We start from the raw sequence: 70903 nt of genomic DNA, 5'->3' as shown, positions 1-70903 counted from the left end.
AAAGGGATTCCAATGTAAAATAGGAGCCAAAAGAACCTTTAGGATCTGGGCCCAATAGTCTGGCCTGACCCATTTGGCAAGTGGCAATGGAAGAACCAGGCTAGAAGGATGAGGGTTTCAGCTGGTGGGGCAGAAGGTGGACACCAGATGAGATGGCCCAGTGGTCTGATCCCTGCCTGGTCCTGAACCATGGGACCATCCTTCTTCCCTGGGCAGTCCCAGGTGCCTGGGGCCAGCCTGGCCCCCTAACCCTCTGCCACCTCTTGTGCAGGTACCTGGCTAAGTGTCTGGAGCATTTCCTGGTGACGGCTGAGGAACACTTAATGGTGGGCTGGAGGGTGATCTACTACATCTTCACAGACAGGGTGGGTGCAGTGCCGCGGCTCCGCCTGGCCACGGAGCGGCACCTGAGGACCCTGATGGTGGAGAACCAGAAGGGCTGGCAGGATGTCTCCATGATGAGGATACATTGGTTCACCCAGGGCCTGGACCCTGCTATCTGCAGGGAGGCCCAGTAAGTTTTCTGCCTGTATATCGACCAGTTCTTTGTTGGAGCCTTCGGGCTGGGAGCGCTGGCCGAGTCCGTTGCCCTGCTCCATTCCTATTTCGACTGGTGGACCTGCTTCTCCTTCACCTCTGCCCGAAACCTCAGACCAGCTGCCTTTCTGGGCCCAGGTGCAGGGGACTGCCACTACCGTGCAGCAGTGTTCAGGGGTCATGCCCACAGTGAAGAACCTGACGGAAAGCTGCTTCCAGAACAAGAGGAATGGTGTGGAGGCCCCGCTGGCATGACGAGAGCCACCTCAATAAGTACTTCCAGCTGCACAAGCCAACCAAGATCTTGTCTCCGGAGTACTGCTGGGATGAGGCCATCGGGCCATGTGGAGACATCCACATCTCTAGGCTGCTGTGGGCCGAGAAGCAGCGCAGCGTGGTGCACCCGACAGATCAATGACTCTGCCAGCAAGAGCCCCCAGGGGGCACGTGGCTGGAACCCAGCATGGGGACTTGGGGAATGTCAACTAGGGCGTCGCTCGCTTCATAGCTTCTGTCGGCCCAACTCACCTCCCGATGGCGGGGCTCCTGGAATCCCTCCATTCCCTCCACAACTCTCCTGTGTGTCACCATCCACTGCCCTTCTAGTTCAGGGACTCCTAGACTTCCTCCCCTTCATTCCAGGGGCTTTGCGTGCCCCCGATTCCTCCTCCCCTCCATCCCAGGCTCTCTGTGCCTGCCCCATTAAGCCCCATCCCCTCATGCCACACACGATTATTTCTTTTCTTCTTGTCTGGGAAATGTCATTCAGGGTGTCAACAGGTTGGACTCTGCTGGGAGGATAAGCAGAAGATGGAATGAGGTGTGTGTTACTGAGAGGTGTCGAAGGCCTATCAAGTGGATTTTTGACCTATTACAGAGGTGTCTGGGGCTCCATGTGTCCCCCATTTCCCTCTTCCCATTTTTCACCAAAATCAATAGGGTTCTGCTTGTCGACTCCTAGACCAATTTCTGCAGTTTTGGAATTGATCAGAGATGGTGCTCCTGAGTCACCATGTGATAGACAGACAGACACAGACATGCCATCAAGCTGAGTGTAGGGCTGTTAAGACAAAGAATTTGGTACTGATGGTAAATACTTCAAAAATATGTAACATGCATGATTTTTGGAAGAAACTTTGGTACAGACTAAGAGTGGTAACAAAGAAGTCCTGTAAGAATACTACTTCTCAGCTAGTACCTGTAAACAGGCTTAGAGCTTGGCAAGGCAGAGAAAGCATAACCAATCTAGACTGCTGTGTGGAAGGGGAAACTGAGGCACACCACCTCATGGCCTTTGTGGCTAAATGCCAAGACATCTACATTCTACAGGATATTAATATATACTTTGTATTAACAATGCTGTACTCTAAAAGGCTTTCAGTCAACTTGGAAAAAGGTACCCAGAACTTCGCAAAAACATCTGTAGGTGACAGTACAATTTTTGGTAACACTGAGAAATTAGATAACCAGAGGAGGCCGGTGGCACCTTAAAGTCTAACAGAGATCTTTAGGCACACTGCCTTTGCATTGGTCAGTAACCAACCCTCCAGCAGTAATTGAAGGGGAGAGGTGTGACGCTATACCCCATATTCTTCATAGAAATATTATGATATAAATATGGCATAACTAAGATATGTTTTATGCAAGGTGGGTCATGTAAGGTATCATTGGAAAGGTTATGTTTTACTGAATATGATTATCCTATTTGTATACATGTATCATTTCTGTATCTGAAGTTAGGAATATTGACTATGTAATAATTACAACTGTGGTTACACCTGGGAAATGCCCACCAGACACTATGCAATCAGCCTGGAAGAGCCATTAGGAATGAAAATAGGTTTTTGAAGACGCTGATCTCTCATCTTCCTGGAGTTCCTTCCTGTGAACCTTACAAGTAAACCTTGTCTCATGGTTGCTCTAACACTGCAAGGTCATCTGATGATGTCGCCTGGTACGGAGTACCACCTTAGACTCTGCTGGTATTTTTCCACTGGAAACAAAGGAAACAAATTATATAAATTCTATTTAAGGCTGGGAAGTGAGTCAATCATGGCTCTTCTCCTCTGCCTCCCCGCCCAAGAAGGGAGACTGCTGAAAACACCTGAAGAAACAAAAACAACAAGGAGGTGTTTTTAAGGTGGCACCTTAAAGACTAAGGGTATGTCTACACTGCGAAATTACTCCGATTTTACAGAAGTCGATTTTTGGGAACAGATTGTATAAAGTCGAGTGCATGCGTCCACTAAGCACATTAATTCGGCGGTGTGCGTCCACAGTACTGTGGCAAGTGTCAACATTCCAAGCAGTGCACTGTGGGTAGCTATCCCACAATTCCTGCAGTCCCTCCTGCCCATTGGAATTCTGGGCTGAGCTCCCAATGCCTGATGGGTCCAAAAATTTGTTGCGGGTGGTTATGGGTAAATGTCATCAGTCAACCCTCCCTCCATGAAAGCAACGGCAGACAATCATTTTGCACCCTTTTCCCTGGATTGCCTGAGCAGATGCCATAGCACGGCAAGCATGGAGCCCATTCAGCTCACCGCAGCAGTTATGACCATTGTAAACACCTCACACATTATCATGCAGTTTATGCAGAACCAGAACCTGAAAAACCAGGTGAGGGGGCGACAGCAGCGCGGTGACGGAGTGATGAGGACATGGACAGATTTCTCTAAAACCGCGGTCCCCGGCAATTTGGAGATCATGGTGTTAATGGGGCAGGCTCATGCCGTGGAACGCCGATTCTGGGCCTGGGAAACAAGCACAGACTGGTGGGACTGCATAGTGTTGCAGGTCTGGGATGATTCCCAGTGGCTGAGAAACTTTCGCATGCGTAAGGGCACTTTCATGGAACTTTGTGACTTGCTTTCCCTTGCCCTGAAGTGCCAGAATACCAAGATGAGAGCAGCCCTCACAGTTCACAAGTGAGTGGCAATAGCCCTGTGGAAGCTTGCAACTCCAGACAGCTACCAGTCAGTCGGTAATCAATTTGGAGTGGGCAAATCTACTGTGGGGGTTGCTGTGATGCAAGTAGCCAATGCTATCACTGAGCTGCTGCTATCAAAGGTAGTGACTCTGGGAAAAGTGCAGGTCATAGTAGATGGCTTTGCTGCAATGGGATTCCCTGTGGTGGGGCTATAGCTGGAATGCATATCCCTATCTTGGCACCGGACCACCAGGGCAGCCAGTACATAAACCGCAAGGGGTACTTTTCAATGGTGCTGCAAGCACTGGTGGATCACAAGGGACGTTTCACCAACATCAACGTGGGATGGCAGGGAAAGGTTCATGACGCTCACATCTTCAGGAACACTGGTCTGTTTAAACCGCTGCAGGAAGGGATTTACTTCCCAGACCAGAAAATAACTGTTGGGGATGTTGAAATGCCTATAGTTATCCTTGGGGACCCAGCCTACCCCTTAATGCCCTGGCACATGAAGCCGTACACAGGCACCCTGGATAGCAGTAAGGAGCTGTTCAACTATAGCCTGAGCAAGTGCAGAATGGTGGTAAAGTGTGCATTTGGACGTTTAAAGGGTTGCTGGCGCAGTTTACTGACTCTCTCAGACCTCAGCAAAATCAATATTCCCACTGTTATTACTGCTTGCTGTGCGCTCCACAGTATCTTTTGACTTTAAGCTTTTGACACGGTCTCCCACAGTATTCTTGTCAGCAAGTTAAGGAAGTATGGGCTAGATGAATGCACTATAAGGTGGGTAGAAAGCTGGCTAGATTGTCGGGCTCAACGGGTAGTGATCAATGGCTCCATGTCTAGTTGGCAGCCGGTGTCAAGTGGAGTGCCCCAGGGGTCGGTCCTGGGGCCGGTTTTGTTCAATATCTTCATAAATGATCTGGAGGATGGTGTGGATTGCACTCTCAGCAAATTTGCAGATGATACAAAACTGGGAGGAGTGGTAGATACGCTGGTGGGGAGGGATAGGATACAGAAGGACCTAGACAAATTGGAGGATTGGGCCAAAAGAAATCTGATGAGGTTCAATAAGGATAAGTGCAGGGTCCTGCACTTAGGATGGAAGAATCCAATGCACTGCTACAGACTAGGGACCGAATGGCTAGGCAGCAGTTCTGCGGAAAAGGACCTGGGGTGACAGTGGACGAGAAGCTGGATATGAGTCAACAGTGTGCCCTTGTTGCCAAGGAGGCCAATGGCATTTTGGGATGTATAAGTAGGGGCATAGCGAGCAGATCGAGGGATGTGATCGTTCCCCTCTATTCGACACTGGTGAGGCCTCATCTGGAGTACTGTGTCCAGTTTTGGGCCCCACACTACAAGAAGGATGTGGATAAATTGGAGAGAGTCCAGCGAAGGGCTACAAAAATGATTAGGGGTCTAGAGCACATGACTTATGAAGAGAGGCTGAGGGAGCTGGGATTGTTTAGTCTGCAGAAGAGAAGAATGAGGGGGGATTTGATAGCTGCTTTCAACTACCTGAAAGGGGGTTCCAAAGAGGATGGCTCTAGACTGTTCTCAATGGTAGCAGATGACAGAACGAGGAGTAATGGTCTCAAGTTGCAATGGGGGAGGTTTAGATTGGATATTAGGAAAAACTTTTTCACTAAGAGGGTGGTGAAACACTGGAATGCGTTACCTAGGGAGGTGGTAGAATCTCCTTCCTTAGAGGTTTTTAAGGTCAGGCTTGACAAAGCCCTGGCTGGGATGATTTAACTGGGAATTGGTCCTGCTTCGAGCAGGGGGTTGGACTAGATGACCTTCTGGGGTCCCTTCCAACCCTGATATTCTATGATTCTATGATCTGTGAGAGCAAGGGGGAGACGTTTATGGCGGGGTGGGAAGTTGAGGAAAATTGCCTGGCCACTGATTTTGCCCAGCCAGATACCAGGGCGATTAGAAGAGCACAGCAGGAAGTGCTGTGCATCAGAGAAGCTTTGAAAACGAGTTTCATGACTGGCCAGGGTACCGTGTGACACTACTGTTTGTTTCTCCTTGATGAAAACCCGCCCCCTTGGTTGACTCTAATTCCCTGTAAGCCACCTGCCCTCCCCGCTTCGATCACAGCTTGCTTGCAAAGGAAATAAAGTCACTATCATTTAAAATGTATTCTTCATTAATTGATTATAAAAATAGGGAGATAAATCAAAAGGTAGCCTGGGTATGGTGTCTGAGGAGGGTAGGAGGGAAGGAAAAGGCCACTTCAAAACTTCTTGAATGACAGCCTTCTGTTGCTTGGGCTGTCCACTTGGGTGGAGTGGTTGGGTGCCTGGAGCCTCCCTCCACCCCGCATTCTTGGGCGTCTGGGTGAGGAGGCTATGGAACTTGGGGAGGAGGGAGGGCGGTTAAGCAGGGGCTGCAGCGGCAGTCTGTGATCTTGCTGCCATTCACGAACATCCACCAGACACGGGAGCATTTGATCCCGCAGTAGCCTCAGCGTTGCCTCATGCCTCTTCTGATCTTCCTGCTGCCACCTCTCATCTCGATCATCCCTCCTGTCCTCACGTTCATTGGCCGCTTTCTTGTACTGTGCTACTGTGTCCCTCCACACATTCTGCTGAGCTCTGTCAGTGCCAGATGACTGCATGAGCTCAGAGAACTTTTCATTGCTTGTGTGTTTTTTTCGCCGCCTTATCCGAGATTCCCTCCTCCGTCCCAGAGGCTGACTTGAAACATTTGCAGCTGTGGGAGGAAGAAAAGGGAGTGAAGTATTTAAAAAGATACATTTTACAGAACAATGGCTATACTCTTTCACGGTGAACAACACTATTCACATTACATAGCACATGTGATTTTGGTACAAGGTCGCATTTTGCATCTTATTTTGAGTGCCTGCAGCTTTGGCGTTGGAGATTGTACACGCAGGACCGGGCAACAGGCAATGGCTTGCAGGCGGCTATGGCAAGCCACAGTCTTTCGGCTTCTGCAACCTTCATAACCGCAGCGCCCTCCTTTCCCATACCAAGCAAAGCACGTTGAGTTGGCCATTTAGTGCTGCGGTTTTTGTGTTAAAGTGCAGCAGCAGAAACAAAACTAACCCCTCCCCCCATCCAATTCTCTGGGATGATCGCTTTACCCCTCCCCCGACTGCATGGCTGGTATCAGGGAAGATCCCTGCTAGCCAAAAGTGAACAGCTCAGCGCCAATGCCCCCCCGCCCACCGCTTGGCTAACTGCAGGGAGGATTTCTTTTCAGCCACAGGCAAACAGCCCAGTAGGAACGGCCACCTCTGAATGTCCCCTTAATTAAATTCCCCTATTTCAACCAGGTTACCATGAACGATATCACTCTCCTGAGGATAACACAGAGATAAAGAATGGATGTTGCTTGAATGCCAGCAAACACCGGGACCATCCGCTGCCAGGCTTTGTCATGCAGTGATACCAGATTACTTGCTACTAGCATGGCATGGTAAAGTGTCCTACCATGGAGGACGGAATAAGGCTACTCTCCCCAGAAACCTTCTGCAAAGGCTCTTAGAGTACCTCCAGGAGAGCTTTACGGAGATGTCCCTGGAGGATTTCCACTCCATCCCCAGACATGTTAACAGACTTTTCCAGTAGCTGTACTGGCCATGAATGCATCCCAAGTCCTCAGGGCAAATTAATCATTAAAAAACGCTTGCTTTTATAACATGTATTATATTTAAAAAGGTACGCTCACCAGAGGTCCCTTCTCCTGCTTTTTTGGGTTGGGAGGGTATTTCAGTCACGGTGAGAAAAAGATCCTGGCTGTCGGGGAGAACGGTGTGCTGTATGCTCTCCTCAAGCTCATCCTCCTCCTCCTCCTCCTCCTCATCTTCCCCGTCTGCAAAATCCTCAGGCATGGTGGAGAGTATCCCATCCTCGGAGTCCACGGACAGGGGTGGGGTAGTGGTGGCGGCCCCCCCTAGAATTGCATGTAGCTCAGCGTAGAAGCGGCATGTCTGGGGCTCTGTCCTGGAGCGTCCGTTTGATTCTTTGGTTTTCTGGTGCGCTTGTCTGAGCTCCTTAAGTTTCACGCAGCACTGTGTTGTGTCCCTGCTGTAGCCTCTGTCCCTCATGGCCTCGGAGATTTTTTTAAATGTTTTGGCATTTCGTCTTTTGGAACGTAGTTCTGATAGCACGGATTCCTCTCCCCACACAGCGATCAGAGCCCGTACCTCCCGTTCGGTCCTGATGAGCTCTGCGCTGATGAGCTTGCCTGGCCAAACAGAAAATGAGATTCAAAAGTTCCTGGAGCTTTTTCTGTACACCAGGCCCATGCATCTGAGTTCAGAGTGCTGTCCAGAGCGGTCACAATGGTGCACTGTGGGATAGCTCCCGGAGGCCAATACTGTCAAATTGCATCCACACTAACCCTAATTTGAAACGGCGATGTCTATTTCAGCACTAATCCCCTCATGGGGGAGGAGTACAGAAATCAATTTTAAGAGCCCTTTATGTCGGAAAAAATGGCTTTGTTGTGTGGACAGGTGCAGGGTTAATTCGATTTAACGCTGCTAAATTCGACATAAACTTGTAATGTAGACCAGGCCTAACAGATTTATTTGGGCATAAGCTTTCATGGGTAAAACACCACTTCTTCAGATGCATGGAGTCAAAAAACAAAGAATCTAAACTGGGGAAAGGCAAGGGCTGAGTCCAGGCTGAGACAAGGGTCATAAAATAGAATATCAAGGTTGGAAGGGACCTCAGGAGGTCATCTAGTCCAACCTCCTGCTGGACCAATCCCCAACTAAATCATCCCAGCCATGGCTTTGTTAAGCCTGACCTTAAAAACCACTAAGGATGGAGATTCCACCACCTCCCTAGGTAACCCATTCCAGTGCTTCACCACCCTCCTAGTGAAAAAGTTTTTCCTAATATCCAACCTAAACCTCCCCCACTGCAACTTGAGACCATTACTCCTTGTTCTGTCATCTGCTACCACTGAGAACAGTCTAGATCCATCCTCTTTGGAACCCCCTTTCAGGTAGTTGAAAGCAGCTATCAAATCCCCCCTCATTCTTCTCTTCCGCAGACTAAACAATTCCAGTTCCCTCAGCCTCTCCTCAGAAGTCATGTGTTCCAGTCCCCTAATCATTTTTGTTGCCCTCCGCTGGACATTTTCCACATCCTTCTTGTAGTGTGGGACCCAAAACTGGACACAGTACTCCAGATGAGGCCTCACCAATGTCGAATAGAGGGGAACGATCACATCCCTCAATCTGCTGGCAATGCCCCTACTTATACATCCCAAAATACCATCGGCCTTCTTGGCAACAAGGGCACACTGTTGACTTATATCCAGCTTCTCGTCCACTGTAACCCCTTGGTCCTTTTCTGCAGAACTGCTGCCGAGCCATTCGGTCCCTAGTCTGTAGCGGTGCATGGGATTCTTCCGTTCTAAGTGCAGGATTCTGCACTTGTCCTTGTTGAACCTCATCAGATTTCTTTTGGCCCAATCCTCCAATTTGTCTAGGTCCCTCTGTATCTTATCCCTACCCTCCAGCGTATCTACCTCTCCTCCCAGTTTAGTGTCATCTGCAAACTTGCTGAGGGTGCAATCCACACCATCCTCCAGATCATTTATGAAGATATGAACAAAACCGGCCCGAGGACCGACCCTTGGGGCACTCCACTTGATAGGGTTAGAAGGGACTGCAAGGGTCATCTAGTTTAACCCCCTCCCAAGATGGATGATTTGTTGTGTCTAAACCATCTCCAGGGAAGGAGATTCCACAACCTTCTTAGGTGTCTGTTCCATTGTTCTGCTGTTCTTATAGTTAGGAAGTTTAATCGAAATCTGCCATGCTGTAGTTTGTACCCACTGCCTCTTGTCCTGCACTCTGTGGCAAGAACAACTTTCCCCCATCTTTTTTGTGGCAGCCTTTCAAGTATCTGAAGGCTGCTATCATGTCTCCCCTTAATCTGCTCTTTTCCAAACTAATCATACTCAGTTTCTTCAGCCTTTGCTCGTATGGCTTGCATTCTGTCCCTTTGATCATCTTTGTCGCTCGCCTCTTCATCCTTTCCAGTTTCTCTACATTCTTTCTATACATTGCTGACCAAAATTGGACACAGTACTCCAGCTGAGGCCTAACCAGCACTGAGTAGAGCGGAACTATCACCTCCTGTGACTTGCATGCTATGCCTCTGTTAATGCAACCTAAAACTGCATTTGGGTTTTTTGCAACAGCATCACGTTACTGACTCACGTTGAGGTTGTGATCCACCATAACGCCCAGATCTTTCTCAGCAGTGCTGCTGCCAAGCCAGTTATCCCCCATTCTGTATTTATGCATTCGGTTTTTGTTCCCTAAGTGTAGCACCTTACATTTGTCTTCATTGAATTTCATTGTGCTGTCTATAGCCCAGTTCTCCAATTTATCCAGATCCCTCTGAATTTTAGCTCTGTCCTCCAAAGTGTTGGCAACTCCCTCTAGCTTTGTGTCATCTGCAAACTTGATCACTGTGCTCTGTATACCTACATCCAGGTCATTAATAAAGTTGTTAAATAACACTGGACCCAGAAAAGATCCCCGTGGAACCCCACTTGAAACCTCCCTCCAATCCAACATCATTCCATTAATAGTGACTCTGTTTGTGGTTGTTTAGCCAATTATTTATCCACTTAAAGTTAGTTTTGTTGAGCTTCAATTTCTCCAGGTTACTTATCAGAATGTCATGTGGGACTGTGTAGGAAGCCTTGCTGAAGTCCAGGTATATTATGTCCACCACATTCCTCCATCCGCCAAATTAGTTACCCTGTCAAAGAAGGATTCAAGCTGGTTTGGCAGGGTTTGTTCTTGGTAAATCCTTGCTGGCTGCTAATGCTCACCCCTTCATCCTCCAGGTATTTGCAAATTGAATGTTTTAGACATTGCTCTAGTAGCTTTGCAGGTATCGAGATCAGGCTGACTGGTCTCTAGTTTCCCAGTTCCTCCTTTTTAAAGACGAGCACTATGTTAGCCCTTCTCCAGTCCTCTGGGACCTCTCCTGTCATCCACGAGTTTGCAAATATTATTGCCAATGGCTCAGAGATTTCTTCAGCCAATTCCTTCAGTACCCTGGGATGAATAGCATCAGGCTCACTGACTTGAATTCATTCAAACTGGTCAGAAGATCTCAGATGGGTTCTTTACGTATCCCGAACTGCATCAGTTCCCCTTTATTGTCTATGGTAACTTTGCTAGTAATCCAGTCACATGTTATTATCACATGTTGTTATCAAGAGGATGGCGATCAATTGTTCTCCATGTCCACCGACAGTAGGACAAGAAGTATATAAGAATGTTATTACTGGGTCACACCAATGATCATTTTTCAGAGTAGCAGCCGTGTCAGTCTGTATTCGCAAAAAGAAAAGGAGTACTAGTGGCACCTTAGAGACTAACCAATTTATTTGAGCATGAGCTTTCGTGAGCTACAGCTAGAATCATAGAATATCAGGGTTGGAAGGGACCTCAGGAGGTCATCTAGTCCAACCCCCTGCTCAAAGCAGGACCAATCCCCAACTAAATCAACCCAGCCAGGGCTTTGTCAAGCCTGACCTTAAAAACCTCTAAGGAAGGAGATTCCACCACCTCCCTAGGTAACCCATTCCAGTGCTTCACCACTCTCCTAGTGAAAAAGTTTTTCCTAATATCCAGCCTAAACCTCCCCCACTGCAACTTGAGACCATTACTCCTTGTTCTGTCATCTGCTACCACTGAGAACAGTCTAGAGCCATCCTCTTTGGAACCCCCTTTCAGGTAGTTGAAAGCAGCTATCAAATCCCCTCTCATTCTTCTTTTCTGCAGACTAAACAATCCCAGTTCCCTCAGCCTCTCCTCAGAAGTCATGTGTTCCAGTCCCCTCATCATTTTTGTTGCCCTCCGCTGGACTCTTTCCAATTTTTCCACATCCTTCTTGTAGTGTGGGGCCCAAAACTGGACACAGTACTCCAGATGAGGCCTCACCAATGTTGAATAGAGGGGAACGATCACGTCCCTCGATCTGCTGGCAATGCCCCTACATATACATCCCAAAATGCCGTTGGCCTTCTTGGCAACATCTTAGTATCCATGTAGCTTAGTATCTGGTCTTCTGACAGTGGCTGGTGCCAGAAGCATTAGAGGAAATGTACAGAAAAGGGCAATTACCAAGTGATCCAGCCCAGCTTCTGGCAGTCAGAGGTTTAGGGACACCCAGAGCATGGGGTTGCAACCCTGACCATCTTGGCCAATAGCCATTGATGGTCCTATCCTCCATGAATTTATCTAATTCTTGTTTGAACCCAGTTATGCTTTTGGCCTTCACAACAACATCCCCTGGCAAGGAGTTCCACAGGTTGACTGTGCGTTGGGTGATGAAATACTTCCTTTTGCTTGTTTTAAACCTGCTGCCTGTTCATTTCATTGGGTGACCCCTGTTTCTTGTGTTATGGGAAGGGGTAAATAATGGGTTTAAGCTGTAGCATGGGAGATTTAGGTTAGATATTAGGAAAAACTTGCCAGCTCTAACTGTAGTTAAGCTCTGGAACAGGCTTCCCAGAGAGATTGTGGAATCCCCATCATTGGAGGCTTATCAGAACAGGTTGGCCAAACACCTGTCAGGGATAGTCTAGGTTTACTTGGGCCTGCCTCAGTGCAGGGGGCTCGACTAGGTGACTTCTCAAGGTCTCTTCCAGCCTGACAGTTCTGCGATTCTACGCACTCACTGTCTGAGAGCCCCCTCGAAGTAACAAAGCCCTACAGGTGCATCTGAAGAGTGCACACCTTCCCCTGAGCCTGCTCAGTGGGTTCTCTCTGCCAGGTGAGCTGCTGAGAGACAGCAACTTCTAGTACTGCAAGCCAGGACAGGAGGGGAGCAGGGATGATGGATGGCTGTGGGCTGATTCCCTCTGCTTCACACCCTGTGTCATTATTCACATCCATGCAAGGGGGTAAAGAATAGGACTCCCAATGGGAGCCTCTTGTGCCTTGTGTAATTTACACTCTCAACCCTGTACAGCACCCTGCACACAGTGCCCAAGACGGTCAAATCACACTTCCCCTTCCAGTCTCATCCATGCATCTCAAAGCACCGTTCAGCAGTGGTCCAGTTTCATCATCTCCATTTTACACACGGGGAAATTGATTTGGAGGCAAAATGACTCAGCCAGGGTCATACAGCACAGAGGAGAGAACCCAGGAGCTCTGATTTCACTGCTGTACTATGGCCCCAACTGGGTCTCCACCCAGTTACCACCCTGGCTATCTCAGAACAAACCAGCCTCACAGCTGCCAGGCCTTCAGAAGTTTGCATGTACAGTTTATTTTGTTTCACAACAGAAATACAAAGAGAAAAATTGTTTTGAATTTTTTTAAACTTTTTTTCTTTTAAACATAATGCAAACTTTCGATATGGAAGCCGCAGCCTCCTCATGTCTTTCCGTTAACCACAATGCGAGACAGAGAGAAGGGGGAGGGAGAATCCTTTTTTTTTTTCCTTTTTCTTTTTTAATAAGGTAATAACTAGATCTAGAGACACGTGGCCTGGATTTTCATATAGAAAAAAAAAGAAAAAAAAAGATGTGTTAACAGTATGTATAAGAGGCATATTTACACAGTATTAACATGCTGACAAAAAGGTTACAATATTGAATATCGTACAACATCAATTCAGAAACAAAGGTCAGGGCAGAGGGCAGGGTAAAAAGAGAATCAAATTAATAAACAGAGTAGGCAACAAACAAACAACCTGGTAAAACAATGATATAGTTAAGGCTTAAAAAGTGTATAAAAATAACACAGTTAATATCCAAAACGGAACCAAAGAGTACATAATATATATGAGTTTTTGTCTAGTCTTTTTTGGAGGGCTGAGGGAGGTGGGGCATTCTTCCATCTCTATACATAGGTGTTGTGTGTGTATACACACACACACGCACACACACACACATATAACTCCATGTATCCATCCATCCACACACAGGCATGGGCATGGCTTTCCAAACAGGGAGGCTGGCAAGGAGCTGGGCAAGCCCATCTGCTTGCTGCTTTAATACTATATTGAATTGGTTTCACTCAGCAGGAAGGGATCTATGGTTTGCTGCTGGGAGGGGAGAGGGATAGGATAGATCCACTCTGCTTTTATAAATCTCTCATGGTTGGGAGGGTTTCTGTTCTGGCAGTGAAAGGCTTCAGTGGCCACAGGCAGCTGTATCACCTCCTGCTTGGGAGGATGTTCTCTCTGGCAATGCACAGCGCCTCCTGCTGGGAGAAGCTGGGTTAGCGTGTGACCAGCCAGCCAGTGCTTCCAGCTGGAGCAGTGGTGAGCGCTCCATCAGTCCCAGCTCCTACCTAGACCCTACCGTGGCCCCGCTGAGCTGAGCTAGCTCTGAGCTCCCGCCCAAGAAACGCTGCCGTCATTGACTCTGGCTGGGCCAGGCCCCTCCAAAGCTGCTGCATTGGAGGTATTTACACATGGCGAATCATTCTTCCTGCTGCATTTGCTTCTCGGTGACAGGTATGTGGGGTTCTGCAGGGCAGAGAGGCAGATCCACAGCACCCTCGGCTAGGGGAATCCCCCTCCGGTCCATCTGGCCTGAGAGCAGGCTCTGCAGCTCCCAAAACAGATCAGTGCCCCCAAAGGCCAGAGATCAAGCTGGTGCCCCACCTGTCCTGAGGGAATCACATGGAGGGCAGTGGGATCCATGCCTCGGGTACCTCTACTGTACCCAGTGGGGTGACCCCAGGGAAGAGAAGGGCCTCGTGTCTCACGTTGCTGGATTTCTCCCTCCTAAGCTTGCTCCAAGGTCCCTGCCATGGGACTGCACTGCTGGGGGGCTGATTTCCAGGAGGTGCCAGGGAGGTGGGGAAGGAACGCCGCTCTGGGAATACAGACCTCTCTGCGTTTCTCCCATCGCTCGTCTGACCAGGCACACGGTCCCAGGACAGAGCGAGCCAACCCCCTCAGGCACTGCCAGTCCCTGCTACTGGGCATAGCCCCCAGGGCACACAGGCTTTCCTCTTCCCCTTTAGTGCTTTAGTTTGCTCGGGAGGGAGCTGGTTTGTTACCTGCATCCCAGGAGGGCTCACGGTCTGATCCTGCCCCACTAACCTCTGGAAGAGCTTTGTCATGGCAGCAGAATCAGACCCCAACAGATCAGAATTTCAGATCCAAGCGGTGCTAATGTCACAGCTCACCTCCGATGCCAGCAACAGGGAGCAGGGGCAACACAGGCTGTCCCCTGCACTCTCCTGCTCATCTCCCCACGTCCTGCAGAGCCCTACTGTGCTCAATACAGCCATTTGCAAGTGACCCTCAAATCTAATTCTAACCGGCCCTGTTTCACACAGCACAAGCTAAAGCCCAAACCACGGTGCCGGCGGAGCCCAGGTGGGGTCAGCCAAGTTCAGAACAAGTGACTTGTGCTGACAGGTGCAGCTGGGTCAGAAATGGAGCCAGTCACAGGCCCTCGTGTGCACAGGGCGAATGGGAGCTGTGCCCCGCTGGCAGCTGTTCCAATGAGCACCAGGCCAGCCCCCAGGCGCATCTGCAGGCTGGCGTGGGAGTCCCTGCCCCAGGCAGCTGTCTCCCAGCTGTTACTGTGCCCGCCAACAGGTGCTCTGCAGGGGGGCTCACTACCATCCTGCACAGACACGGCAGGCGCCACAGCAACTGACTGCTCCAAAGCCCCAGAGACCCAGGGCACGGAGTCGGCGCTAGCCTCGCCGCAGGGTTCAGGGACCCAGCGAGAGGCAGGGACCGGCACCAGACGAGGTTTCTATGTGAATCCTGTGAAGGTGCAGAAAGCGCTTGCCAGTGCCCTGCTGGGAACCTGGAGGGAGGAGCAGAGTTAAGGGAACCCTTAGCTGGGAGGGCCAGAGCTGGCATGTAGGAGCCCGCTGTACTGCACTGCGCAGGGGGTGGTAGCTGGGGGTCTGGAGGGAGCTTTCCCATGGGGTGAACTCCCCTCTCCCACATGCAACACTCTGCCTGGGGCCCAGCCCCTTGATAAGCAAACACAGGATCCAGGAGGTAATGGTGAGAGAGGAGACCCCAGGCTGCCACTACTCTGGAAACCCTGGTAGGCTGCTGTAGTGCCCGGGCTTCCGGAGCAGCAGCCCTAGATGCCCATAGTGGGGAAGAGAGATTGAAAAGTAATCCACGTCAAAGAGCATAACCTGCAGTGAGCCCCCTGCACCCACCTCTCACACTCGCTCTTCTGTAGCGAACACCCCTTCATAGCTCAGGACAATCCCTAGTTAGCACCAGGTGGAGTCGGGGGGAGGTAGCAGATCGTGGGCAGCTGAGGCTCCCAACCCCCCCACCCAGATCCTCAGCACCATGACCAAAGTGCTCCTCCACTCCCATACACCAGGGCTGGCCTAGCAGAGCTGGAGTCTGGAAAGGGAAGCCCCACAGCTGGGCCTATACCAGAACTGGCCACAGTCTGCCCGATTCCTGCCCCAATCCTACAGACTACAGCTCCCAGCAGGCAATGTGCTTTCCCGATCTGGCGGGATACTGCTTAGCTCACACTAGAGCACGGCATGCTGGGACCTGTGGTCTTCATGGGCTGCATCTCTGGATTCCACACAGGCATGACCAGCCCTGCTCTCCATGAACTTGGCCAGCCCCAGCTGTGTCCCTGTCGTAGGCTGAGCACCTCCTCCGGCAGCCACCACACTTACCCCCAGCTGGGCGCAGCCCCAGCAGCGATTCCTCGCGCCGCCGGGGAAATGTGCACGGACCATGGCGGGGCCGCAGGGACAGCCAGTCCTGTGCAGCTCCAACCGGGACAAATGAAACAAACAAAAGGAAACAACCAAAACATCCCAACGAGGTTAGACCAAGTGGCAGAGGGACGAGCCCCAGTGGGGAACAGCGACGTCTGTGGAACAAAGGTCTCCCTCTTGCGGCTGCTGCTCCAGCGCCTGTCCCCGCGCCAGCAGATCCCACCTCTCCAGCCAACAGGTTAACCCATTCCCTCCTCAACTGGCCTCACGCTGGCTCCCAACGGAGAGTCCAGGAGGGGCAGCAGATACCAAGCGCCAGGCTGGGTACGTCCCAGAGTCTCATCCTGAGGCTGAAGGGGCCCGAGCGCCAGGCCCTGGATCCTGCCTGCCACGCCATCCAGCGCTTCTCTGTCCAGTTTGGGTTTTCGGTTTTAGCAGCACCAACTTCTTGGCCAATATATATATATATATATATATCTCTCTCTCTCTCTCTCTCTATCTCTCTCTCTCTCTCTACTTGTATCCAAAAGAGAGCAGAAAGGAGTACGGAGGATGGGGCAGAAAGAAGGGAAAAAAAGAAAGAAAATGAAGGAACCAAACAGAGATTCAAAGTGCTCTGAAATAGTCTTTGGATGTCACCAAAACTGTGGACGAGTCCCTGGCTCTCCCGGCAGGGTGCTGGGGGTGGGGCCAGGGCTGAGGGGTGTTTTCCAAACATTAATTCATTCATTAATTTCTCCCAAAAGATGAGTGTCTTCACAGTCGCTCCCCGTGACTCGGCAGGCGCGGGCACTCGGTGGCGGTGCTGGGGGGTGGTGGTCCGTGGGATCGTCTCCAAGCTGCCCCCTGGCGATCCGGAATTGGGGGGAGGAGAGCTGCGCAGGGTAGGGGTGGGCAAGGAAGCCCCAGATTAGATGAGTGAGATCCGCACTGGGATGCTGGGTGACTCCGTCCTTTGAGGCGAGTGCTGGCTCACTAGGTGTTCCACCACGGTGTGTTTGGACATGTGCTTCATCAAATACGTCTCCTGCGGGGAAAGAGAGCCGGGAGCAGGGTAAGCGCTGCAGCTAGGAGGGTTGGGCCCACTGCCTGCCTCCAGTGGGGATGGAACTGACCCATCCCCGGCACCCTCTGTGCCCAGAAGGGAGCCCCCACCCCATGCCCCCACCCGGAATCCATCCTCATTCACCTGCCTGGGAGAGCTACAGGACAACTCAGAGGTGACAAGCTGATTGGCTCTCCCAAGGGATCTGGCGGGAAGAAGCCCAGGCTTCAGGCTCTAGCCAATAGAAAACAATTTTCTCTTACCAGCTGGTTTGCGAGTGGCTGAAGCCTGATCCCTGCAGCACCGTAAGAGCCTCCCTCCCAGTGCTGAGACGACTGCTGCGCTAAGGAGCTCCTCAGCCATTGAGCACCTGGCTGTGGGCAGAGACACCCTCCCTTTCTCATCCCGCGTGGCTGAATTGGTGCAGGCTGGGGGCATGAGCCGTCTCTGGAACAAACCCTGCCAGTGGCACCTCTGGCCCCATCCCTGCCTTGGCTGGTGCTCGGCTCCCCACACCTCCTGCCACACTCACCGAGGTGTAGGCCCTCCCACACATGCTGCAGCAGTAGGCCTTGGCGTGTTTGATAGCGTGGGCGGAGAGGTGGATCTGCAGCGATGCCGAGTCCGAGTACGCCCGGTAGCAGTTCGGACACTTGTAGGGCTTATCCTTGTTGTGCTGTCGCTGGTGTGACTGTGAGGGCGGGGAGGAGGCACGGGCAGCGTTACATGGCACAATCCATGGCAGCTCTTGGGCCGTGCCCCTCCATGCCCAGCGGCTGGGGGACCATGTAGAGCTGCCTGCTCTGCTCCCAGGATCCACACCAATGGCAGACCAGACACCCCTGTGGGACAGGGGCCAACGACTATTGATCCCCACAGCCCCCTGTAGGGCTCAGGGCATCGGCGCCACCTCCCCCAGTCCTAGGTCCCCAGACACTGACGCTGCTCCCTGGAATCACATCCATTGGGTTGGAAGAGATGTCTCCCCCTTCCCTCCAACTGCCCAGCTCCATGACCTAGGCCAGGGGTTTACTCCTCTTCCCCTTCCCCCATCAGCCTCTTAGTTTCTGCTCCCCACCCCCATCAAGAGCTCTCTGCCCCACTCCATCCCCATCCTGCAACCACTTGTGTCTCCCCACTCCAAGGGCTCGGCCCCCCGTGGGCTGACCCCACTGGGCTGGGCACATGCCGGGCACCCAGCCAGGGCACTGACCTGGAGGTTGGAGAGCTGCGTGAAAGCCTTTTCACAGCCAGGGTGTGGGCACTTGTAGGGTCTGTCGCCAGTGTGAATTCTGCAACATCAACAGGCATGTCAACCCAGGCCCTGCCTAGAATGGGATCAACCCCCCTGCCCTACTCTACCGTGGGGATGCACCAGCCCTCTAAGGCCCCAGCACACACAGGGTACCTGGACAGCTCCCTTCTCTCCTGCCCCACTCAGTGAGCAAGGGGGTGCAAGGTGGCTCTGTCCCCCAAAAGGGCTGCGTCTGTTAGAATGCTGGATTCCAGCCCTGCGAGAGCCACAAACACAAAAGCAGGAGCCAGCCCCCTCCCGCAATGGGGTGGAGCCGGACCACCCCATCTGCAGGGCAATGGGCCCCCAGCATGCTGTCTAGCCAATGCCAGCTTGGGGCAAGCCTCCCCTTGCCTTCCCTGGAGTTAGAACCCGAATGTCCCGTTCGCACAAACTCCTTCACTCAAGTCCAGTGGTGCTTTTAGCTCAAGCTGGCTGGCCCGAGATGTGCACCACTCGTCACCTCCCCTGCTGTGGGGCCACAGACTAGTGCCACTCAAGTGCTGCCGGTCTGCCACGGCCTTCCCACCATGCTCCCCCGTTCCCGGAAGGACAGATGAGTTCTTCCTCAATCCACTGGGAAAGTACTGACAGAGCCGCCCAGCCCCCTCAGCGTGAACGCCCTGGGCTGTGCCCCCAAAAGTCCTTGTGCCTCACACAAGTGCGGGCAGTGCCAGGGCAGACCTGGCAGCGGGAGAGCTCTGACACAGCCTGGCCGTGCTCACTGGAGCTGGGCTCTCTCAAGAGGAGTCACACAAGCTAACTCCGTGGTGAAGACAGACACTGCAAAAGCATTGGCACCACCTGGCAGTTTAGTTATTTCCTGATCAGCAAGATCATGGAGTCTGACTTTTTCAGCCCGGAGGGAGGGCAGAGCTGCCACCTCTGAGGTACAAAAACCCAGGACAACCAGGATGCTCCTGGGCCCATTAGACTGGCCATGTACTGAGCACCCTGACAGATCTCCCAGTACAGCTACCTCAAAAGAGGGACGATCCTGGGCAAACCTGGACAGGTGGCACCCCTAAGGGAAAGAGGGAGGGAGGTTTATAGGGCCAGTCCAAGGAGGCAGGCAGAGGATGGCTGGCCTGTCCCAAGGGCTCACAGGAGGCAACTGTCCCTCTGGCTTCATTCCACGCAGGCACCCAGAGTAGAGGGGCCAGCCTGCTCCTTCATGTTTGACGCTATGGGGCAGTGCAGGAACCCAGGGGCAAAGGGAGAGGAAGCCAAGGGTGGGAATAGGAGTCAAACCCTGTATCATTCTAGGGGTCCTGAGGTGGCCTGGGCTAGATAGCAGCCTTCAGCTACCTGAAGGGGGGTTCCAAAGAGGATGAAGCTCGGCTGTTCTCAGTGGTGGCAAATGACAGAACAAGAAGCAGTGGTCTCAAGTTGCAGTAGGGGAGGTCTAGGTTGGATATTAGGAAAAACTATTTCACTAGGAGGGTGGTGAAGCACTGGGATGGGTTACCTAAGGAGGTGTGGAATCTCCATCCTTAAGAGGTTTTTAAGACCTGGCTTGACAAAGCCCTGGCTGGGATGATTTAGTTGGGGTTGGTCCTGCTTTGAGCAGGGGGTTGGACTAGATGACCTCCTGAGGTCTCTTCCAACCCTAAACTTCTATGATTCTAGATTCCACAGCTCCATGCAACAGGATGGCTGGGCACCTGTTCACAGGCAAAATCTGGCACCTGGCATGAGACACCAGGGGCACGTGCCACACACCCTCTGCATGCAAACACTGGTGCAAGGGGTGCAGACCTATCACCACTGAGCCAGGTCTCATAGGTTCTAGTGAATTTTTACATGGCTCTCGGGGAGCTCCAGGATGGACACACCTCAATGGTACAGATGAAGCGGGGGGCTACCAGCAGCTGGCTCCTGACAGGACAGCAGTGGCATACCCAGGCTGTGCTTATCCCAGTGCATTCTGGGACTCCTGAGGCTGCTATCCCATAGTTAGGGCCCTACCAAATTCACAGCCATGAAAAAACGTGTCACGGCTTGTGAAACCTGGTCTCCCCCTGTGAAATCTGGTCTACTGGGTGCTTTCACCCTCTACTCTACAGATTTCACAGGGGAGACCAGAGTTTCTCAAATTGGAGGTCCTGACACAAAAGCAGGGTTGCCAACCTTCCAGGATTGTCCTGGACTCTCCAAGAATTAAAGATAATATCGTGTGATGAAACCTCCAGGAATTCATCCAACCAAATTGGTAACCCTACCCAAAAGCGAGTTGCAGGGGGGGTTGCAAGGTTATTTTACAGGGGTCATGGTATTGCCACCCTTACTTCTGTGCTACCTTCAGAAGTGGTAGCCAGAGAGTGGGTGGCTGTCGGCCAGGTGCCCAGCTCTGAAGGCAGCGCCCCGCCAATACCATACCGTGTCACCTTTCTTCTGTGCTGCTGCCGGCTCTGCCTTCAGACTGGGCTCCCGGCCAACAGCCACCACTCTCCAGGTGCCCAGCTCTGAAGACAGCACCAGTGCAGAAGTAAAGGTAGCCATATGAACCCCCCCTACAATAACCTTGTGACCCCCCACAACTCCTTTTTGGGTCAGGCCCCTTACAATTAGAACACCCTGAAATTTCAGGTTTAAATAGCTGAAATCTTGAAATTTACGATTTTTAAAAGCCAATGACCATGCAATTGACCAAAAAGGACCATGAATTTGGTCCCTCCCCTACCCATAGTGCCCGGCACTGTTGATGGGTGAAGGTGGCTAGGGGTAATCTCCCCATACAAAGCCCTGCACTGTGGGACCATCGGGGGGACAGAGGAACCGGTGAGGCTACAGCTTCCCAGCTGCTCTGGGACAAAGGCTGTGGGACAAAGCAGTCCAGCCAGACAGGAGTGACAGCTGGACCAAGCCTGTAAGAGGCCTGTTTGCTCTGGGATGCCACGGGGCATGCAGGTGGCACCTGCTCAGAGCCAGCCAGGCACTGGCCATTGCAACGCTCCCCAGTCAGCTGGGCCCCGTTCCCTGGGCAGCCCCACCCCTCACCTGGTGTGCTGCTGGAGATGGGAGAGCTGGCGGAAGGATTTCTCACAGTAGGAGCAGTGATACGGCTTCACGCCCAGGTGGATGCGCAGGTGCTGGGCCAGGTAGGAGGCGTTGGCGAAGGATTTGGAGCAGTGCGGGCACTTGTGGGGTTTGGCCTCTGTGTGTGACTTGGAGTGGATCTGCATCTCCGACTTGGTGAAGAAGGTAAGGGGGCAGACTTTACACCTGGGAAGGGACAGCGAGAGGGGCCCAGGGGCATCAGGCAAGGGAATGGCAAGCAGCACGCCCCCCCGCCAGGCCCTGCACCTTGGAGACATGCTGCCACCTCTAGGACGGCGTGCCCTGCAGTGCTACAGGGACCGGGGTCTGAGAACAGTGCGGGACATGAGGCCATTGCAGCCCCGGCCTGCCCCGGGAGTAACTCTGGCCTGGCTGCCATGGGCCAGATCCACCGAACAGGCCTGGTTTCCTACCCAGGACTTGTCCCATTCCCTGGTGATGGGCACACACTGTTCTGTAGGCTGCAGGGAGCAAGGGGAAAGCCCATGGGAAGCCAGTGTGGTGGGGCAGGGCAGCCAGTCTCTGATGGGTCCCACAGCAGCGTCATGGCTGCAGAAGCTAGCAATGCGGAGACTGAGGACAGCTGGAGGGGGGAGCACAACTTCCGCTCACCAGCACTGGGTCAGTAGCCAAGGGACCATCTGACCTTTCAGTCCACACAACTGTCCCCCACAAGACAGGCAACTGTGAGCCCCACATTCCACCGATGGGGAAACTGAGGCACAGAAAAGGGAAGCGACTTGCCCAAGGTCACCCAGGGAATCAGTGTCAGAACCAGGAACAGAAGGAACCCAGCCACCCTGATTCCCACCCCCCTCCTAAGGATGGGACTAGGACACAGGAGTCCTGGGTGCCAGTCCTGTGCTCATGTCCCACACTGGCACAGAGGGTGGTGCATGGAGGGTGGGGCCACACCTCAGTAGAGGCCTGGCCAAACGAAGGTCGTAGGGTGGCACCCGAACAGAAAGGGGCTGTTCCCATGCCAGGTGCCCCTCCTTCAGCAAAGGGAAGGGAGCAGCCAGCAGAGCCAAGCTGGTGTGGGGCTGCCCGCCAGCCCAGGGCTCCTGGGGCTGAAGAAGTGGCACTTTGCTGCGTATGTTCCAACCTGTAGGTTTTGCCCTCTTTAGCGGTCTCGCCCGAGGCCAGGATGGGGTAGGGCACCACGAGGACGGGCGGCCCCGATGGGTTCTCCGCCTTGATCTTCTTCCGCCCTCGCTCTGACTTGGGCGCCCCCAGCAGGCTGTGGCCCTGGATTGTCTTGATGGAGTCCAGGAGTGGGGGGCTGGTGATCCCGGAGATGAGGGTGGGCGAGGAAGCGATGAGTCTGCTCTGGCTGGTGGAGGTTGGGGTGGAGGGGGTGCTGGTGCCAGTGCTGGATTCCGAGGTGCTGACCGCGGGGGCACGGGAGGCCAGCCCCAGACCTGAAAGGTAAAGGGGGAGGGTGGGGGGTCACTGGCACGCAGCTCAGCAGGGATGGAGCTCGCCCTTCTCCCCCAGGGGGCAGCCAGCTTTGGGATACTAAGCCCCCATCACAGGAAGCTCCCCAGACAGGCGTGGCTTCCCCGATACAGCTGATCCCACTTAGGGGACCCGAGCCATGGGAGGGGGGGCTGACCCATTGCCCCCCCAAAACTCCCAGCCCCTGATAATGGAGGCAGGAGGGGACCCCCTGCAGCTGCAACATAGCACACGGGGGTTCCATGTGGCAGAAACATAGCACTGAGAGGTTCCGTACCCCGTCGGCAGAAAGGGCAGCGGGTGAAACAGATCGTCCTGCCAAGGGGGTGAGCATGGCCTAAGAGTGGGGGGCAGAGCCAGCCTCTGCCTAGGGATCCTGCCGGGTAATCTGGGTTCCCTCAAACACAGGGGGCTCCCCTTCTCTGGAGTCCTGTCCCTTCCTGCCTGGGCAGAGATGCACATCTCTACCCCTCTAACCCTGCTCGGAAGCCCCTCTCCTTCCCTTCCCCCCCGCCCCCCCCACGCTGCTCCCCACGGTGCTGCTGGGCTGTGGTTACCTGTGACCGTGCTGGTGGCCGGCCGGGCATGCAGGGCCACGTCAGGCTGGGGGACGGCCTGTGGGTGCAGCCCTGGGACCTGCTGCAGTTTGGGGAGGGACATGATGGACTGGCTGCTCTCCGCAGGCGAGGGGGGCACCAGCAGGGGCTGCTGGGAGGACACCGAGGTTGGGGGCAGGTGAGGGGGCCGGATCTTCTCTGCCATCAGCTGCTCCTTGATTTTATTGATCAGAACCAAGTTGTCCAGCTGGGACGAGGAAAGCAAGATGCACACGTCACTGCCAGAGGCACGGGAGCATGGCAGGTACTGGCCCCACGGGGAAGCTGCCAGCCCCGGCACAGCACAGGCGAGGGGACACTAGCTCCCACCCCCTAACTGTGCCACTGTTCTGGGGCATGGCCCCTCCTCTGCAAATCCACCTGTGGAGAGGGGAAGGGTGCTCCCACCCGTGGCCCCACCTCTGCGACTGCTTGTGGGAAAGAGGGCCAGACTCTTGCTGGAGCTGCATGCGTCCCAACATGCAGTGGGGTCCCCAGCACTGGCAGATCCTATGCCAGCACGTGGCCCTGAGCTTCCACCCCCCCACCAAGCTAGCTGGCACACTGTTCTGCGCTGGGAGGCCTGCCAAAGGCTGCCCCTCGCCCAGCCAGCCACAGCTAGGGTATCTGCCATAGACGCTGCAGACGGAGCGGAGGCAGTAGCTCATCTAATGCACTCTCTCGCGCACCCCCACCCCACCCCCCGGAGCTCGGGGCCGGATTGTCCCTTCTCGTCTACCCTTGAGCCTCGCAAGGGGGCTCCCTTCCCTGGCTCCCCAGCCCAACAGCTCCGTGGGTCCTGAAACGTGGTCTCTCATCGCCACTTGCCACAGGACTTTAGCAACCTTAATCTTTCCCCAGGGGTCAGTCCCTCCCCGCCATGGCCCTGCCCACTGCTCTTCCCGGGGTCTCGGCTGGCCCTGCCACAGCCCCCAACAGCCACTACCTGGGATTGTGCTGCTCTGCAGCCGGACCTCACCCACGACTGCAAAAAGCTGCCCCTCCTCGCTTCTCTTGCTGCAGGGTAGGGAGGGGGTCTTACCTGGCTGGGCATGGTGGGAGGGGGCGGCCAGAAGTAGGGGTTGTTAAAGCGAGGCTCCGCCATTCTGCAAGGAGGCAAACAGAGAGAGGGTCACAGTGTGGCACTTGCTGCTGGGCTCCGTTACCCCCTCCACAGCTCAGTAGGTGCCACACAGCAAGACCTGGCCAGGTCACGCACCCACCCACTCCCTGCCAGGCCCAGCCTCCTCCCCATGCAGGACAGATGGTGCCAGAGCTGGAACTTTGACATGACATGAGAGTTTTATCCAGAGCCTGCTCCCGGACACTGCTACGGGCCTGGGACCGACTCCATGGGGCAGGGGCGCATGCGGTGGGTTTATTCAACACATCTGTGCATGGTTTATCCTCTCCCGCTCCGCACACCAGGCCCACGCCCCGGCCCATCTCGTCAGGCTCAGTGCATGAAATCAGTGTCGGGGCCTCTGCTTCAGGGCAGCCCCTCTGTCCCCTGTAGGCAGCAGGTGACAATGTGGGGGTCCTGCCCCCAGGTGCCAGCTGACAGCAGCAGAAGTCTGCCCCTCCTGCCCCAGGAAGGGCGACGGTTGTGTTGGTCTTTTATGAATGGGCCTGTGAGGCAGCAGGGTGCCCCTCTCCCCCACCAGCATGGCCCTGGGGTTCAGTGTAGTCGCCATCTCGGGCAGCAGGGCTCCCACAGCCATAAGGATTCCCCCTTCACTCCCTAGAGACCACCCTCTGGTCCCTTCACTGGAGCCATCCACCTCCAGCTCAAGGGCCTGGGAGCCAAGGGACGCGCCTGGCTGGGGGGAGCCGCAGCACCCCCAGGCCTGGCAATCAAACCCAGATCCTGATGGAGCTGGAGGGTGCTAAGCAGCAGCTGCTCTAAGATCCTTTTGGCTGGAAAGATCGTGGCAACACCACAACATTTGAGGGTCGAAGGCAAAGCAGGGCCAGGTGGGAGGAGTCCCCAAGGGGTCAGAGTGGGATGAGGACGGCACCCCTAAGCCCCATGCAGGAAAGCCCTGTGGCTCCCAGGGGGTAACCAAGATGGAGGGTGCCTTCCCCAGACCATCCCTGCACAGAGAGTGTGGGACGATGGAGGATCACAACAGACCTGGAAGACAATGAATCAGTAACAGCCCACACCACCTCATACCCCTTCATGGCTGAGCAGGAACCCAGTGCCCCACCAGATCTCACCAGCTCCTCTCAGTAGAGAAGCAGAGACTAGTTAGGGCCCATCTAATCCAGCACGGGGGGGGGGGGGGGGAGGAGGGGGGAGAGAGAGAAGAGTCCCCTGCAATCGGCTCCCTGGGCTTTGCGCAATGGAATGGCAGAGCCCCCAGCGAGCAGGTTCCCAGAATGTCCCCAGGGAGAGGATGGTGCAGCCGAATAGCTCCGACATGCCCATTTAGGAGGAACACAGTCCCTCTCCTCACAGCACAGACCCCTAACGTTCTTCCCACTCCCTCAGCAGGATGGATTTCCATGGGGCTGGCCCTGCATGTCTTCTCTGTCCCGCTGTCTACCCATGGCTAACACAGCTAGCGTAGCCCTGAGGTTACGCCTCGCCTTGCTGCCTCTCATCCCATTCCTCAACAGCAACATTCGGGCCCCTAACTCACCTCTGGTCATTGCAACTGAGGGGGCACAAGGGTGGCCACGGCATGTGTTTTTCTTTAATCCTGCACCCCATCTCTGCACTACACTGATCCCCCCGGCAGGGAATGAGGAGCCAGACAGGTGGGCCTACATCCTACCCACAACCACCAGCCGGAACAATCATTCCTTCTCCCTTCCTTGGGTTTTACACCCACAAACACCTGTGCAGGGTCACCATGGCCATCTCTCTCCAGGCGATGCTCAGCAGAGTCGTCAGGCAAGAGATCTCTTAGCAGCTCTCCCTCCTTACCAGGGAGTCCCTCTGGGGATACAGGAAGGGAGGATTTCACAGGCCCAGCCCCAAACGCCATCTACGCTCACCTTCGCACATTCTGCCTCAAAACCTCACTGACAGCTCTGTTCGCACGTGACCTCTGCTTTTAGGTGCCTTGACTCGGCATTGCCCGACATGAGACACCCTGAGCCGGATTTCCGGCACTTACAGCTCTCATTGACAACATCTGAAGATGTGGGTGCTCAGTGCACTTGCAAGTCCGGCCATAAGTGTCTCAAGCTGGGACCAGAAATCAAGGCAGGCACCCAAAAATCAGAAGCTACTTGAAAACGTGGTTCTTCACGTCCATACCTTGTAAGGCTAAAGGGCCACAAAGCTGGAGAATTAATGCAAATGCCACTGTCTAATTTGCATAGTTGATGAATATGCATTTCTTCATTTACTTGCAGATCAGAAATTAACTGAGTTATAATTTTTCAGGATCATAACACACCACCCACTACCTGTCTGCCCTGAGCTATTCCTCTCTCTCCCCTTCTCAGTCGTAAGTTCCTCCCTGCAAGAAGGCAGCCATGGGAGTGACCTGATACCCGCACGGAGACGGCTGTGGGCCCAAGCGGCACCTGGACACCTTGTGGCAACTGAAGGTGGATCAAAAAATGACACGAGTAAATAAACAAAATCTGGGCTGTCTGATGAGATGTTAATGTTGCCAACAATCATGCAAACAATAGGATCTTGGCCCCTGCTATACATATTTATATATGTAAAGAGATAACTGGCTCTGTGGATACAGGAAAAGCGGTGGATGTGATATATCTTGACTTTAGCAAAGCTTTTGATACAGTCTCCCACAGTATTCTTGCCAGCAAGTTAAAGAAGTATGGGCTGGATGAATGGACGATAAGGTGGATAGAAAGCTGGCTAGATCGTCAGGCTCAGCGGGTAGTGATCAATGGCCCCATGTCTAGTTGGCAGCTGGTATCAAGCGGAGTGCCCCAAGGGTCAGTCCTGGGGCCGGTTTTGTTCAACATCTTCATTAATGATCTGGATGATGGGATGAATTGCACCCTCAACAAGTTCACGGATGACACTAAGATGGGGGGATACACCGGAAGCTAGAGATAGGGTCCAGAGTGACCTAGACAAATTAGAGGATTGGGCCAAAAGAAATCTGATGAGGTTCAACAAGGACAAGTGCAGAATCCAATGCACCGCAACAGGCTGGGGACTGACTGGCTAAACGGCCATTTGGCAGAAAAGGACCTGGGGATTACAGTGGATGAGAAGCTGGATATGAGTCAACAGTGTGCCCTTGCTATCAAGAAGACTAATGGCATATTGGGCTGCATTAGTAGGAGCATGCCAGCAGATCGAGGAAAGTGATTATTCCCCTCTATTTGGCACTGGTGAGGCCACACCTGGAGTATTGCGTCCAGTTTTGGTCCCCCCACTGCAGAAGGGATGTGGACAAATTGGAGAGAGTCCAGCAGAGGGCAATTAAAATGATCAAGGGACTGTGGCACATGATTTATGAGGAGAGGCTGAGGGAACTGGGATTGTTTAGTCTGCGGAAGAGAAGAATGAGGGGGGATTTGATAGAAGCCTTCAACTACCTGAAAGGGGGTTCCAAAGAGGATGGAGCTCGGCTGTTCTCAGTCGTGGCAGATGACAGAACAAGGAGCAATGGTCTCAAGTTGCAGTGGGGGAGGTTTAGGTTGAATATTAGGAAAAACGTTTTCACTAGGAGGGTGGTGAAGCACTGGAATGGGTTACCTAGGGAGGTGGTGGAATCTCCTTCCTTAGAAGCTGTTAAGGTCAGGCTTGACAAAGCCCTGGCTGGGATGATTTAATTGGGGATCGGTCCTGCTTTGAGCAGGGGGTTGAACTAGATGACCTCCTGAGGTCTCTTCCAATCCTGATATTCTATGATTCCTGTGAGGACGTGAGAAGTCTTGGCTTTCACAAGATTTCAGGGAAGCAAAGTACAGTGAGTGAAACTCCTACGTGCCATGCCCAGGAGACATGGGAAGGGCCACTAAAATACAAGCTCAGAGACCATGAGTTCTAGCCCCAGCTCCTCCGCTGCCTGCTGTTGCAAGTTCTATGCCCTTTCTTCACCCTTATTCTGAACCCAGCTCTCATAACATCATTCACCCATTTTACAGGCCAGGCTGACACTGAAAAGTTCTGCTTGCAGAGCTACATTGGCTAGTCACACCCCTAGGTGACACATGCTGGCAGAGCCCCCAGTGCAGCTAAGCCAACAGGAGAAAGTGCTTCTGTTGACACATCGTTCAGGGAGGTAGTGTTACTTCCGGGCAGAAAAGCTCCTTCTGTTGACATTCCAGGGGTCATGCTGACATGGGCCCTGTAGCGTAGACATGGCAACAGATAACTGAGCTCGAGGGCTTGTTTTCACTCCCCTTCTGCCCCACTGTCCCGTACACACACAAAACCCCTTCGGGAGTATGAAAGCACTTTTAACTCCAGCTGGCTGGCCCATCAGGGTCTGGGCTATCGCTGGAGTTAGCACAACCACACCGCTGCTAATCCAACCACTCTGGGCAAGCTGTGTGCGACTTCACAGCGTGGCCTCTCTCCCTTGAGCTCCGTTAACTTGAGCAGCATTAACTCATGTGTAGATCATGCAAGTGAACTGTTAAGACCTGGTGTAAGAACCTGCCCACTTCAGGCAGAGCTAGGAACAGAATCAGGGCCCTCCTGTAACACAGCCAAGTCTCCTCCACTTTGCCACGTAGGGTCTGTCTGCTCTGCAGAGTTAGGGCATGTCTACACTACAATTTTAAGTTGACCTACGTTAGGTGATATCCACACTACCCTTCTTCTGTTGGTGGTTCCACTGACTGAAGAGGGGCAGCGTGGGGTGCTGAGCGCCAAGGGTCCATGACAGGAGCCCAGCTGCCCCCGAGCTTCTTGCCCCCCACCCCTGGCTTGGAGCGGCGGGGCGTTGTGGAGCCGTGCAATTGACAAGTCAGCCAACAGCTGATGTAAGGAACACAGTGTCTCACCCTAACTACACCAACATAAGCCCTTCGCCTCTCGTGGAGGAGGAGTTACTATGTTGGTGTAGGAGCGGCAAAGAGTCCTGTGGCACCTTATAGACTAAGAGATTCATAGATTCGTAGATATTTAGGTCAGAAGGGACCATCATGATCATCTAGTCTGACCTCCTGCACAACGCAGGCCACAGAATTTCACCCACCCACTCCTGCAAAAAACCTCACACCTTTATCTGTGCTATTGAAGCCCTCAAATCGTAGTTTAAAGACTTCAAGGAGCAGAGAATCCTCCAGCAAGTGACCCGTGCCCCATGCTACAGAGGAAGGCGAAAAACCTCCAGGGCCTCTTCCAATCTGCCCTGGAGGAAAATTCCTTCCCGACCCCAAATATGGCGATCAGCTAAACGCTGAGCATATGGGCAAGGTTCAGAGACGTACTGGAGCATAAGCTTTCGTGGGTGAATACCCACTTCGTCGGATGCACAGCACAGGACTCTTTGCTGCTTTTACAGATCCAGACTAACACGGCTACCCCTCTGATACTATGTCGGTGTAGTAAAGCACTTGCATCGGCAGGAGCACGGCTGTAGTGTAGACACTGACGTAGTTAGGTTGACATAAGCTGTCTTATGTTGACCTAACTCTGTAATGCAGACCAAGCCTTATCCTGGCTTCTTACCAAGATGCTTGCCTGCCCCACCCCCATTTCCCACCCCCCCCCAAATCCCTCTGGCCTGAGTGTGGCATTGCTTTCACCCCAGGCTAGCCGGCCCAGCTTGGGGGAAGGGTTAGAACCCAGGTTCCGCTAACACTGGTAACCTACCCACTTTGTGACGAGGATGCCACACAGGTGCTGCCAGTCCTCCAATGCCTTCCCACCATGCCCCTCACATGCCAGGACAGAGAAGTTCTCCCACAACTCACAGGGAAAGAATCACAGAACGGCTCAGGTTGCTGCAGCACAAACCACCATGTGGACGTTCCCCTGACATCCTAGTGACACACACAGGGAGTGCAGCATCCGTGAGGACATGGTAAGCCAGGTGGGGTTTTGCAGCGCAGCTGCTCACACCTGGGCTACGCCAACCCAAGTGCCAATCATATGGGATAATTGCAGTGAAGATAGACCCACAGACTGTTAGAAGGAACATGGCAAATTAGAGGCTTCTGAAACCCACAGTAACAAAGGGCAGCCTCGTGTTACAAACGTCTATGTGGACGAGTGGCTAGAGAGTGACTCCGATACTACATCGCTGCTAGCTTCAGTGGTACAGCTCCTGTGTTTGCACTCAGAGCTCCTAAGCTCAGTCCCACACGTAACCCAGCTGGGGAGTGCTGTGACGTTCGGCTCTGCTGTCTGGAATCCCTAAACTGCCGTCTGCTCCCAGAGCCAGGAATCCTGCTGCCCAGGTGAGCCATTGCCAGCTCACACACCTGTAGCCCACCAGCAGTGTGCGTGCTGTCTCCCTATGTACGGGCCGGTCCACGCAAGGGGAATAACACACCTTCCCAAGCAGTTACTTCTAGAGCTAACGGGAAACAGGTCTGTGCTGTGGATCTGAAGAGTGTGGGTTTAAACTCTGTTGATGACCCACTATGGAGGAGAAAAAATATATTTACCTGGAAGCTGGCTTAGCTGTGGGAAGAATTTTATATGGCAAAGCACTGCTTTCAGCAGTGAATTTGGATGGTCTATTAAAAGGTGTTTCACTATTGCATTTGTTTGTCATCAGTGGGAGCTGTCCCTTTCAGAACCAGCTGGAGACAGAGCAGAGAGGCGGGAGATGTTTCCTGTGCCCAGAGAGGAGCAGACCCTGCCTGTGACAGGGCCACAAAAGGGCAGAACCTGATTTAATACATTCATCTTCCCACCAAGCAGCCTCATTCCCCAAGGTGTAACGTGGGTGCTTACGGGCACTGGATCCCTCAGGGCTCTAAGAACCCTGGGCCTGTAGGTCACCAGTGCGAACCCAGGCTGGGCCCAGCCAATGGCTGTTTGGAGAGGATCTGTTCCAGCTTCTACATCCCAAACTCACCATCATGCTTTGCACTGGACTGCAAGCTCTTTGGGGCAGGGTCTGTCTCCTATAAGGTGGCCATTCACCCAGAGACTCCGGTACCTCTGGGAATGGTGTAAGCCTGCCCCTGCCAAGACCCTACCCAGGTGACCTCGGATGCACAGTGCGTGCGAGGTCACGCTATGTGGGGGTAGGGCAGCATGCTCTTAAAAATGGCACCCACCTCCTGTGCAGTGGGACCTCGCACGCAGGCCACATGGAGGGGAGGGGCATTTTTCACTGCTCCACTCCCGCCAGCGTGACCATGTGTGCAAGGTCACGCCAGCTGGGGTGCAGTGGCACGCTCTTTAAAATGGCGTGCCCTGTCTGACGCCTCAGGTCCAATTCTGTGCAAGTACTGGACCTTGCAAAAGCAGGACTACCCGAGAGGCTTGCCTGGTATCTTCCTGTGTGTCTGTGCAGTGCCTAGCACAAAGGGCCCAGTCTCAGCAGGGGCCGCATGGGAGTGCCTCATTTACTATGAATGTAAGAGAATTGGCAGCCCTGGCCCCGTGGCACACACCCGTTACTCGGTGCCTGGGAGAGCATGCCAGAATCAGGAGCATCCCTGGATATTGGGCATTGCTTGTCACCAAGTCACCCACTGACACTCCCAGAGAGTCACATTTTAGCTCCACCCACAAATAATTCTCTAAGCCCCATCCTCAAGGGATGGCTTCAGCAAGTGGGAGGAAAGAGCAGCGGCCTTTAAACTGGTTGCTGGAGTAAAATGCAGTGTTATTGCAAGTAAACTACATAGGAGAGTAGCTAAGAATCTCGCCTAGCGACCTAAAGGAAAGCTGATGTCCTATCCTGGACCTAAATCCAAGGACACGGAACAATGGCAGCTTGTTCTAAGAACTGGGATCACTTCATAACTTTCCAAGCAGTTAATACTGATGTTCCAGCTGGGGTAGGATTAAAAACCATAAACTCAGGGCTTGTCTACACTTAAAACGCTACAGCGGTGCCACTGTAGTTCTTCAGTGTAGACACACCTACACCGACAGGAGGGATTCTCCCATCGGCATAGGGAATCCACCTCCCTTAGAGGAAGAATTCTTCCATTGACCTATTGCTGTCCTCATGGGGATTTAGGTTGGCTTAACTAAGCCGCTCGGGGTGTGGATTTTTCACTTCCCCGCCTGATGTAGTTAACGAACCTAATTTTCTAGCCTCCGTTTCAAGGCTGTTTGCTGCAAATGCCACGATATCACATATGGGTTGAACGTGACATGATAGGACACAGGAATCAGCAACACTGGTGATCCATCCAGGACAAAATAAATAAATAAAATAAATAAATAAAATCAAATCCATTTGCCCTGAATGAAAAGATAAAAATTGAGCTTTGTAAAATGCAAAAGCTTGGGGCTGTAAAAAATCCAAATAACCTACATCTCGGGTTCATTCTAGGGCTGTAACTGAAAAGCCAAACATAAGCGCAGATATGCTCTGAGCCGTATGATTTAAATAAAGACATAAATGGAAACGTAATCCACTGAAAACTGTTCAAGGAGCAGCAGCTAAACTCTCTCAAGAAAAAACCGCAACATTCTCAGTATTAGATGCAGGATATGCATTTTGGCAAGAGGAGTCAGATGAATCGAGCCCTGAGCTAGTGACTTGTAAAATGTCATTTGGATATTAGAAGTTGCAGTGAATTCGCCCCGCAGGTATTAGTTCTGCTCCTGTAGTATTTCAAAGCGTTACTGCACAGACTTTTCAAGGATTACAAGGTGCTCAAGTTATAAAGTGAATAGTGTTTTAATTTGGGCTGGGCAATGAAAGACTTGGGCAAGTTTGGCAGACAGCGCGGGAGACACACCAAAACCCCCAAACCAAAGTCCAACTGAAATTTACCTCAATGGCTGATCCAGATAAACTGAAATGCCTCATTTCACAATGTCAAGTGGAGGCAAGAATTTATGGGGATGATAAATTATTTGGAAAAATTCATGCCAAATCTATCATTGGCTAATAAAAGCCATTTTAGAGGAAGCTCAGAAAAGTGAAAACAACATAATGACTTGACATAAATAGCAGTTTAAAGCCCCACTTCTGTGAAGCTCTTAAACATGGGCTTAACCCTACTAAGCACATGACCAGTCCCACTGAAGTCAACAGGACAATTCGCATGGGTAAAAGATAAACGTATACATAACCCTTTCCAGGATCAAGGCCTGCATCACTGATTAGTAATCTGCTAGTTTTAAAAGAGGGCTTAATTAAGCCAGTTGCAGCTGCCACTTCTGACAGACCGAATGCAAGCCCCTTATACCAGAACAGTAGCCACTTGCATTTACACTGAGAACCCTAAACGAAGGAGAAGGAAACTGTCCAGATTGAAAAGGAGAGGTTGAGTATTGCGACTGACTGTTTGAAAGTCATACGCAGACAGGATGGATTAGATTAGCTGCATGGGAAAGGAAACAATACTGTAGAATTGATCACAAGCCATCACAAAGTTTCTTTTGCACTAACTACAATCAAAGACGTGACCTCCATGTGGAATATAAATCAGTCAAGAACTGGATTCCCTTACTAGGGAAGTAAATAGATCAACATCACCTGATGCCAAGACTGATGAACGTGAAAGTCAAGTAGGGAGGCATCTGACTATTAGTATTTAAAAAATTAGCAAAAATCTCACATTGAAACAGAGTGAGCGTGAATCATCAGTTTGACAAGGAAAGGCCAGCAGCATGAGACCTGAAAATGAAACCACACTGGCCAGTTAGGGAAGGCAACGAAAAAGACTTGACTGTTCCAGAAGCTCTGAGAAAAGATGCTCAGCAAAAAAACAAACAAACGAAAAAACACATTGCCATCATCAAGGTATCGAGAAACGCAAGCGAAGGCCAAGAGAGATTTTGTTCTTGCCTGAAACAATTGCTCAAATAAGAGACATGCCTGCTTGCTGTAATGCATGTAATCATTTCCCAAGAGCAAAACCAAAACGAGGCAACACAATATCAAAACGTGCCAAAGAGACTGAAGCAAAAGCTGGGGAGAGATTTATTTCAGGCTGGCAAAGTACCCATTTATTCATTACTAGCAAATTCACAGAGACGTCAAACTATCGGACACAAACAGCACTCAGTGCTTACCCAGATCCCATCACAATCAGCAAGACCTGAAATTACCAAAGCCTCTAATTACCGACCCACTCTCAGGCACAGAATCTCAGGAATTTGCCCTGACCTGCCATCACCTCCTTGCCAGTGTATCCCAGGGTAACGGGACAGCCAAGAGAGTTATCCAGACAGTGAAAATCTCCCTCAAAGAAACTAACCGAGACAGAGGTCTGCATCCAGCCCTGCTGGAACTCAGAAATATCCAGAGAAAAGGATCTGTTTTACCAGCACACCTGCTACCAGCCAGACAAGGTTTTGCCTCTCATAAGACTGCAGTTGCTCAAAGCTACAAAAAGAACAGACTAGACAAATACGCACTAGAAGGAAAGCAAGAGACACAGAAATTTGCCTAAGACACACACACAAAGCCACTGTCCACACTGCCGTCTGGACATACAGTCTACCTGGGAACAGCAGGAAGGCAGCAAAAACTGTTACCCCACAGCAGAGACACAATTACAGGCTGTGGAAACAGACTGTCTGTCTGGGCCGGAGAAAGAGAGATTTGCCTGAAATACCCGAGACGTGCCAGATACCTGCTGACACAGGAGAAAAAGGTGATAACTGGATTCCTCAATGAACAGAGGATACAAGAGGCTCTGTATCAGCAACCACAGGAGAATACCAGGTACCGGTATCACCAGGGTTATCACTTGCAAATTATCCAGACTCTCAGGTAGTGCCTCGCTGACGCCTCACTATTAAAGGGGGCACTCTCAGAAACTGGGTTTGAAAAAAAAAATACTATCTAGTGAACAGCTTTTCACCTGCACACCTCAGAGCGCTTTCCAAAGGCAGTCAGTGTGCCCATCACCACCACGCAGGTGGGGACACTGGCGCACAAAGAGGGGAACTGACTTGTCCAGGTCACCCAGTAAATCAGTGGCAGAGCGAGGACCAGAACCCAGGTCTCTCAAGTCACAATCCTGGGCATTAGCCACTAGGCCATACTGCCTCTCCAGTAGGGGGTGGAAAAAAATCATAGTTGACATTGGGCAACTATCCAGCTGACAGGCTGGATTTTTCCCCAACGTTTGCTCCTTGGGTGGAAATCATATCCCCCGACCCCAGCCCAGACACTAGGGCCATTAGCTTGTGACTTGGGCACTCCAATCCCGCTATCGCTATTTATTGCAAATGGGACTCCCAAGACCCATTATGGATGTTAAAAATGTTGCTAAGAGATCATCCCCGGTAGAAATGACAGTGGGTCACTCCAGCCAATCAGGATGTCTGCCCCCTCTTTCCGAGTGATCTTTCTAATCCATTCACATGGTTTCATTTACCATCTTTACACTGATGACTCAACAGCTGCCTTCCCATTCCTGACTCATCTCCCTCCATCCAGTCCCTGGCTCTTTGACATCTCCGGGATGTCTTGCTGTCAGGTTCAACTTAACGTCTTTCAGCCCGGCCTCACTCCACTCTCTCCATCACTGTTCAAACCCCACCATCTTCCCTGACTACAGGCCTGAGGGACATCTTCCCCCTCCTGACACATCCGAGCCGTGTCCAAGCCCTGCTGTTTACTGCTCCTCAGCATCTCCATGCTTTCCCACCCAGACAGCCAAACTCAAATCGGAGGATTGGACCAAAAGAAATCTGATGAGGTTCAACAAGGACAAGTGCAGAGTGATGCACTTAGGACGGAAGAATCCCATGCACCGCTACAGACTCGGGACCGAATGGCTCGGCAGCAGTTCTGCAGAAAAAGACCTAGGGGTGACAGTGGACGAGAAGCTGGATATGAATCAACAGTGTGCCCTTGTTGCCAGAAAGGCTAATGGCATTTTGGGCTATATAAGTGGGAGCATTGCCAGCAGATCGAGGGACGTGATCATTCCCCTCTATTCAGCATTGGTAAGGCCTCATCTGGAGTACTGTGTCCAGTTTTGAGCCCCACACTACAAGAAGGATGTGGACAAATTGGAAGGAGTCCAGCGGAGGACAACAAAAATGATTAGGGGGCTGGAACACATGAGTTATGAGGAGAGGCTGAGGGAACTGGGATTGTTTAGTCTGCGGAAGAGAAGAATGAGGGGGGATTTGATAGCTGCTTTCAACTACCTGAAGGGGGGTTCCAAAGAGGATGGTTCTAGACTGTTCTCAGTGGTAGCAGATGACAGAATGAGGAGTAACAGTCTCAAGTTGCAGTGGGGGAGGTTTAGGTTGGATATTAGGAAAAACTTTTTCACTAGGAGGGTGGCGAAACACTGGAATGCGTTACCTAGGGAAGTGGTGGAATCTCCTTCCTTAGATATTTTTAAGGTCAAGCTTGGCAAAGCCCTGGCTGGGTTGATTTAGTTGGGGATTGGTCCTGCTTTGAGCAGGGGGTGGGACTAGATGACCTCCTGAGGTCCCTTCCAACCCTGGTATTCTAGGATTCTATGATAGTCTGAGGCCTCATGGACACCTGTTCTTATCTCCAGTCCATAAAAAATGCTGCTGCTAAAATAACCCTCTTTGCCCATCACACCCCCCATGTCACCCCTTCTGTGAACTCTTCCACTGTGCAGAAGATTCAGGTTTCTTGCCATCATATCAAGGCCCTGCCTAACTCTGCTCTCTTATCTGCCCCCTTCACTCCCCAAGCGATGACAGCCTTGAGTGCCATCTCTCAGCTTCTCCCACCATCTGTTTTCTCACACACTACCCTTATGCCAGAAGTGCCACCCCTGATCCATACGACTGTTACCCTCCCCAAAACCCACTTGTGCACAGATGCCTACAATCTCCCAGTAACACTGGCCAGCTTGCAGGGCAGAGCTGAAATTAGCTACTTAGCAATAGAAGGAGAGAAAGTGCTTTCAGATGATTCAGCCCCATTAAGGAATGCACAGAGCTCATCCATGGGACCCTTATCACTGTCCTCTGTGCTTCCCTCCTACTGTCTATTAGAAGTCCTGGTTTAAATTAGATTATGTGCCCTTCAGGGCAGGGACTGTGTCTTCATCTGCTTTTGTACCCACACTGCATAATGGGCTTTTGGGTGCTTGGCAATGCAAACAGAAGTGACTGGCCCAAGGCCACACACTGAGCCAGTGGCAGAAGCAGAATTAGAGTACAGGTGCTCCTGGCTCCGAACCGGGAGAGCTGCAAAGGAGACACCTCTTGTGACATCAAAGGGTGTTCAAATGCTAAGGAAGCCTGGATTTAAAACACTTTCCAATAGGTCAATCCCAAGGAAGCAAGGTGCCCTATTTTTGTCCAGCTGGGGACCAACTCCGCATCTTTCCCAGACTCAGTATGCTGCACCCAGCTGGCACAGAACAGATTTCCAGCTGCCCTCATCCATACACAAAAGTGCACACCAGAGAGACTGGATCCCAACATGCATGACTGCCCACAGACCACCCTTCCGGATCACAGACAAGGTGGCTGCAGGCTGCACTGTACAGCTCCCAGGATCTCCGTCTCGGAGCTGCATGTTAGCAATCCCTGTTCTGTTAGGGCACCAAATGCCTGGGATGGCCTGGCGCAGCAGCTTGGCTCTGCGCTGAACTCCGGGGGCAGCTGAGGAACACAGTGATTTTCCAGGAATGGCTCAGTAATAAGCATTCATTTTCCCCGATGGCCCCTGCATCCTCACTCCAAATCCCAGCCGTCAGAGCAACCGTGGCTCTCAACACAGCCCCCTCCAGTCCCTTTAATCACTCCCCAGCTCCCACCCGTCTGCTGCGCGATTCACGCATCCAGTCTGCGAGAGATCCTGGCGGGCGATGGGGAAGGCTGCGGAGATCCTTTTACTGATTAGCAGATCAGCTGAGGGCACTGCTGAACCTCACGCCAGCAGCCCTGAGAGGTGGGAAATGCGGCTCCTGGTGACAGAGCAGGCACTGGGAGCGGGAAGGGGGAGAGGAACCGGTTGGTGGGGCTATTCGGATTTCATTCCTACAGCACCGTGCTGCCAGGAAAGGTATTTACACTCATCTGCTATTATAACAATGCACCTCTACAGCTACTGACCAGAGCGGCTGGCTCGCGTTTCCTGCAGCCGGGGGACTCGGGGGACTGGTGTCTTCACGGCAATGCACTGGCGCCGCCCAGACACCACAGCACCGGGAACACATCTACACAGTCTCAGTGCGGCCAAGAAGAAGTCCACTCCCTCTCGGGGATTTTCCTACACAGGGTTTTCCCCACTATCATCAAGGATGTCCTAGTAGATTTTGCTCCTGGTCTAGTGAAAGGGCATGGCAGCTCTGCAGGCTGCCTGGTACTTTGCTCCTCCCTGTGCACCTTTCTTCCAAGGATTGAATTAAGTTTCCCAATAAACCCTTAGAAGGCGAGGATAGGCCCATAGGAACTATCCAACCTGGGGTCCATCTAGCCCAGTATCCTGTCTGTGACAGTGTCCACTTCCAGATGCTTCACAGGAAGCTGTAAGAACCCCAGAGGAGCAGACGTGGGATAATCTGCCCCCACGTAACTCTCATCCTGATCTCTAATATTAGAGGTTGGCTTAACCCCTAAAGCATAAAGGTTAATATCTCTTCCACAATTATTGTTGTTGTTGTTAATTATGACAACTCAAGGTGTTCTTGTCATCCATATAAATGCCCAATCCCTTGTTTGAATCTTGTTAAGTTCCTGGCCTTTATTTAGTATTACTCTCCTCATTTGAGATGGGGAAACTGAGGCGCGGGGCAGTGACTTGCCCTAAGTCACGCAATGAGTCAGTAGCGAAGTTAGGAACCCAGGAGCCCTGATTCCTAGTCAGGATGAAATATTATAAATACAGAACAACAACTGTGGACAATACAACAGCATTTCAAAACAAAAGTTACAAAAAAAAAACCTAGTATGAAAACAACATCTCTCTCCAAAGTAAGTGTGAAAATAAATATCCAAGAAGAGCCAGATCCTGGGAGGTGCTGAGTCCCCACAGGTGTGCAATATCTGTGTCCTAGCCTGTACCGCACCTAGTCTCAGCTCCTCCACATCGACCTGACTCAAGGCCCAGGGCAGCAGCGGGGGCTGCAGATCTGCTGAGTCACCTCCTATGTTCCCAGAGTCCCTATTTATCGTTGGGAACAGATTTGTTCCTATGCACGTCTATTGGCTGCTCTATTCTTACACTGTGCTCCCCGCCGTCGTGTCTCAGTGCCAGTGCTAGGGAGAGAAGCCAGCTCTCCGATTTCCCCTCCTGCTTCTCCTCTGCCAAGGACTCCCCAAGCCAGACACATGAGCTGGGGAAGCTGAAAAGCCCAACACAAACCAGGCCAGGAGAGAAAGAAGTAACCCCTGAAATTCAGGCCTGAGAAAGCGCCAAATCCAGCCTGACTCCACCCCCTCCTAACTGGGGGAGCCCCCTTCTGACTCTCCAGTCTCCGAAACAATGCGGCTCCCTTGTCCCTCATCCCCCTCAAAGGGGGACCCCTATATTTTGTAATCAGAAGCAGATCCCTGGCAGGGCATTTAGCTAGAGCAGATCCCATTCAGGAGCATGAGGGAGTTTTGAAGTGCCCCACCAACTCAGCCTTGATAGGAAAGCCCTGGGACGTGAGCACTTCCTAAAAGTGGGGGGCATGGCCCTGCCCCCTCCATGGCCCCACCATGTTCCCCCCCTCCCCCCTCCACAGCTCTCCACAGGTGTCTGGGCTCCCTGGGCCAGGCTCCAGCTTCCAGCCTGGCTGGGGGGCAGGGCCTCGGGGGGAAGAGGAAGAGCAGGGGGCCAGGCCCCTGGTGAAAAGTGGAAAAGCCATGGCCCCTTGGCCCCCTTGTTCCAGCACCCCGGCCCCCAAAGCAAAGAAACATAAAAAGGAGACTCTCAAGAGAAGGACGCAGTCTCCCCGGCCGGCCATGCTTGGGCGAGGGCGGAAGGCAGACAATTAAACCGGGGTGTTCCTCCCCCAGCCCAGGCCTACATGCTGCTGCTGCTGCAAGTGGTCAGGTTAGCAGGGATCCAGCCTGCTCCCCACAAACCAACAGGCATTCCCCGGGACCAGGATCCAGCCTGCAGGGCACGAGCTGCTTTTCCCCGAGGGACTGGGATCCCATCCACTCCCACGCTGGTGGCCAAGAAAGGCTTGTTCACCAACTGCAGGGAGCCAAAGCTGGAGTAACAGCCTCTGTGCCCTCCCCCCCCAGATGCTGCACAGCTCATCCGGCTGTGGCTTTGCCGACTTCCTCCAGCAACAGAGAGCGACCACATGGGCACTCCAACACCCACGGGTGCCGCCTGCTGTCCAAACATCGCATGGAGAATGAGCGAGAGAGTAAATGTGGCACATATAGGGAAGGGGGAGAACAGATGGATGGATGGATGGATGGATGCACTGAATCAACATGACAAGACTGCCTCAGGTGAGGAGGAGAAGCAGAGAACAGAAGCAGCACAAAGCCCGAGTGAGATGCAGGGCACTGTTTTTAGGGGGTCACAGATGGGAAATCTGGGGGACATACTATCTGATTTAATGATGGTTTCTCACACAAGCAAAGAGTGAAAATGTCCCCCAGGTTGGGCCAGGGAGAGGGGGACATCACCAACCTCCAGATCTAATTGCCCCCCTCCAGCTGCTGGAGCGTCCCACTGAAGCCTAGTAAGTGGAAGGCCTATAGCACGGGAAGCTGAAATGTCCCTGGGTCCCTCCTCAGCCCAGGCCGCAGGTTCTGGAAAACAGGAAGTCAGGGCTATGATTAGAAAAGGTTCTTGGAACCAGCCCAGGTTAACAGGGCTGGACAGCAGCTCCTCTCCCCTGAGGAGCAGGTGACGAGCCACATGCCTCTCCTTGTGGCACAAAGAAGCCCTGCACTGCCCCTCACCCAAAGCCAGCCCTCTCCCCTCTCCTGCTACCCAGCCCAGCTTCACGGCTGCTCTGCCCTGTTATTTCTACCATGCTGTGAACATGGTTACACCCATTCCTCTCCAGCACGACTGAAAACACAGATTGGTCATGTGGGGTTTTAATCATGCTCCTGAGCTGTGCTACAGATGTGGGCTGGCAAAATCGCAAGGCTCCTGCATGACTGATGCAAGGATCACCGGGGAACATGCAAAGGCATCTTTAGCATGTTCATTGCATGAAACACACATCTTCGTATTGGCCAAACTATCCCACAGAGCAAAACCGCCAACCGCCTCTTGGGGCGCACACACCAGCCCTATTTAAAGGTCAACTGTCAGGTCAAGTTTAGCCCCATAATTTAAGCTTGGTAAGAACAAGCTGCTAAGGAATCCAAGACCTAGAGAAATAGCTCTGCAAAAAGGAACAGAAATTCCAATGGACGCAAAGAAAGCTCCCCCTGCAGCACTTGCAACCCAAGCATTGCTGCAGGCTGCTAGCACAAGAAAGCCACAAAGCAAAATCAACTAAACACTGACACTGAAACAAAAGTGACGGAGACCCATCCATTTTCACTAACTCCCCCACCGAGAGGGAGCACAGAAACACGCACACTAAAAACTACCTGAAGAGTGAAATCCTGGCCCACTGAACTTAATGGGAGTTTTGCCACTCACTTCAATGGAACCAGGATTTTACCCTGAACGTTTACATCAATCTTGCAGGTTTGAGAATCTGAAATGCCATCAGCTCAGGGCAGGGAGAGGGCATCCCCTAGGATCCTGTCTGCATGACAACTATAGCCAAAGCAGAGGGATCTGGTTACAACATACAAAATTAGTATAGACGGACCCTACCCACTTCACTGTAACTGGGCTAACACACGTTGGGCTGGTTCTGGTTTTAACCCAGTTATGGGTGTCCAGCTACACTGTAACCATCTCCTCTGTCCCACTGGAAAGCTCCTCTCCCTCGATAGTTCCAATGTTCTCAGCCCCATAGTGTTGGGTGACTCCGAGGCACAAACAAATGTTCTCTTCACCACCCTGCTGGGAGGCAGGGAAGGGTTATAGATTCATAGATATTTAGGTCAGAAGGGACCATTATGATCATCTAGTTTGACCTCCTGCACAATGCAGGCCACAGATCATGGTTTTGGTTATCATGGTTTTGCATCTGGAGAGAAGGCACAAAGTGGATTAAGTGACTTGTCCAAGGTCACACAGAAAACTTGTGGCTGATCCAGGAACTGGGCTCAGGGGTCCCGAGCGCCGGACGAGTACTGTAACCACTAGGCAATCCATCCTTCCCCCACAGTTTTATACCTGGCATGAGCCCTGCTCCTAGACCAGCAAGTTACAATGGAGTTTAATGGCAAATCCCTCCTGAGAGCTCTCCAGCCCTGGCAGGTCCATGAGGGACAAAGCCAGAGTTTGAGCCACAGCCTAAAAGTCCCCTGCGGAATCCCAGGACACAGAAATCCCAGTGCAAGGAAAGTGCACCCTGAAAATGAAAAGTGGTCGCTGGGCAGCTCCCTCCCTTCCCCTCTGGGCCAGGATGTCTGGGCTTGGGTCTGGCACCAGCCCCACAGCGCTGGCAGGAAGCATTGCCCCAGGAGAGAAACAGCGAGTGAGTCCCCTGCCCCATCCTCTGATAGGCATCCAGGCCCAGCCCTGGAGAGTCTGCCACGAGGCTAGGCCTAGCTCGGAGCCTGGAGCTCACAGGCCCTGCCCTGCTGGGACCTAGCTCAGCCCAGGCCTGGTGCTCTTCATCCACCAAGCAAAACCAACCCGGGAAGTGAGGAGACACAGTCCCCACTCCCTCCGCGGCCCAGTGCCTGGGCAGGGCCTGCAGGAAACCCAGGAAGGGGGAGTTCAGTCTCCAGGGCTTGGGCAGTCCTCACCCCTTAGTCCCTGTACAGTGCAGCGAGCCGTGCCCAGAGCCAATGCCAGAACCAGCTGCTCCCTACCCACCACATGCCTGGCGAGTGTCAGCTAGGGCCCCAGCTCCCCAGAGAAAAGGGGCCACGTTCCAAGCAGGATGGGAAAAGCTTCTCAAGCTCCCTTCACCTTGGGTGTTGCCCCACATCCTGTCCCCCCGGTTCTCACCGTGCTCCCCGCTCCTCTCCCCTTTGCACTGCTCTGCACCATGTGCTCCTCCCCCCACCCTGCACCCCCTCCCCACACTGTGCTCCTCCCCCCACTGCCCTGCACCCTCTTCCCCCACCATGCTCCTCCCCACTGCCCTGCACCCCCTCCCCGCACTGCCCTGCACCCCCTCTCCCCACTGTGCTCCTCTCCCCGCCCAGCACCCTCTCCCCCCACGGTGCTCCTCCCCACGCTGCCCTGCACCCCCCCCCCAGTGCTGCACCCTTCCCCCACTGTGCTCCTCCCCCCATTGCCCTGCACTCCTTCCCCCCCACTGCCATGCACCCCTCCCTCCACTCTACTTCCCCCTCCCCACTGCTCCAAGCCCCCTCAGCTTGGGGTGTGTCTTGGGCTGTGAGTTTCCTGCACTCTCTGGCCTCCTTTCAAACCATGCCAACTGGCTCCTACCTGCCAAGGGTAGCAGCCTGTCTGCTTCACATCCTGCATTCTTCCCCAGGACCCAGCACACCGAGCCAGTAGCCTGCTGAGAACCTCATTTCACTGCCTGGTGCTGTTTGGGCCACAGGCACCCCAGCAAACCCAGCAGCTGCCAGCCAGCAAGCAAGGCCCCCCCTCCCCGACACTCACAAACCAGGCTAGGGGCAGCTGAGGAGGACAGGGTGACTATTAAACCCCTGTGAGGCAATCACCCAGGAAATGAATTTGGTGGGTCTCAGAAGGTCAGTATGGAACATCTGTCTGCATCCTCCAAGCCTACAGCTGCATACAATGCCATGAAATGAGTCACCTGTGTGCTGCAAAGGCCCAGGACCTCTGTAGCTGGGGGCCTGCAAGGCAGGCTTGAGGGCCAGTGACTCACCATGTGGGGCTCAAAGCGGGACATCTAGGGGGTCCTGCCCGTTAGAACTGAGGCACACCAGGGGAGCCTTATGTGTGTGGGACTGGAATAGCAGGGGTGCTGCAGATCAGGATGGAGATGCGTTGGCTGAGCTTTCTATGGGGGAGCTATCACAGGGCCTGCTTGTCCTGTCCCTGGCAGCTGTCAGGGTTACTAGACTATCCCTTCCCTGGATCCTACAACTCAGAACCAAGGGAAAGCCCATTTCAGGAACTACCCTCCTAGCCATCAGCTCAGCAGCAAGTCACTGCACCGCCCACCAGTTTCACAAATCTGATTTTTATGCAAGCTTTGGGTGTCCCCCGAGTCAATCAAAAAGATGAGAGATTTACTAGGGCTACTACCCAGACTGCAGCTGTGCTGTGCAAAATCCCCCATGAGTGAAACATACAAGAACCAAACTGCCTCGTGATCCATTCAGGTTGAGGTACATGGGCTGGATGCCAGGGAAGCGTGTGGACAGAGAGCTGCAGTCTCTAGTGCTGGCACGTCTCACCACCTCTGACCTCACACAATATTGATTTGTAGATGACGTGCCAAGGGCTATCCCAGCTCCACCCAACAAGGCCTGGGAGTTTTCTAGGGCCTGCTGTACTCGTCCTTTAGGGGCAGTGCAAAGGGAGAAGCTTTGGGCTTCATTATGTATGTCAGCTGGCCAGAGCCCCCTTCAGTTTTCCTCTCCAGCTCATTGGGGCAGGGACTGAGTCCATCGGTCACTGCCCTTCACCTGGCTCACATCTCCTGGGTTGGGAAATCTCTCTCTGGTTGCCCACCACTTCTCTCTAGGTCCCACTCCACCCACTGGCCACTCCTGGGGGCCCCAATACACCTGCGAACCCCTTGCACGGCAGCAGGCTAATCTCTCCCCACCCCTCATCTCTCCACCCTGGCAGAAGCAGGGATTGGAATCCAGAGGGGAAAACAAATGCCCAGTGCTGCCGTACCAGCACCGCAGCAGCCAAACCCTGCCAAAGACACACCCCACCGAGCGGCTGAAGATGAAACCCACTGCTGGGATCCCTTCTCCTTCAGGGGTAGGGGGTAGAGCAGAGTTGCCCCTACAGCCTACTCTTAAGGCTCTCTCCAGATCAGCTTGAAATTACTCAAGGGATGGGACTCGCAGCCCCTCTCTTGGGCAGATGGTTGGGAAGCTTTTCCCAGTAGCCCCCCGGCCCCATGTCCCTTTGCTTGGTTCCCATCTTACCCCTGTTACATCCCCTTTGGGCTGCCTTAAATCAGCCTCCTCCATCATTGGTGCTTGCGCCATCATGGAACTGGAGGGTCTCACCTCACCTGACACCCCACCTCCAGCCCCACCTGAACCAGCCAGCAAAGATCCACCAAAGAGCCAAACCTGACTCCTCCAGGAAAGAGCAGTTCCAGGCACTCTCACATCCCAGCCACTCAGGGCTAGACCACAGTCCAGCTACCTGGCCCCACAGAACATCACTATCCCTACACACCCCGGGCGAACTCTGCAGCTGTAAACGCTCTGCCCCAGATTATGCCCTTCCTTTTGCTTTATGCTCTCGGTCCTGGATCTGCTGAGCACCCACAGAGTGAGGGAGGGATAGCTCAGTGGTTTGAGCATTGGCCTACTAAACCCAGAGTTGTGAGTTCAATCCTTGAGGGGGCCATTTAGGGATCTGGGGTAAAAATTGGGGATTGGTCCCCCTTTGGGCAAGGGGTTGGACTAGATGACCTCCTGAAGTCCCTTCCAACCCTGATATTCTATGACACACTGGAGCCCAAGGGTCCAGCCCTGCTACTGCCGAAATATCAACAGTCCTGAGCTTCTAGCGCAGAAGGCAGTAGCAGCTGTGGTTGCTCAGGGCTTCAGAGGCACTTTTCCTAACACTAAGAACATCTGCAAACCTGGCAACATGTGTAGGCCCAGCCCTGCAATCCCGAGTGCAGAGCCCGTACCAAGCCCTGTGCGCTGCTTCACACAGTGCTGAATGCATGTCTGCAGGGTCTGCTCAGCTTCCCCCCAGGGCCACCGGGGGCTGCAGGTATCGGGCCCCACAAGGGGGAATCAGTCTTTCTGGGCCAGATCCTGGCTCTGATTTCAATGGCGCTACTCTGAGCTAACACCAGTGTATTTGCCCCACTGGGCCTGAGCTTATCAAGTGATTCTCAACAATGCAACAGGAATTGCTTTCAGACCAGGATCACAGAACCAGGCCTACTCATAACTATAATGTTTGCTTGTTGGCCAGGCAACAGCTAAAAATTACTAAGACAAACACCCCCCAACACACACACACAGTGTTTTCAGATGCTTAGACATACTGAGTCAGAAATTTTCCCAGGCAATACGATAAACTGCTGCAGAACTTCAGATTCCATTACCAAAATTACTCTTTGTGGCTGTGAAGAAAGTCTGCCAACTTTGAACCAAATACAACCAATCCAGCCATGTCTGCCTGAGTCTGCAGACAGACTGTCAAGGTTCCTTCCCCACTCTGAACTTTAGGGTACAGATGTGGGGACCTGCATGAAAAACCCCCTAAGCTTATTTTTACCAGCTTAGGTTAAAACTTCCCCAAGGTACAAACTATTTTACCTTTTGCCCTTGGACTTTATTGCTGCCACCACCAAGCATCTAACAAATATATAACAGGGAAAGAGCCCGCTTGGAAACGTCTTTCCCCCCCTCAAATCCTCCCAAACCCTACACCCCCTTTCCTGGGGAAGGCTTGATAAAAATCCTCACTCATTTGCATAGGTGAACACAGACCCAAACCCTTGGATCTTAAGAACGATAAAAAAGCAATCAGGTTCTTAAAAGAAGAATTTTAATTGAAGAAAAAGTAAAAGAATCACCTCTGTAAAATCAGGATGGTAAACACCTTGCAGGGTAATCAGATTCAAAACATAGAGAATCCCTCCAGGCAAAACCTTAAGTTACAAAAAGATACAAAAGCAGGAATATACATTCCATTCAGCACAGCTTATTTTATCAGCCATTTAAACAAAATAAAATCTAACGCATATCTAGCTAGATTACTTACTAAGTTCTAAGACTCCATTCCTTTTCTGTTCCTGGCAAAAAACACACAGACAGAGAGAACCTTTGTTTCTCCCCCACTCCAGCTTTGAAAGTATCTTGTCTCCTCATTGGTCATTTTGGTCAGGTGCCAGCGAGGTTATCCTAGCTTCTTAACCCTTTACAGGTGAAAGGATTTTTCCTCTGGCCAGGAGGGATTTTAAAGGTGTTTACCCTTCCCTTTATATTTATGACACAGACACAGGGCCATCCTCAGGCATACACAGCTGCATAGGGCACCGGAAAATTTGGGGCACCATTCCCCTCGCTCGCTGTGGCTGGACTCTTCTCTTCTCCAGCCCCTCCCCCCGCACTGGGTTGGCGGGCTTCTTTCTTCCCCACCCCAACGCCCCCTTCACTCGCTCCTCAGCCGGCCAGCTGAGGGCTCCAGCCTCTGGCTCTGCTGCCCCAGCCCCGGGGAGCCCAGAGCAGCACGGCCCACTGCTGCCAAAGCAGAGGCCCTCCCTGGACCCTGCCTGCCCCATTTGGTCTCTGGTGGGGACAGCCCAGGGCCAGGACAGGAGGAGAAAAACTTCCCTGTGAGTGGGGGTGGAAAGAGCTGGGCCGAGTGGGGAAGGGAGAAGGGGGGGGTTAAAGTGACAGTGCGCTGTCTCTCACACTTCCCTAACACACACTGTCTCTCTCACACACACATACATTCTGCCTCCCACAATCCCCAAACACAGATTGTCACACAGTCCCCCAACACAGTCACACACACACACACAGTCTCTCACTCTGTCTCTATCACACGCACTGGCTCTTTCTTACACACACATACACATACTCTGTCACACGCACACACACACACTTGTATTATTGTTGTTATTACTGCTTGGTACTTCCTGTCAAAATGCTTGTGGTGAGCCAGGAGTGGCTAGGGGCTGCAGGAGGCCCATGGGCTCCGGCAAGATGCAGCCCCCATGTGACAGCGTGAAGCCTACCTTGAGCCACCGCTGATGTGTGTCAGCAATGGGGGGGGATTCTGGGGGTCCGCAGGTGGGGTGGTGGCTGTGCCCACTTGACATGCTGGGGTCAGTGCCGCCGGCTGGGGACCACCTTCAGTGGTACATAGGGCATCAGTTTAATAATACTGCGTAGGGCCCCAAGGACAGCCTAAGGGCCTAGGACCCCTAATGATGGCCCTGGACAGATAGCACCAGGGCCTCTACAGTTGCTCAGAACTCTGCCAAGTTACAGCTCAGTGCAAGCTAACCAAAGCTGCAGTTTCCATGCTGCTATTCAGAAGTGGGCAGGCAGCTTGGGCAGCTGTGAAACTGACAAAAATCAGGTCAATTTCACTCTGCTTGGGAAGTGCAAGGAGTACTAGAGACAGGTAGACATTATACTACCTGCCCTAAGCCACCACCCTATCCTCACAACAGCTAAAAGGGCCTGGAGCAGGAGGGTGGCAGGTTAATCCTGTGGCTACTGGGTGTCTGGTAAAATTTCCCAGCCCTCTGCATAAGTGGGCATGAGAGTGGGAGGGAAAGACAGGCAGGATAAATCAGACAGGAGAAGAACAGCAGAGAAACAGTGGGCGTGGGAGGAAAAAAAAAGAGACTTTTAAAAAAATGAACTGGGTCTCATCTTGCTCCCTAGCAGGGGCTAAGTGACCATAATCACTCTGCTCCACTATTGTTTAGCCCACTTGTTTGACTTGTCGTAACTTGAGCGCTGTGGGGCTGGGACCATGTCCTATATTTGCCAACACAATTAGCCCATGGAACTCACTGCTACAAGATATTGTCAAGGTCAGTTGCTTACAAGGATTCAGAAAGGGATTAGACATTCATAGGGATAAAAGGACAATCAGAGTTAAAACCATAAATACTAAAAGATGCTTTGGAAGGGATACAAACACTCCTTCCTTGGGGCATGAGCTACTGGGGGGCAGGAGGAAGCTTCCCCTGGGGGCAGGTTACTCCATAGCTGCGACTGCAGTGTGTCTTTCCTCTGAAGCAGCTGGTGCTGGCCACTCTCAGAGCCAGGCTCTTGGGCTAGGTGGACCCCTGGTTTGATCCAGACTGGTAACTCCAATGTACCCTGTCTCTGTTCAGCATCCAGCACAATGAGACCTGATCCCAACTGGGCCGCTAGACGCAACCATAACACAAGCAAGTAAAATTACCGCTAAGGGAGGCGAGAACATGTACAATGTAGAGAAGGGAAAAGGCAGAGAGGGAAACAAGGGAGCAGATCCTGAGTTTCACGAAGGCTGCACAGCCTTTCCTATGCCAACCCCGCTCCTTGGCTCCAGGCAGGAGACGTAGCCGAAGGAGAGGTAGCCCAGTTACAATTTCCCTACACCCCTGGCAATCTCCAGTTTCCACATTGTCCCCCTGGGGGCACGGGCAGCCAGTGTAATATACAATGGGCAAGCAGAGAGTACCCAGCGGCCACACAATAGGAGCCAGTGCCTCGCTGCTCTGGGCACACCTGGTCAGGGCTCTAAGAAACTGGCCCATAAGGGAGCAGCGGGAGAGAGATGGAAAAGCAGAGACCCTGAGGGCACCACTGGAAGATACTCCACAGGAGAGAATGGAGTGAAGCCAGAAGGGGAACAAAGGTGCAAGGGACAAAGGACAGGGGGATGGCCCAGCAGCGCTCTCGTATATTACTCAGCTAATTGCACTGTTATTAGCAAATAATCTACTTGGCAAAACAGGGATTCCATCAGCTCTGCAGCTCATCAGCACATCGATGACATCACTCATCCCCTGTATTGGGAACACATCGGTCAACTGTTCAACCCGCCCTCCCAGGAGTTATGCTTTGTAACAGGAATTATTAAACAGGGAGCTGATGGCCACTCTTATAGCTCAATGCACAGCTATCCCAAGGCCCGATTCTGCAAACACCTGTGCACCAGAGCAACTAATTACGTGAGTTAGCCCCATTTACTTCGATGGGACAGCTCATGCAAGGGAAGTTGTGGGATAGACCCTTGTTCCTTTAGCCCTGGTCTACACTATGGGGAGGGATGACCTAAGAGACGCAACTTCAGCTACGCGAAGTTCAGCGTAGGTCGACTAGGTTCAGCTGTGAGGACGGCGGCGAGTCGACCGCTGCTGCCTCTCGCAAGCTGGAGTTCCGGAGTCGCGGGGGAGCGTGTTCAGGGATCGATTTATCGCGTCTAGACGAGACGCGATAAATCGATCCCCGATCGATCGATCACTACCCGCCCATGGGGGGGGGGTAGTGAAGACCTGCCCTTAGGTTGCAGGGGCGTGGTCTCACAGGTGCTTTTCACCATGGCTAATAGATTCAGCAATCAGAGGGGTCATTGCAGCACATGCAGACAGACCTGATCTAGCTAGCGTGGGTACTGACAGCAGAGGCTGGCTGCCTGGGAAGGTACCCAGGGTCCCACGCTGTCACAGCTTCACTGCTATTGGGACTCCCGTGAGCTAGATGAAAGCTGGTTTGGGTACGCCTATACATGCTGCATTCACATCCCCAATTGCAGTGCAGACATACCCTCAGCCTTTGGGTTCATTGGCGTACATTTTTCAATCCCTGGGCATGACTTTTCAGAAAGGCGTATCAGGAGCTGAAATGGTCTATGCTGTATTTCAGGCAGAAAGACAACATCACCGTTCGGCGGTCAGCAGGGAAGGAGAGCACCGAATGGCACAGTTGATGAATACCTCGCCAGACCCCAAACACATTGCTCACCCTGTCTGCGGAGGGCCCGATGCACTCCCAGTTATACCAACATTTAGCTTCACTAACTTGACTCCATATTGTCACACAGAATTTGCCCCAAAATAAGGCACAGAACCACTAGCCCCCCCATGCTTCATTCCTTACATGTCCTGTCTTATTCCCTGTGCAGGGCTCCTGAGGAATTACCAGCATGTGGTTATGCAATTAAAGCCTATACCATGATGGGCAGAGTTACGGGAGCAGGGACAATCTTTACAATGACATTTCCTGACTGCTGAGCCCTCACTTTACAATCTTAACATCCCCTGAATAGATTTTCATTCAGTCAATTTCCTAGATCTCAGCCCCCAAAGGACCCTCCTGCCCCGATCCCACCCACCCAAAGAAGTCTACAGTGTGGAAGGATTTGTGAGTGAGCAGCAGGTGATTCTGCTTAGCACAAGATGTGCATTCACCCTCTAAGGACATTTACATTCTGAGAATCGTGGCACAATTCAAAAAGAGGACGATCTTGCTTAAAGCACTAACCTAGGACTCCAAACACCTGGGCACAATTTCTGGCTCTGCCACAGACTGAATGACCTTGGCAAAGTCACTTAGACCCTGATCCATTGAAGTCAATGGGAGCTTTCCCAGTGAGTTCAATGAGCACAGGATCAAGCCTTCAATCTCTTTGGCTTCGCTTTAAACACGAGTTTAAATTCTTTGCTGAATCAGGGTTTTGTGCTTTCATTCCCCATGTACACAATGGGAATAATACTCCTTCCTCTCTCCTTTGCCTGTATGGACCATAAACTCATGGGAGCCAAGACCTCCATGTACTTTATGCAGCACCTAGCACAACAGGGTTAGATCTCAATTGCTGCCTCTGGGTGGCACCGTAATACAAATACGAGCTGCATTTCATTCAGCACATGTTCACATGGTGCTGCCTTATTCCATCCGCACCTTCCAAGAGCGTTCACTCCGCTTTGCAATGCACAGGGCCAAGAGAAGACAACTCTTGTTATTAAAAAATTGCCACTCACATGTCATGTGTATTTTCAATGCTTTACAATTGAACCAAATCAAAATGGATTTTCATCACACCTCTGAAAGGCCGAGTCAGACCTAGGAACTCTCCCCCAGTCGAATTTCATTTTTCAGTCCCAACCTGCTGATGTGCCAACACTGTTCAGAAATAAACATCGTTACAGCCTCTTAAAAACAAGGCTGAAATTGTATAATTTTTCCATGACTCAGAAACAGCTGAACCATTTTTGCCCAAACTTTCAACCACAATAAAAATCACCGTTGGGCAGAGAGTGAATGTCCGAGGACAGCATCAACTCGTCAGAATGGAAAGGCTTACACTACAGGAGTGGCTCTGAATTGCATACTCCCATACTCCCACCGCCATACAATACCTGCCGCACAAGCCTGACATGGAAACTTGTCTCCATCACCAATACCTGCTTCCCCACCTCCACTGATCTATTTCTGTAGGGTGGCTCGGAGGAGTCAAGCTGCAAAAAACTGGCTTGGCTTTGCAGGATCTCTCAAGACAGCTGGTAATGAGCACACCAGTATGTTATCATGGGGTAACCAGTGAGCTCCAGGCTGCATAGACTGGCTTTTATTATTGTAGGGTTGGTTGTAAACATTGCGGTTGCTGGAAGCTTTTTTTCTTTTTAAGATTAAAATGCAATTTAAAAAAAAAAATCCACAGAAAGGAAGACACAGCCTTTGCAAACAGAGAAAGACCCTCCAGAAGGGTTGCTGTATGGGCCTGACCCCAGAAGGGGGGGGGGGGGGGGAGGTCTCTTTAATAATGCTGCTGCTACGATGGCCAAACCTGTAATGTTTGGAGATCTACAAACCTGCCGAGAAGAATCATCAAAACAGAACAACAATGTCAAGCAATCGATTTCTGTCCCAGCTCTATTTTACAGTATTTCATTTAGAACAGATGGGATTGCCCTCCCTCCCGCCACAGGCTGAAAAGACTAAGGCTCAGCTTAGATTTGGGGGGGAGGGAGATGTATATGTGTGGGGGGGGGGAGGGTCTAGAGGTAAATAAAACAGATGGAAGATATATGAATTCCCTCTCTATATTTCCAGCTAAATATGAAAAATGGAAGCTGACACACAGCAAAAAAAGCCATTAAAATGGAAATGATAAAGGGTGGGAAGCACTGCAGGAGATACCTCTCCCAGGCCGGCGGGAGATGCTGCAGCTCACAGCGCTCCCTCGGCCTCTCTCGCCCACACCCAGCACCGCCACTGGCCGCACCACTCAGGTAGGGCTCCCCAGCCACCCGACTGCTCTGAAAAGCCACCCCTGCCACTGGCAGTCAGGAGAGATGGGCCAAGGCAGCGTCTTTCCACAAGAGAGCCCCAAATGCCTGGCACGGCCAGCGCCCAGTGCCACGCACCCTCCGTCTACAACACACGTAGGGGAGCGGGAGGCAGGAAGTAAGCCCAGGCCATTAGGCACGCAGAGACAGGCAGAGAGACGCACGCTCACAGGGATGCGCTCAGAGTCAGGCAGGGTCACGCACACACACAAAGCAGACACAGGCATGCACACACTTAGGTATGCATAGCGAGGCATGGACAGGCATGCGAGCTTCCACCCACGACGGGATCAGCTCCTCACCCTGCCTATTCTCAAGGCAGACACAGCACTGCTGAGACCTCAGTGCACCCTGTAGGACCCTGGCTCTCGCCTCCTCGCTCCCAACTGGAGTCCCAACCCCGAGCCATCCTCCCGCCCGCACCCTGCATCTGCTGAGCGGGCTGGACGAGCCGGGCACAGAAGGAAACAGCCCTGCTGCTGGAAAGGCCGAAGCTGGTGCCAAGCAGTTCTTTTTCCGGGGTTGCTGGCTGTCGGCTGCCCCAGGATCCTCCAGAGTGGGAGCAGTGCAGGGCACTAGCCTCATGGAAGCCACAGCCAGGACAGAAGAGAGCCACATGGGGAACTGCCCACAGGGGATTCCTGGGTTCCAGGGACACCTGAGCTGTCCCTCACCCATGGCTCCTGAGCGGCTCATCTATGAGCTCAGCTCCTGCCCCTCCCTACACACAGGGGGAGGGGCCCTGGAGTCCTCGCTGCCTGTGAAATGCTCCCAGACAGGAGCCACGGGCAAGGCCGGCACTCTCCGTGGCAGCCTTCAGGATGCAGGGGAAGGGGCTCCTGAGAGCCAGGCCTGGGGGAGGGAAGCAAGCTGCAGTGTGGGGGGATGTGGCTGCCCCTGCAGAGAGCAGAGCTCATGCTGGGGCTGGAGACTGCACGCTCTAGCCCGTGGAGGGAGCGGCCCCATCACAAGGGGACAGCATTGCTCCTTAGAGACAGAGGCTGATCTTTTCTGCTGAGCACAGAGGGCAAACTGGGGGCAGGATGCTCCTAAAGCAGGGGGCCAGTAGGAATCGCTGGATAAAGAGGCATTCAAGCCCCGAAGTCCAGATAGCATGGATACTTGCCCCAGGCCTGGCACAGGTGGGCATGGGAGATCTCGCCTCCCTATGCCTCACCCAGACACCCAGGGGGGCAAGGACACAGATCTGCTTCCAGGTCTTCACTCAGTGACTGGGAGGTAGATAACAGACAGAGCACTGCAGAAAACCAGCCCCTCAGGACAGGGCAACAGCTGGGGAGAGGGAACCTAGGGTAGCCACAGGGAGTTTGGAAGCATTCTGGGTAGCAGGGGGAAAAGGGGCGTGGAAAACAGCACTGATAGGGCCCGGAGTTAGGAGCATGGTTTGCAGGCAGGGCATAAGAGAGGACCCGTGGTGGCCCCAGGCTATGGAGTCTGGGTGGAAGTCATGGATCCAGGGTGGGAGGGGAGTTCAGATAAGGCAGCTGCAGCAGAGGGGACCTGTTGCAGCCCCAGGGCAGTGGTGTGAATAGAAGCCCCAAGGCAAGAGAGTGTGGAAAGCAGCTGGCACAAGGGGATCTACACAGCCCCAGGGGAGGGAAGGGGAGGGGATGGAGCCCTGGTAAGGGGTTCAGAAGGCAGCTGCAGCAGAGGGACCTGTCATGGCCCCACAAAGGGAAGACGTTATGTGCACTCGCGTTTCAGTACTCACAGGCTGGCCTCAGAAGCCAGGTGGCCGCAGCTGCCTGGGGAGACGTGTAGATGATGCTCCAGGCTGGCGGAGGTGGACGATCCCTCCTGGCGCAGGCGGGCAAAAGCCCCAGTCCCAGAAGCACACTAGCCTTCACCAATTCCTACCACTGCCGTTAACACAAGCTACACTTCTATCGGGGACTCCTCTACTTTTGCAGCCCCCTGTGTCTCGTCTTTGCTGAAATAAAAAGAAACAAGAGATTCTTTTCATGGAAACTGCAAGGCAGCACATGGCTGCGTATGCTCCTGACTAGTGGAGTCATCACAGCAGTAGAGGCTGAGACACCAGTACCACTGACCCATCCAGCCACCTCTGGGGTGGAATGTGGCAGCTGATTAACAGCACCCAGTAGCCCTACGCAACAGTAGGGGGCAAGGAAGGAAGAGCCTATATCTGTTTTAATCTGCAGGGGGATCTAGGGAGGCAGGGAGAAACTATCCCCAGCTGCAGTCTGGCCAGGACACCTGGACTAAACACACCACTCCTGGGGAAAGTGCCATGGGATCTTTAACAGCCAGAAGGAGTCAGAACTTGGGGCTGTCTTTTGCATGGCAGGCTGTGTCAACAGAGCATCCCTGAGCACCATGCAGGAGCTCATCAGCACGGACTCAGAGAAACCAACGTGATTTCCTGTGGCACAGCGCTCCGGAGTCCACACCAGAGCACTGAGAAAGGGGTGAGCCACCGACTGAATTGCTAGTGAGCAGCAACCCCAGGCCACAGCCAGTCCAGGGAAAGAAGGGAGGATGTAAAACGTAGGGATGGGGGAATGGGATCTGTAGTCCCATTTCCGTGGAGATGTTGAGATGCCCGGCCTGAACAAGCACTGATCCAGCTTCTCTCTGGGACTCGGAACTGGGCTAACTCACTGACAGCAGATCATGCTCATTCAAATGCCACATGCCCAAAGCACCGGTTCCAAAGCACCACTCATCAGCTCCCCAAAATGCTCCTGTTTGTTCCCTGCTGTGGGCACAGCAGGGCGAGGAAAAGCCCCGGAAGTCAGTAGGAATACCACAAACAAGTGGTCACAAGCAGGCTACCGCCCCAGCCCTCTCCACAGCAGCACTGGGCTCCCGTGACCAGACCCCAGCCAGAGCCATGCCTACCAATACCCCAAAGCAGGTGCCCCCCCCCAGCACTGCCAACACATTTCTTGCAGCCTTTTCTCTGCACTCCATCCATCAGCTCAGTCCCTTCTCTCTCCCCACACCACTCACACCCTCCGCAAGTTCTCACCCTACCCAAGAAGACACTGATCCAGTGGTTACGACAGAGGACTAGATATCAGGACTCCTAGGTTCCATTCCCAGCTCTCCCACTGACTCACTGCGCAACCATTGGCAAGTCACTGTCCTGCTCTGTGCCTCATTTTCGCCACTGGTAAAATGGGGATAACGATTGTGACCTTACCTCATTGTGGGGCTTCAGCTCTTCACTCCATGTAAAGCACTGGGGGAACCCCAGGAAGAATGGGCTGAATATCACTCTCCTCCCCCCTTCCCCCATTCAGAGCTCAGCCCCAGGCAGAAGTGAGTGGGATGGGGAGTGGAGGGAGAATTGGCTTACTCTCCTGAAAGGGATTTATATCAGAGTTTTAATTTTTCCCAGAGCACCACGATTTTGGCAGCCAGCATTCAACAAGGCTGTACGATCCTTGCGAACAGGCACAGGGAGGAATGGTTCACCTTGGGAGTGAACTGGCCTTCCCAAATTAGCCTTCAGCTATGGTGGCCTTGGCACTGGGAAGCCCTTTCTGCAATGGGAACTCGTGGCCTCCCGAAAGCAGCTGATGAGGAGACACCATGTGGCTCTCTACGGCAATGGCTGTGAAATCACACGAGAGGTCCTCTTCCTACATACACACCAACCCTACTTCTCCCGTGCAGAAGGAATTTATACCAAGGCAGAGACACCAGAAAGAATAACAGCCACGAAAGCAAAAAAAAACAACCCCAAAACCAAAAACAAAATCCCAGCCAGAAAACCCGGGAGAACAAGCCTAAAAACCCAGCCTCAAGATCTTACTTTTCGGAAGAAGCAGTCGTGGGGATCCTGCACCAGAAGAATTCCACCGAAGATGGAACCAAATTAAGCCCTGTGTTTCTGCCCCCTGAAGGTGTTTTCATTCCCATTTCCTCTCCTGATCAAAACCAATAAAAGCCCCAAAACAAACTCCCTCCCCCTCTCATGCGCCCACCTCCTCCCTGACAGCTGGGTGCATTCCCAGCCCCCTGGCAATGTAGAGGTCTTCAGCAGCTCCCCTACAAGGGGTAAGGGGCCCTGTCACCCATGCACCCACTCCTCCCCTACTTCTGGAGGCCACCACCACCAGTGTACCATACACGATCAGGAAAGCCCCAAAGCTGGAGCCATCTCCTTGTGCCGCCTTGAGCACGTACGTGAGCCTGCTGCCAGCATACTGGCTCCTCAAGCCCATGCCAGACCTCTCCAGCACCTCTGGGGAGAGTTTTTAAAAACAAACACACACAAGGCAGCTCTTGGGGGGATCACAGACTAGACTGGAGGCTGACACAACCCTAATAGCCACAGCACAAACACAGGCTAGCGAGAAAACTCACCTGCTGTAGGTGGCCCATCAGGACTAGGACAAGGCAGTGATTTTGTCGGTCTTGGGCACTCCCATGGCCCCCCATCACTGTAGTCTCTGAGCACCTCACAAGTGTTAGTGGATTTGTTCTCACACCCCCTGTGAGGCAGGGCCAGGCTAATATCACCCGCCCCGCTGAACAGAGGGGAACGTAGGCACAGAGGCTCAAGACCACACAGGGAGTCTGTGGCAGTGCCAGGAATCAAACTCCTGTCTCTCAAGCCTCAGGCTGGCCCCCTCATCGCCAGGCCATGCTCCAGCTCCCCTTTGGCAGGCAGAGGCCCACATTCTCGGGGTGGTGTGAGGCGCCCAGGCTGGGACAGCTGTGGACGCTGCAGATCAGGACTGAAGGACGCTGGCAGAGCTTGCACAGCACTGCCCACGCTACCCCCATCGCTGATGGTTGTGTTAACCCTGGTTCGCACCAGCAAGGACACCTCTATTTCCAGAGCTTTAGAAGAGTTGCCCTCTCCATGTGCACACCTCGCAAATCACAGAAACTAAGAGCGCCCTCTTGGGCACGAACCAATCCTTCCCGCTTTGGCTGAGGGAGCCTAGCGCAACAGGGCCCTGATCCTGAATCTGGCTTCCTGTAATACAGGAATGCCTCCACCACAAACCACATGGAACACATGCTGTGCAGAAGACTGGCTCCCAGTGATCTCCAGAAAGACTTGTGAATCTTACAACGTGGGAGTGACCAGACCCCCTCCCACCCTGTCTGCCCCAGTTCTTCTGCCCTCACAGTTTGTAAGGAGAGAAAACAAACACACATACCGAGGAGCAAAGGGGACATGAGACAATAAGGTACAATTGAGGCGAATGGCCTCCCTTACAACGTGTATATGGAAAATTGTGTCAGAGCCAGCACTGGGAAAATGTGACTATCCAGCACAGGGTGAAATGGCCAGGTCTCTGCCCACACTGTTTATTAGGAAAATCAAGGCCCGGGAAAATGCATGCAGCACGATTCCTGTATTTGCTTCAGATGCATTTGAAAGATGGGGAAAATCTGCAGCCAGAGGTTGAAGCTGGTTAGTTAGCAGAGCTATGGAGGCACACAGGCAAAGAGCACAGTTCAGGGCTACCATCCTCAGAGCTAAAAGAAAAGGAGGACTTGTGACACCTTAGACACTAACCAATTTATTTGAGCATAAGCTTTTGTGAGCTACAGCTCACTTCATCGGATGCATCGGATGGCATCCGATGAAGTGAGCTGTAGCTCACGAAAGCTTATGCTCAAATAAATTTGTTAGTCTCTAAGGTGCCACAAGTCCTCCTTTTCTTTTTGCGAATACAGACTAACACGGCTGCTACTCTGAAACCCATCCTCAGAGCTGGCGCAGCTGCAGGGTTTCTAATGCAGAGGCTCAGAGCGCAAGAGAACTGAATGGCAAGGTTTTGTGTTTAAAATCCATTTACCTGCCACATTACGCTCTGGGTTGAATTTGCCAGTGTCAAAGCATTGGGGTTGGCAGCAGGAGGCTTCCAACAGATGGTGAATAGTTAGGAGAAAGCAGAGGCCTAACTACCAGCAGACAAAGCAAGACTGGCAGGGGTGACCTGCAATAGCCACAAGACTCAGCAGCCACTGAGGGGAACCTGAGACACCAGCAGGCCCCATCAAGAGTATCAGACTAAAATAAAAGCAAAGCCACAAAGCTCAGAGCATTGCCCAGCTCCTGAGGTCTGGCGCCTCTGCTCTAGACCCCAAAGTCAGACTTGCATGTCCCCGAACAAGTTCAGTGCATGGCACCAACAAGCTCCGGTGGAGGCCCAGTCCACACCGGGGAAGATTTATAGAATGAAAGTGACTTATCCCAGGAGAGATGTTACTGGAATGCTGTGCATTTCCACTCCAGAATAGCAGATCACAAAGCAGGGATCCAAGAACTACTGGGTCCTAATCCCAGCCCTCACACCGATTCCCTCTGGCTGCAGCACCATTTACTACTGGTGTATCTCCACTGGCAACAGCAGAAGCACTGGTACGAACAGGGTAAGGTTGGCTAACACCATACCGTCAAGGTCAGACAATAAGCCGCTAAAAACACCTGAGCCCTGTCTACACTAGTGCTTCTACCACTACTATCAGCAAAGCTGCTCCCCGGTGAGTTACGATTTATATATTTATTTATTTATAATACAACATGGGTGTAAAACACTACTGGAGCAGAATGGCAGAGCAAGGGTGTATCACACTCAAGGTGTTACTATTTCTGTGCTACTGTAATAGAAATAAATAACACCACCACCCCACATCAACAAGGAAGTGTAAACGCTTAGTGGAATCAGAGTGCACAGGCCAAAGGGAAATCTTCATTACAGCGCCCTCTCTGCCAAAGCAAACCCTCCAGTTCAGCCCTGTTCTCTCCCCTCGGGTGCTCCCCGGAAAGTTAACACACACACAGGCATTTCTATCACACTCCTGACAAGGCAGAACTCCTGCCTAAGCCCTGAACATTACAACAACAAAGCCATCTAAGAAGTCCACACCACGTTAGTGTCTAGCTCTGGGCACCAGGCCTCGTTAGCAATTTGCATCACCACAAAAACTTCCCTGCACGCAGAGTTTTTGTGCTAATTAGGAAAGCGTCTTTTGGACACATCAAATTCCCAATGCTCACTGCTGACACAGCAGAAATCAGGACAGTGGGTGAAGTTACAATGCCATGTTATCTAGCAACAGGGTGTGTAGATGCAGCATGGTAGTTTTCCACAGCTGCACAGTGCATAGATAACACCACCACCACTTAGCACTTGTAGAGGCCCTTTTCATCCAGAGAGCTCGAGGCGCTTTACAAAGAGACAAGTAGCACTGTACCAGTCTTACACATGGGGAAACTGAGGTCCAGAGAAGTTAAATGACTTGCCCAGGTCCCACAGGAAGTTGGTAGCAGAACTGGGACTAGAACCAACATCCACCGATTCCCAGCTCTGTGACAGACAGACAGACATTATACACACATGCACTTGTGGGTAATGTTTAGATGTGCTGATGGCTAACTTGCAGTTTGATGTACTTCTGCTGTTGAGGAAGGAGTTTTGTTTCATTCCAAATAGTTTTTTCAGACTGTTTTGGGATCAAGATTTGAACAATCCACAGACTTACAATGAAAAGGATTCCTAGAGGGGCTGGATCCAGCAATCAGCAGGAAGCCCTCAATGGACATTCACCAAGGTCCACATGTGGGCGGCTTGGGAAGATCTCCAGCATGGACATGGGGTCTGATTTGTCACAGCCCTACTTTTGAACAGCTTCATGCACTTTGGTGGGTTACTAAGACACACAGAAATCTGTCATTGAGCATAACTCAGTGCGCCCACCTCTGTATGTACTGTCGGTGCTTCCCCTGACATCTGTCCATCTCCAGAGATAGCAGAGCACAGATGTTGCGCGCAAGGTGTTGTTCTATAGGGGACAAGGAGGACAACTTCACACACACCCCAATACACACATCCCAAATACACAGAAAACACCCCCGAAATGAGCCCAGAAAGACACACCTGGGGACAACAGATACTGCCTTCAAACTAACACATCCATGGGAATGCCACATTCTCTTTAGAGAAAATAAACGAAGGGCCAAATTTCTCCCTGTCGTAGCTCCACAGAAGTCAGAGGAGTTATCCCAGGAACAGGACTGGACTAAACTATTAAGGAATATTTGGACAAAAGCAGAACCAGCCGTAGGGCTGGGGCCAGATTTCATCCGCCCCCCCTCCAATCTTCTAAATCAGAATTTAAAAAACTTTTGCCTCTTCCCCAAAATGTGACTTTAGTTTAAGCTGACCCATCTGCTATCAGTCACAGAGCAAGAGTAACAGAACAGCTCAAACAGGCAGCTGAGAAATTGTCCTTCACTTTTCCAAGACGGGCAGCAAATAAAAGTGCAAGATTACAATACCATATAAGAAGGATGTGTGCTCTTGACTACACTTGGTACAATACTTCTGAATGAGCAGCTTGTCTAAAAATAAATAATTTATATCCTCGAATACTTCTCTTAGTCTGACTCCCTTTTAAATATTCTAGAACAGGCTGTATGTACAATCCAACATGCACTTAAAATTAGGTATGTATTATAGTAAGTGCATGTACACACGATGCACATAGCACACGCTAAATACATGTTCACATATGCACAGACCTCTCTAGACAACGGCACGAAAAATTGTGTCAGTTTCTAAAACTGCAGATTCCACACTCTGAAAACACTACATTCCTGCTAAAGTGCAATTGCAAAATATTCCTGGTTAAACATTCCGCTTAGAATATTGCTTTCCACCGAAATTAAAAAAACAAACACTTTTTCATTACCACCCCCCAAAAACTGAATCCCTTTTAACCAACACGCAACATTCACAACAATCTGTTTTTTAAAAAAAGCTACATTCAAATTCAATTAACTTTTCCATTAAATAATCCAAAGGGAGAAAGAGAAAATACAGAGCAGGGTTTTTCACTGCGTTTTTGTTTTTAAAAGGCTGTTTAAAAAAACTTTTGCATAAGTTAACTTTAAATCTTAAGCCCCCTTCCACAGAAATGTTTGACTGTTTCCTTTTTTAAAAATCCAATTACATTGTATCCCCCCCCGTGCAAGCGAAGATCTTTGCAACAACACAAAAACGCAAAGCAAAGAAAAAAACACCCCTTTAGGTGCCCCTTTTGCCTTTCAGCTGCCTCTCCCACATTCTCAGACAGTTTTATTAAAATTTTCAGACAAAAGAAAAACAAAAATGGCAGCCTGGCTTATTTTTAAAACAGGACAGGGACGCCATATTCTGCAGATCTGCAAAAAAAGACAGAAATCTGAGGCTTGGCCACTCAAAAACAATCAGGCAGCTGCAAAGTGCAAAGGGAAAGCTCCATTTGCAATCCGTCTATTTGCATTAAGCCCCATGAATCATTGTTTACCGGAGAATTGCACCAAAGGGGTTTTTTGAATAACCCGGCTTTAAAAAAAAAAAAAAAAAAAAAAAAAAAAAAAAAAGCAGACACTTCCTATACCAACAATCATGCTCCCTTGGCGAATTGCAATCCAGCCAGCGATCCGTCTGCAAGGAAGAAAATGAGCTCCCCCCTTTAGCTTCCTCTCTTCCTCCTCCTTCTCAACCCGCCCAGGCTTTAGTGCGGGGGGGGCACTGAAAAGACAGAGCCCCCCACGCAGCCGACACTCATCGGGATCAAATGCATGCATCAGATTAAAAAAAAAAAGGGAGAGAGAGGGGGAAAAGCCCCTCAAGCCCTCCTCTCGCCGGACTCCAGCAGCCGGAGCCCGAGCCCAGCAGCGCTCGCCGGAGACTGACATGCGATTGCAGTTTGCAAAGGAGACCAAGAGCGACATGCAACTTTTTCTTGCGACCCCATCTTAAAAAAATCCCCCCCCTCTTTGCGGCTCCCCCTCCATGCTCCTTTCTTAGCAGGGAGCCCCCACCCCCGCCACCACGGCTCTCCTGGGGGGAGGGTTGTTGCATACAGACCTTGGTTTGCCTTAACTGCAGGTTTTTTGGATTTTGTTTTGGTTTTTGGCAAACAGACATAAAAAAAGAACCCCCGTCCCCCGCCCGCCCCCCGCCCCCGAGCCGCGCTTGGGATGGTCTTTCTGGCTTGGCTGTGTCTGAAAGGCTCAGTTCAAACCTTCCGGGTCGCCTGCCGTTCACTTCTGGGTTCTGCAAGCACCAGAGCCGCGCAGCTCCAGCCGCGGCGGTCGGAAGTGCACGGACCCCCTTTGGGAGGGAGGTTTCGGGGGGTTCTTCTCCTCCTCCCTCTCTGCTGGTGTCTGGGAGCCTCCTCTCCCCCCCCCATCCCTCCTTCCGGAGTCTGGCAGAGAGCTCCCAAAAATGGGCAGACACAATATTCTAGTAAGAGATGGGGGAGGGAGCCTTTGGAAAAGAAAACGGGGGGGGGGGGAGCTGCTGCTGCTGCGTGCGAGAGGAGCGGGGGAGACGGGGGGCTGCAGCCGAGCAGTGCCCCGGCAGAGTTTGCAGGGCTGTGAAGGCCGGGCTTGGCTCCCCCTCCCAGTCTCTTGACTCTCCTTGATTATTCCCCCCCCCCCCCAAAAAAAAAGTTGCCCAGTGTTTCCCTTCCTGGCCCTAGAGCCAAAGCTGAGCACAGCGGAGCGCTGATCTGTCACCTCGCCCAGAGTCTTGGGAAGCCAGGATTGTACACGGTTCTCCATGTCGTCTCCTGATGCACCATGAGAACAGTTCACTTGGCATGACAATAGCCCCTCTTCTCCGCAGCGCGTAAAGTGCTTCACCAAAGAGGGGAAGTGAACACGCTCTTTGTGAACACAGCCCTGTTCTTTCTGCGAATGGGACTAACACGGCTGCTACTCTGAGACACTCTTTGTGACTGTCCTACAGCACTAGCAGAGTGGGGGCCTGGTCCACTGCTAGTACCTAAAATAATCATTCTTATCCCCATTTTTCAGATGGGGAAAATGAGGCACTGAAGCATTTTCTCCACAGGGAGTCAGTGACAATGTTGGGAATAGAACCCAGGTGTCCTGCCCCCTATTCCCCAGCTCTATTTGAAAAATGAGAAAATGCTGCCCATTTTAGTCCTGATGAAAGATGCCCTTCCTGGCACTGTCCCAGCTTCTCTTACTGTTTGGAAAGATATAGTCAAAGTAATTTGCATAAATTTTAAAAGTAATTTTCCCTGCACAGTTCTTCATTAGAACCTGCTTGGGAAGTTGGATAGAGAGTTGGGTCCTGGTTCTGCAAAGTCACTCCTGGCAAGCAAACCCACAAGCCCATGCAAAGCCCCATCCACTTTAATTTATGCTTCACATGGGCACAGCCCCCGCCCCCCCCCCCCCAGTGCAGTTCCTTATAGGATTGGGGCCACAGACTGAATCAGTTTATCTCTCTCTCTACATTTCCATCACTGCAATATCTGTGCACTGTTATTCATGAGCATTGTATTGGCTTTGTTATTTAGTATTTGTCTAGTGCAAAAAATGTGCTAGCTACTACAGAAGCAGGTGCTAAGCCAGAAAGTTAAGAATCACAGCAAATTATCTTCAAAGGAGCAAAATTCTGTGCCCATCTGCAGCCACATGCTTCCAAATGGGTTCTTTCCTCTGTAGGCTGCTTTGTTACTGTTCATGGGTGCACTGCTTACTGTCCACATGGGGTAGTTATCAGAGGGACATTCTTTGGGGGTGGATGGGCATGGAGCAGGCAGGGTGGCGTTAATTTATTTTATAAGGTTTAAAGAATTCCTTTGGGAAAGACTCTGACCAAAGTAATTATATGCACTTCACTGTGGCAGAGAGAAAGGTAGGTTTCCGTTTGCTTGTTGGAGCATTTTCAGTGTCTGTCTCAGGTTCTCAGCATGCTCACAGCTCCAGCTGTGGGATAGTGGGCTGAGCATGGAGTTGGGCATCCAGAATTAATTAAAAAGTGCTGGATAAGCACAAAATATTATTAGAACCCCATTCTGAGTATCCGCTCAGCTACCACTTGCTACAGAATGTTCTAATCCATGGGGCATTTTATTTTGTCAAAAGATTTTTAAATCGCCTTTACAATATGGCTATTGATCACTATGCAATGGATATTTTCCATCACATTTCTACTACTCCAGTTCCCCACCCAGCGCTCCAGTCCAGCAATCCCTTCCTCAGGCAAGTGAGGAGTTCAGGGATCGAATATTACCTTTGTAAGAACAAACCTGCCAGAATCTCAGTGTAAGGCTAAAGAAGACCCTGTTAGACTGTAAATCCTAGAATCATAGCAATGTAGGACTGGAAGGGACCGTGCTAGGTCATCTAGACCAGTCCCCGGCACTGAGGCAGGACTAGGCATTATCTAGATCATCCCTGACAGGTGTTTGTCTAACCTGTTCCTAAAAAACCCCAGTAACGGAGCTTCCACAACCTAAGTAATTTGTTCCAGCGATTAACTATCCTTACTGCTAGGAAATTTTCTCTAACGTCTAACCTATATCTCCCTTGCTGCAATTTAAGCCCATTACTACTTCTCCTATCTTCAGTGGATAAGGAGAACAATTTATCACCCTCCTCTTTATAACAACCTTTTAGGTATTTGAAGACTGGTATCATGTCCCCCCCGTTAGTCTTCTCTTCTCCAAACTAAACAAACCCAGTTTTTTCAATCTTTCCTCATAGGTCATGTTTTCTCTGCACCTTTAATCATTTTTGTTGCTCTCCTCTGGACTTTCTCCAGTTTGTCCACATCTTTCCCAAAGTGTGGTGCCCCAAACTGAACACAGTACTCCAGTTGAGGCCTTATCAGTCCTGAGTGAAAGCATTATTTCTCATGTCTTGCTTACAACGCTCCTGCTAATACATCCCAGAATGATGTTTGATGTTTGCTTTTTTTTTTTGCGCAACAGTAGTACATTGTCCTTTACTTTTGTTGACTCAGATTTAGTTTGTAACCCACTGTAACCTCCAGTCCTTTTCTGCAGTACTCCTTCCTAGACAGCCATTGTCCATTTTGTATTTGTGCAACTGATTATTCCTTCCTAAGTGGAGTACTTTGCATCTGTCCTTATTGAATTTTTATTTATCCTATTTATTTCAGACCATTTCTCCAGTTTGTCAGGATCACTTTGAATTCTAATTCTGTCCTCTAAAGTGCTTACAACCATAGGCGCCGACTCCTACTGGCGTGGGAGAGTGCTCGACCCCCCTCTGCGCCCGGCCCTGCCCCCGGCCCTCCCCCACCCCTTCCCACCCCTATTCCAACCTCTTCCCCAAATCCCCACCCCGGCCCCACCTCCTCCCCTGAGCGCGCCGTGTTCCCGCTCCTCCCCCATCCCTCCCAGAGCTTGTAAAACCACAAAACAGCTGTTTTGCGGCAGCAAGTGCTGGGAGGAGAAGTGGGGACACGGCACTCTCAGGGGAGGAGGCGGAGGTGGGGGGGAAGCTTGGCTGCCGGTGGGTGCAGAGCACTCACCAATTTTTCACGGAGTCAGCGCCTATGCTTACAACCCCACCCAGCTTGGTATCATCCACAAACTTTACAAGTATATCCTCTGTGCCATTATTCAAATCATATATAAAGATATTGCATAGAACCAGACCCAGGACGGATCCCTGTGGGGCCCCACTCATTATGCCCTTCCAGCTTGACTGTGAGCCGTTGATAACTACTCTCTGAGTACAATTTTCCAACCAGTTGTGCACCCACCTTATAGTAGGTTCATCTGGGCTATATTTCCCTAGTTTGCTTCTCCAAAGGTTATATGAGACAGTATCAAAAGCTGTACTAAAGTTGAGATAAATCACATCTACTGCTTCCCCCCATCACAAGGCTTGTTACCACGTCAAAGAAGGATATTAAGTTGGTTTGACATCATTTGTTCTTGACAAATCCATGTGGACTCTTATCACCTTATTATCTTCTAGGTCAGGGGCGGACAAACTTTTTGGCCTGAGGGCCACATCGGATTTCCAAAATTGTATGGAGGGCTGGTTAGGGGAGGCTGTGTCTCCGCAAACAGCCAGGGGTGGCCCAGCCCCTGCCTCCTATCCAACCCCCCCCACTTCTTGCCCCCGATGGCTCCCCCAGGACTCCTGCCCCATCCCCCCCCCCGGGACTCCTGCCCCATCCACCACCCCCTGCTCCCTGACCACCCTCGGACTCCCCACCCTTGACTGCCCCCTGCCGCCCCATCCACCCTCCCTCATTCCTGACTGCCCCCCCTCCGGGACCCCTGCCCCATCCAACCCCCCTGTTCCTGGCCCTCTGACCGCCCCGACCCCTGACCACACCCCCAAACTCCCCTGCCCTCTATCCAACCGCCCTGCCCTCTGCCCCCTTACCGCGCTGCCTGGAGCGCCGGTGGCTGGTGGCGCTATAGCCGCGCTGCCCAGAGCACCAGGTAACTTTGCAACAGCGGCACGCTGAGACTGCGGGGGAGGTGGAAAGCAGTGGGGGAGGGGCCAGGGGCTAGCCTCCCCAGCCAGGAGCTCAGGGGCTGGGCAGGAGGGTCCCGTGGGCCGGATGTGGCCTGCGGGCCGTAGTTTGACCACCTCTGTTCTAGGTGGTTACAAAGGGATTGTTTGATTATTTGCTCCATTACCTTTCTGGGTACCAAAATTAAGCTAAGGTCTATAATTCCCTGGGTTGTCCTTATTCCCCCTTTTTATAGGTAGGTACTATATTTGTTCTTTTCCAGTCTTCTGGAATCTCTCTTGTCCTCCTTGAGTTCTCAGAGATGATTGCTAGTGGCTCAGAGATCTCTTCAGCCCAGCCAGTTTCTTAAGTATTCTAGGATATATTTTGTCATGCTCTTCCAACTTGAAGACATCTAACTTGTCTAAGGCCAGGTCTACACTAAACATGGCATGGTTTGGGCATGGCTACACTTGCAGGTGTAGAGCGCTTTGAGTTAAACCAGCCCTCGGAGAGCGCCGCAGGGAAAGCGCTGCAGCCTGTCCACACTGACAGCTGACAGCGCACTGGCGTGGCCACACTTGCAGCACTTGCAGCGGCGTTGGGAGCAGTGCATTGTGGGCAGCTATCCCCCAGAGCACCTCTTCCCATTCAGGCGCTGTGGCTTGTGGGAAGGGGGCGGGGAGTGTGGGGCATTCTGGGTCCTGTCCCAGCGCCCCGTGATGCATCAGTTCGCATCCCAGCAATTCCTGTGCTTCCATCCATATTTGGCACCATCTTTCAACGTTTTTTGTACTGCGCGCTCTGTCCTCCCTTTCGGTCTGCGGGAATGGAGCCCGAACTGCTGAGGAGTATGCTGACGAGTCTCGCCAGCACATCAAGTTTGACAGTCGAGTTACTCCTTAAGATCCAAAGTGACAGTGAGGACTTCGACAATGATATTGACTCGAGTTAACGCATATGACACGAGATTGTTTGTGGCATTCATGGACATGCTCACCATCGTGGAACGGCGCTTTTGGGCTCGGGAAACAAGCACTGAGTGGTGGGATCACATCGTCAGGCAAATCTGGGATGACGAGCAGTGTCTGCAGAACTTTCGGATGAGAAAAGCCACTTTCATGGGACTGTGCGAGGAGCTCGCCCCACCCTGCGGCGCAAGGACACAAGATTGAGAGCTGCCCTGACGGTGGAGAAGCGGGTGGCTATTGCAATCTGGAAGCTGGCAACTCCAGACAGCTACCAATCAGTCGCTAAGCAGTTTGGAGTGAGGAAGTTGACCGTTGGAATCGTGTTGATGCAAGTTTGCAGGGCCATTAATCGCATCCTGCTCAGAAGAACCATGACTCTGGGTAACGTGCATGACATTGTGGCTGGTTTTGCACAAATGGCTTTCCCCAACTGCGGAGGGGCGATAGATATTCCAATTCTGGCACCAGCCCACCTAACCTCAGAGTACGTTAATCGGAAGGGCTATTTCTCTATAGTTCTCCAGGCGCTTGTGGATCACCGTGAGCATTTCATTGACATAAACACAGGCTGGCCCGGAAAGGTGCATGACGCACGAATCTTTAGGAACACTGACCTGTTCAGGAATCTGCAAGCCGGGACTTTTTTTCCCAGACCAGAAGATCACCACAGGGGAAGTCGAAATGCCCATTGTGATCCTTAGAGACCCTGCTTACCCTTTAATGCCATGGCTCATGAAACCCTACACAGGGAGCCTTGACAGCAGCAAGAAGCGGTTCAACAACAGGCTGAGCCGGTGCAGAATGACTGTGGAGTGTGCTTTTGGCCATTTAAAGGGCTGCTGGCGCTCTCTGCATGGGAAGCTGGACCTGGCCGATAATAGCATCCCTGCGGTTATATCCGCGTGCTGTATCTCCATAACATTTGTGAAGGGAAGGGTGAAAGATTCACTCAGGCATGGAACTCAGAGGTTCAACACCTGGAGGCTGAATTTGAACAGCCAGAGAGCAGGGCTATTAGAGGGGCCCAGCACGGGGCTGAAAGGATTAGGGATGCCTTGAGGGAGCAGTCTGAGGCTGAAAGACACCAGTAATGTCTGGTGCCCTGCACGGGAGCGAAGTTAGTAGGAACTTCTAGAAGCGGTTCCAATGTTAGTAGGAATCTGTGTTTGCCACATGTGATACGCTGACTTGCAGTGCCTGCTGCTTTCCTGGGCTAAGGTATCTTTTACGTTCGGCAATAATAAAGAATGTTTTCAAAGCAAAAACATCCATTTATTGAAAAGAAACACAGCTGCTTGGGAAACAGAAAGGGCAAGGGGGTGGGGGAACAGCACAATCACAGGTTTGCATATGTCCTGTTATCATACTCAGCCTTTCTGTCTGGAGTGCCGTGCAATGAGTGCTGCACGTCAGGATGGCTCTACTGCCTGGTGATGGGGGTTGAGTGCAGTGGGTCAGGGTCGTAGTTTTCAGGGCTGGGTGGAGAAGCTACAGGTGTTGGAGGCAGCTGGTGGCGATAAGAACCCGGATGTTGGGGAAAGTGGGTTGGAGGTGACATGGGGGCACAAGGGAAAGAGTCCAGCTCTTTGTAGAAAGGGCAGGTCGAGGGGGAAGCACCAGAGCAGCTGTTTGCCTCGCGGGCTTTGCGGTAGGCATTCCGCAGCTCCTTCACTTTAATCCTGCACTGCAGTGTGTCCCGGTCATGGCCCCTTTCCAGCATGTCCCTTGATATCTGCCCGAAGGTATCGTAATTCCTATGGCTGGAGCACAGCTGGGACTGGACAGCTTCCTCCCCCCAAACACTGATGAGGTCCAGCACCTCGCCATTGCTCCATACTGGGGATCGGCTGGCGCGTGGAGGCATGGTCACCTGGAAAGATGTGCTGAGAGCACTCCACGCCTGGCTGAGCAAACAGGAAGGGGATTTTCAAAATTCCCAGAGAATTTAAAGGGCGGGTCTGATGGGTGGTCACCTGAGGGCAGGGCAGTAGAGTTCAAAGCAATGACCAGAGTGGCTAGCAGAGGCATTGTGGGACACTTCTGGAGGCCGATCAGAGCGCA

At 52.2% G+C, this 70903-nt stretch overlaps 2 protein-coding genes across 6 annotated transcripts; one reads left to right on the top strand and one right to left on the bottom strand.

Annotated features, from left to right (window-relative positions):
- Nucleotides 1-275: 275 nt before the first annotated feature.
- Nucleotides 276-955, top strand: A3GALT2 (alpha 1,3-galactosyltransferase 2). Its single transcript, XM_074934042.1, is given in 3 exon segments — nucleotides 276-709; nucleotides 711-780; nucleotides 782-955. Coding segments are annotated over 3 exon segments (630 nt in total). The 5' UTR covers nucleotides 276-323.
- An 11793-nt stretch (nucleotides 956-12748) lies between these two features.
- On the bottom strand, nucleotides 12749-63769 carry ZNF362 (zinc finger protein 362). Of its 5 annotated transcripts, XM_074934081.1 has the most exons (10): nucleotides 63007-63365; nucleotides 61323-61407; nucleotides 55343-55561; nucleotides 24674-24737; nucleotides 23593-23839; nucleotides 22683-22998; nucleotides 21518-21742; nucleotides 18437-18515; nucleotides 17756-17914; nucleotides 12749-17205 (listed from the first exon to the last, which is right to left on the bottom strand). In XM_074934081.1, the coding sequence occupies exons 4-10, from the start codon at nucleotides 24734-24736 to the stop codon at nucleotides 17089-17091; spliced, it is 1206 nt and encodes a 401-aa protein (XP_074790182.1). In that variant the 5' UTR covers nucleotide 24737; nucleotides 55343-55561; nucleotides 61323-61407; nucleotides 63007-63365; the 3' UTR covers nucleotides 12749-17088. The 5 variants fall into 5 exon arrangements, with proteins under 5 accessions (XP_074790182.1, XP_074790180.1, XP_074790184.1 ...); XM_074934079.1 differs by lacking the exon at nucleotides 55343-55561 and having other exon boundaries at nucleotides 63007-63367; XM_074934083.1 differs by lacking the exons at nucleotides 55343-55561; nucleotides 61323-61407; nucleotides 63007-63365 and adding an exon at nucleotides 63637-63769.
- Between the last annotated feature and the right edge of the window lie 7134 nt (nucleotides 63770-70903).

This window comes from Natator depressus, chromosome 18, assembly GCF_965152275.1.
Source record: "Natator depressus isolate rNatDep1 chromosome 18, rNatDep2.hap1, whole genome shotgun sequence".
NCBI lineage: Eukaryota > Metazoa > Chordata > Testudines > Cheloniidae > Natator > Natator depressus.
Note: the sequence above shows the minus strand (reverse complement) of the source record. Positions and strands in the feature narration are given on the sequence as shown.

What these genes read in the sequence shown, in the direction of transcription:
- ZNF362 (XM_074934079.1), bottom strand. Translation starts at nt 63,343, where the DNA reads ATGTCGCTCTTGGTCTCCTTTGCAAACTGCAATCGCATGTCAGTCTCC. An exon ending in CCAAGGGAGCATGATTGTTG is followed by an intron (nt 61,408 to 63,006) that starts GTATAGGAAGTG and finishes TGTCCCCTATAG; the next exon opens with AACAACACCTTGCGCGCAAC. An exon ending in CTCCCACCATGCCCAGCCAG is followed by an intron (nt 23,840 to 24,673) that starts GTAAGACCCCCT and finishes TCCTCGTCCCAG; the next exon opens with CTGGACAACTTGGTTCTGAT.